General features: G+C 36.5%; 5 protein-coding genes across 6 annotated transcripts; 3 read left to right on the top strand and 2 right to left on the bottom strand.

Moving 5' to 3' along the window:
- Positions 1 to 13,680: 13,680 nt before the first annotated feature.
- Positions 13,681 to 14,361, bottom strand: LOC136066493 (uncharacterized). The gene is made up of 2 exons (XM_065770857.1): positions 14,260 to 14,361; positions 13,681 to 14,217 (listed from the first exon to the last, which is right to left on the bottom strand). The coding sequence occupies exons 1-2, from the start codon at positions 14,359 to 14,361 to the stop codon at positions 13,681 to 13,683; spliced, it is 639 nt and encodes a 212-aa protein (XP_065626929.1).
- An 11,643-nt stretch (positions 14,362 to 26,004) lies between these two features.
- LOC112027517 (protein LIKE COV 2) lies at positions 26,005 to 34,565 on the top strand. The gene is made up of 7 exons (XM_024060178.2): positions 26,005 to 26,299; positions 29,288 to 29,340; positions 29,432 to 29,541; positions 30,303 to 30,470; positions 31,162 to 31,259; positions 33,896 to 34,022; positions 34,156 to 34,565. Exons 1-7 carry the CDS (start codon positions 26,183 to 26,185, stop codon positions 34,254 to 34,256), a joined length of 774 nt encoding a protein of 257 aa, XP_023915946.1. The 5' UTR covers positions 26,005 to 26,182; the 3' UTR covers positions 34,257 to 34,565.
- Positions 34,566 to 35,460: 895 nt separating this feature from the next.
- Positions 35,461 to 42,363, top strand: LOC112027516 (uncharacterized). The gene is made up of 13 exons (XM_024060177.2): positions 35,461 to 36,219; positions 38,032 to 38,110; positions 38,236 to 38,292; positions 38,775 to 38,830; positions 39,715 to 39,946; positions 40,079 to 40,165; positions 40,252 to 40,326; positions 40,504 to 40,587; positions 41,059 to 41,123; positions 41,197 to 41,395; positions 41,467 to 41,555; positions 41,861 to 41,975; positions 42,056 to 42,363. The coding sequence occupies exons 1-13, from the start codon at positions 35,651 to 35,653 to the stop codon at positions 42,095 to 42,097; spliced, it is 1,749 nt and encodes a 582-aa protein (XP_023915945.2). The 5' UTR covers positions 35,461 to 35,650; the 3' UTR covers positions 42,098 to 42,363.
- A 3,271-nt stretch (positions 42,364 to 45,634) lies between these two features.
- LOC112027498 (polypyrimidine tract-binding protein homolog 3) lies at positions 45,635 to 51,885 on the bottom strand. 2 transcript variants are annotated; one of them, XM_065770891.1, is made up of 15 exons: positions 51,689 to 51,885; positions 51,203 to 51,271; positions 51,015 to 51,086; positions 50,806 to 50,882; positions 50,521 to 50,599; positions 49,205 to 49,337; positions 48,879 to 48,943; positions 48,729 to 48,778; positions 48,588 to 48,629; positions 48,427 to 48,478; positions 48,237 to 48,294; positions 48,128 to 48,141; positions 47,136 to 47,243; positions 46,908 to 47,051; positions 45,635 to 46,199 (listed from the first exon to the last, which is right to left on the bottom strand). In XM_065770891.1, exons 2-15 carry the CDS (start codon positions 51,257 to 51,259, stop codon positions 45,804 to 45,806), a joined length of 1,347 nt encoding a protein of 448 aa, XP_065626963.1. In that variant the 5' UTR covers positions 51,260 to 51,271; positions 51,689 to 51,885; the 3' UTR covers positions 45,635 to 45,803. The 2 variants fall into 2 exon arrangements, with proteins under 2 accessions (XP_065626963.1, XP_023915927.1); XM_024060159.2 differs by having other exon boundaries at positions 51,708 to 51,884.
- A 2,813-nt stretch (positions 51,886 to 54,698) lies between these two features.
- LOC112027535 (uncharacterized) lies at positions 54,699 to 60,597 on the top strand. The gene is made up of 9 exons (XM_024060195.2): positions 54,699 to 54,858; positions 55,020 to 55,154; positions 56,926 to 57,006; positions 57,079 to 57,167; positions 57,260 to 57,334; positions 58,513 to 58,574; positions 58,690 to 58,764; positions 59,223 to 59,480; positions 60,292 to 60,597. The coding sequence occupies exons 2-9, from the start codon at positions 55,032 to 55,034 to the stop codon at positions 60,378 to 60,380; spliced, it is 852 nt and encodes a 283-aa protein (XP_023915963.1). The 5' UTR covers positions 54,699 to 54,858; positions 55,020 to 55,031; the 3' UTR covers positions 60,381 to 60,597.
- The last annotated feature ends 10,779 nt before the right edge of the window (positions 60,598 to 71,376 follow it).

Here is a 71,376-nt window from a genome sequence, read left to right as displayed (position 1 = left end):
GTGGAGTTGGTTGACCTTGAGATCACCAGTAACCCTGATGCATTATTGCAGAACTCCCCGGCCTCTACTTCGAACCCTACCACTTAGCTTGCCCAAGACGCCCCAACCGAACGCCCGAATGCGCTGCAAACACTATTGATGATCCAGTAGTTTAAAAGATTTTTGATCCTCTGTTTGCTTTCCTTTTTATTTTCTTTGGTTTGCCTATTGTCATCGGGCTGTGGTGACAGAAAATTTGTTTTATTTTACCTGCTGCCCAGTTTATTTACCTGCAATCACCAAGATGTGGTGATAAAACATCGGTTTTGTTTAAATTTGTGGATAATCCTTATTGATGTCTTGCCTTTACAAACAATTTTCATTAATGCATTCGGAATTGAATTATTGTGGCTATGTTTTTCTTTGCTTAAATGAGTTAAGATGCCATTTTGACCGGAAACTAATGTCGAGATGCTTATACTTTTAAATTAAATGAGGGGCAGAATTATATTTCAACCCGTCCGGTAATGAGGATAGGACCGGGGGTAGGTTTCTATCCTTAGATGGAATTTGGAAATTAAGTTTCCTTCTACCCGGCAATGAAGGTCGAACTGAGGACAGGTTTCTGTCAGGTAAAATTTGAAATTAGATTTCCATCTGCTTGGTGGTGAAGATCAAACCATGGACAAGTTTCTGTCCTTAGATAATTGAATATAAAGTTTCCACCTACTCGGTGATTAAGATCGAACTGGGAAATGAGTTTCTGTCCTTACGATAATTGAATATAAGGTTTCCACCTGCTCGTTGATTAAGCTCGAACCGGGAAACAGGTTTATGTCCTTAGGATAATTTGATATAAAGTTTCCACCTGCTCGGTGATTAGAATCGAACCGAGAGTAAGTTTTTGTCCTTAGGATAACTTGATATAAGGTTTCTACATGCTCGGTGATTAAAATCGAACTAAGAGCAGGTTTCTGTTCTTTGATAAAATTCGAATTTAGGTTTCCTCCTGTCAGGTGATGAAGATCGAATCAGGGACAGGTTTCTATCAGGTAAATTTTGAAATTAGCTTTCTACTTGCCTGGTGATGAAGTTTGAATCAGGGACAGGTTTTTGTCCTTAGATAATTGAATATAAGGTTTCCACTTGCTCGGTGATTAAGATCGAACCCGGAAACAAGTTTCTATCCTTAGGATAATTTGATATAAGATTTCCACCTGCTTGGTGATTAGAATCTAACCGAGAGCAGGTTTCTGTCCTTAGGATAATTTGATATAAGATTTCCACCTGCTCAGTGATTAGAATCGAATCGAGAGCAGGTTTCTGTCTTTAGAAAAAATAGTCTTAGAACCCTTTGCGTTTGTTAATCGGGGTTAATGAGTTGGCAATAATGGAACCACAAGTACAAATACACCTGCACGAATAAGCATCACCCTCATATTACTTAATATTTTATACATACAATGTTATTCTCAACCCATAAACCTGCACGCTAATAATCAATGGTAAAACTTCTTCAAATTGTGAGCATTCCATGGCCGGAGAAGTGGTCTTTCGTACAAGTCTTCCAAATAGTACGCTTCCGCGCCAGCAATGACAGTCACTCTACATGGTCCCTCCCATGTCGGTGCTAACTTTCCTGCATTGACATCTCGGGTGTTCCTTACTACTTTCCAAAGTACCAGATCTCCGGCACTAAACTCCCTTCTCCTCACATTTCTGTTGTACCTTCGAGCAAGTTTTTGTTGATATTCTGCCAGCCGTATGGTCATCGACTCCCGGTGCTCTTCAAATAAGTTTAATTGTCTCACCATTAATTTTGCGTTCTTGTCTGGGAGAGTCCTGAAACCTAAGCACTGCACAAATTTATCTCGGTTGGTGTTTCCGCTCCATATGTTAGAGAAAACAAAGTCTCTCCCGTGGATCTCCTTGGGGTTGTTTGGTATGCCCATAGAACATTGGGCAATTCCTTGGCCCACCTACCTTTAGCACTCTCCAACCTTTTCTTTAGCCCATTCACAATGGCTTTATTGGTGGCCTTAGCTTGGCCATCACTCTGCAGATATACCGGGGTAGAGTACCTGTTCTTGATGCCGAGGTTGCTACAAAACTCACAGAAAGCTTTGCTATCAAACTATAACTCATTGTCTGATACGAGAGACTCTGGTACCCCGAACCTTGTTACTATGTTTCTCCATACAAACTTCTTAACATCCACATCTCAGATGATTGCTAACGCCTTTGCCTCTACCCACTTGGTGAAATAGTCAACGACCACTAAAACAAACCTTCGGTTTCCTGTAGCCTGAAGGAATGGACCAACAATATCTAGCCCCCATTGCACAAAGGGCCACGGGCTATTGATAGGATTTAGGCTCCCCCTCGGTTGGTGGATCATCGGGGTGTGCTTCTGACATTGCTCACACTTCCATGCATACTTAGTAGCATCCTTTTGCATTCCCGGCCACCAAAATCCCTGACTCATCGCTCGGTGAGCTAATGAACATCCCTCCACATGACTGCCGCACACTCCCTCATGTAGCTCGATCAAGAGTTCTTCAATCTTGTTAGGGTGCAAACACTGTAGGTAAGGCCCCTCAAAAGACCTTTGGTATAGCTTACAATCAGCTATTAATCAATATCGAGCAGCTGCCTAGCGTACTTTTTTTGATTCCTTTTCATCAGCAGGCACTCGATTCTCGACTAAAAAGTCAATGATCGGATCCATCTAACATGGTTCAGCTGTTGTCACTAGTGAAACACCTACCCCTGCATTGATACTCATCTCGGTTACTAACTTCACTTTGATTAATCAGGGAATCTCCTCGTTCAATGATGACGCCAATGTGGCCAAAGAGTCAACATGCCGATTTTGCCCTCTAGCCCCCTGAGCCACTCTTACACTTAGGAAGCGGTCCATAGCCTGCTTTACTAATCATAAGTGTTCCATCATTTGAGGGTTATTGGCCTCAAAGCTTCCCTACACCTGATTAACCACCAACTAAGAGTCTGAATAGACCTCAACTTCTTTCGCACTTAGGTTTAAAATGACTTTCAACCCTGCAAATAAGGCCTCATACTCAACTTCATTATTAGAGGCCTTAAAGCCTAGCCTAAAGTAATGCTCTAACTTTATTCCTTCTAGGGTGATGATTACGATTCCAGCCTCAGCTACTAATGCATTAGATGCACCATCCACAAATACCTTCCACGAGATTACCTTTACAGGGCAAACTATCTCCATCCCTCTCTCAAGGAAAACTCTACAACAAAATCGGCGAGTACCTGACCCTTCCTTGAGCTTTTAGGCTTATACCTAATATCAAAAGAGCCCAGTCGAGTTCCCCACTTAGCTATTCGGCCCGTGAAATCAGATAACTTCAACAATGACTGTTGAGGATACCTGGTCAATATGTAGACATTATGAGCTTGAAAATAATGGGGTAACTTCCTCTTGCTCATAATCCCTATCTTCGCATCTCTTCTGCCTTCTTTCCTGCCAGGTGGATCCCCGAGAAGACCTCCCAGAGCCATTTTTAGTGCAACTCCTTGATTGACCTCCAAATATTTCCTCGTGCACGTCTCAGCAGAACCACAACTTCGTAGGAGATCCCCACAGACGACGCCAATTATGCGTACCCAAAATATGGTTATCAAGCTCAACCTTTACTTGGGCTCACAATCTATTTATACTGTGGGTTTTAGGTTTCCTACTATGAGTAGTCCTATACTCAAAGACCAAGGTACACCCTTGTTTTTTCAAACTCTCCTTTTTATCTTACAGAGTTGCTCCCCCTTTTTCTCTTGGATTAGTCCCTTTTTTCTCTCAGCTTTTTCTCTTTAATTGTCAACCCCCACTTCTCAATCCATTCTCCTATTTATAGCTTAAGATGAGTGGAGGTGCTATGATTACTTCCTCACTCATGTGAATAGGGGTCCAATTCCATTGTTCCTAAATGGATGTTCCGTTGGAAAATGTGGTAATGGCATTGGAACTGATTCCCACCACTCAAAAGACTGTTCGACAGCGACATTCCCCAAGGTAATACTGGGCTGCGGAGAACCTGGTACCCCCGAGCAACTGCACTCCCAACCAGGACAGACTCATTATGGTTTTTGGGCTTGGGTTGGTCCTTTAGGTGTGTCCAAGTTAAGGCTATGAATCCAATGGGGACGGGGCCGCGTACTGCATCACTGGGGCCTTGCCCGTACAAGTTTAACTATCCTAAAATTGCTTCTCAATGGCATAATGAGTTATACATGGAACTCTTGATGTTAAAGAAATAAAATCTTTTGTGTTCTCATTTTCAACCTTATTCTTCAAGGCCTCGTCATATTGATCAACAAATTGGTTCAATGTGGTCTTCGGCCCCACATAACCATCAAAAAAGGCACTTATTCTTTCACTATGTTATGTAGTAGACATTCCTACCTAAAATATATTTTTAACATATGTTGGTATCCAATGATGTCACTTATAATACAACCATTGCAACCATTCATTATCTTGAAGATTATGCACCTCAAGTAATCTTTGCCAATTGTCTTCAAATTCATCACGACTCAAGGAGTCGTATACAGAGCGCACTATATCCCTCTTAATCGCCTTATATTAATAATATCCTTTAAATTTCTCAGGAATTTTCTTTATTATATGCCATAAACAAAACCTATGCTTAGTTTTAAGGAATACTATTTCAATTGCCATTTTCATAGCTTGATCAGTTATAATTGCTTTTAGGGCTCAGCCTGACATACACTTCATCCATGATTTAAACAACCAAACAAAAGTATCAACATTCTCGTTTGATATTAGACCACACACAAGAAGTGTTGATTGACCACGATGATTTACTCCTACAAATGGAGCAAATGGCATTTTATATGGATTTGTCAATTATGTTGTGTCAAATGTTATAACATCACCAAAAAATATTCATACGTGACTCTACTTCTTGCATTCGCCCAAAACACATTCCTCAATCGAGATCTATCATCCACATCCATTACATAATAAAACCGGTCATCCTTCTATTGCATTCTAACAAAATAGTCATAAAATGCTCCTGCACCTCCCACCCCAAGTCGAAGCCGCCTTACTTTGTCAACATGATTTCTATAGTCTCTCTATCCAAATGGAAGCTTCTCAAATTCTTCTGCTTCAATAACAATAGATTTATAATTTTTACTGATACGAATTCCGTCTTTGTCATTTAATTCAAACCTTCTTTTCACGTAAGAATCCATCTTTTTATGACTTCTAAAACATCTAGGTTTTCCAAGACTCAAAGTATGGACATGGTCAAGCACAATAGTAGTTAATGTAAACTTTCCATCAGGACAACAAGTAGCATTAATCTTGGCCTTGCACCTGAGAGTTTTTTATTTTTTTGGTCTCAGTTTAAGAGCATTAGTTGCCTTACTTTTTGCCTTGCCTTGATTAACACATGAATTAGTGAAATATTTTAAATTCCCATCATGTCCAAGTTTAGAGGTTCTCTTCGACACACCAAAACTTGCTTGTTTAGCATATTGCGTATAATATGCTCTAACTTTTTCTTCTGAATTAAACATCATCCTAACCTTTGGTTCTAAAACAATTTAATTTCCATCTAAAGTCTTGTTGATCTCATGCTCCTTTTCTTTAAGATTTTCAGTCTTTAACTTTTGCTCTTTTTTTTCCTTATCAATGACAATTTCTTCATCTAAAGACAATCTATCTTCATTGTTTGACAATCATATGATTGTTTCCATTAGAAATACTATTCAGTTATCTAGTAAAAAAATATAAAAACCGTAAACCATGGATTGTATTTAGAAGTTAAGCGTACAATTCTATCATCCTGTATTTAGAAGCCGAGCATACAAAACTTTAACCCATGCATTGTGTAGGGTCAGTTTTTGTAGCCCAAGCCCAAAAGATATGGGTTGAAGGCCCAGCGAACCCAGGACAATAAATTTGTAGAGAGTGGAGTGGCCAAGGAGTCCACGTGTGAGTTACCATTCCTAGGAATATGCAACAAGCTGAAAGATTCGAACCCTGACTGCAAATGTTTACTCGGCTCAAGTATCCCTGCATTCTTTCATCCTTTGCCTCAAACTCCCCTGAACTTGACTCACAATCAGCCTTGAGTCCGAGAATACCTTTACTGCCTTTCCTCCCATCTTTTGGACCATACTCATCCCCATCAATAGGGCTTCGTATTCCGCCTCATTATTTGTTGCTGAGAAGCCTAGCCTTAATGCTTTTTCAATAATGATTCCTTCGGGGGATATCAGCACTAGCCCCACTCAGAGCCTCTCTAGTTTGCAGCACCATCCACGTACGTCTCCCAATGGAGAGGGCCTTGGTAAGAGATCATACCAACCGATTTTTCATCCATGTCTGATGTCAGCTTCACTTTTTCTAATCGGGGCTCCGTGAACTCGGCTACCAAATCAGCAAGCACCTGGCCCTTGACCGAGGTGCGTGGCATATACTTGATATCAAAAGCCCCTAGGATCGTCCCCATTTTGCAATTCTTCCAGTGTAGTCTGCACTTCGGAGTATAGCCCTGAGCGGAAGCTGGGTGAGAAACGACTGTATGGGCTTGGAAATAATGTGGGAGCTTTCGTGTACCGAGCATCACTGCTAAAATAGCCTTTTCCAACGGTAAATAACGGACCTCGGCTTATGCAACGACTTGCTTACACAATAAATGGTTTTGCACACCGCCATCTGCTCGGATCAGTACCAAGCTTACAGATGGGTAGCTACAGCGATATACGCAAACAAGACCTTGTCGGGCTCAGGGTTGGACATGATTGGTGGTCGAGCTAGATAATCTTTCAACTGTTGGAAGGCCACAACATTCTTCTGTCCACTCGAACCCTTTCCACTTGTTAATCAGGGAAAAGAAGGGCCGACACCTATCCGCTGATCGAGAGATGAATCGATTCAGGGCGCCTCATCCCTGTCAGCTTCTGAACCTCCTTGGGATTTCGAGGAGCTTGCAACTCATTGATGGCCCTTATCTGATCAGGTTGACTTCAATTCCCCTGTGAGTCACCATATATCCAGAAACTTGCCTGACCCCACACCAAACGAGCACTTAGTAGCGTTCAAGCATAGCTTGTACTTCCTGAGAACCTCAAAGGTGCTTGCTAGGTCCTTCACGTGCTCGGCCACCACTTTGCTCTTCACCACCATGTCATCTATATAAATCTCAATATTTCTTCCCAGCTGTGGTTCAAACATCCTCGTCATCATCCTTTGGTAAGTAGAACCCGTATTTTTTAAACCGAACGGCATCACCTTATAGTGGTAGTTACCCGTGGGAGTCACAAAAGCAGTCTTCTCCTGGTTTTCCAGGGCTAAGGGTATCTGATGATAGCCTTGGAATGCGTCTAAGAAGCTCATTCGAGGGTGTCCGACGGTGGCATCTACTAGCCGATCGATTTTAGGCATGGGGAATGGATCTTTAGGGCATGCCTTATTTAAGTCGGTGAAGTCCACACATACTCGCCATTTCCCGCTCTTCTTCTTCACCACCACAGTATTTGCTAGCCACTCTGGGTAGAAAACTTCTTTAATAGCCCAGCTTGTTTGAGCTTTGCTACTTCTTCCCTGACTGCTTCAGCGTGTTCCTTGGATGGACGCCGAGGAGGCTGCTTCTTAAGGGTGATCGTAGGGTTTACTTTCAAATTGTGGCATATAATTCCCGGATCCACCCCAGGGGCTTCATAAGCGTTCCAAGCGAATACGTCGAGGTTTTCCTTNCGAAAGAGCTAGGCTGGTTATGAAGTAAACAATGGTTGGCTAGGTTACTAGCAGTGATGATAACATGAACTAATGCTTGAACAACTCCATGAATGAATGTCCGAAGAGATGTTTTATTAAGTGAACAGTGATTACAACATTCAGAGCTACAGTAAAGCTTTTCTCTTCCTTTTTCTCTCTCTCCTCCGTCCCCTATTATCAGGGACCCTTCTTCTTTATATAGCATCCTCTCCTATCATCTCCATCGTCCACCTGTTCTTCATCTGCGTATCTACTCAAGTGCATGTCACGTCATGTGTCTACTTTAGTTCTTTGTAGTGGCGGTAGCCGAGGTTACACTGTTCAGGGGTCTTCTCCACATAAATGAGGCCAGAAAAGCTGTTGCAGTGCATTAAATACGTGGTAACAACTTTTCCTTTAGATATTTTTTAGTTCTGATCATCTCCGGATCCACCCAGAACTTATCATTATCATTGGGATTGTTAGGAAGATTATTCGGACCTTCCACACGTTTGTTTGATCAAGGCTATTTGTGGCCGAGGAGTAAGACGTCTTCGGACCAGTGATGACCTCTTCGGACGGTACTCCCCCTTTACTTCTGGGCTTCCTGCTTCAGATGGGCCGCCCCAACCACCTATTGCTCCTCGGAAATATAATAGTCCTTAACAGGGCGTCCCGAGCCCATTAAGTAGCTCTGGGTTTTTTCCCCCCACAATAGCCCCTCAAAATCTTAATTTTTCCCTCGTGTCCGAAGAGAAAAAAAATGAGATTTTGACTTGTCACGGGTAAAAGCTTGAAAATAGACAAAAATTTGGCCTGGCACGTATGTAGGTATAGATGCGCGCACTCCATCATTGCTGCCGTTATTTTCTGTATTCCCGAAGCGCTACATTAATTACTCCAGGGGGCGCTTTCCTTTGCATCCAACGGCGGGCTATTGATCCAACGGACGGGGTTCTTCCTGGGATTTTGGTGAAATAACTTCTGCCCCTTCTTTGACCTCGTATAAAATCTCAAGGTAGAAATTTCTTCCTTACTTTGCAACTCTCAGACCATTCCACAAGAACAAGCACACAAACGCTCCGAGCTCTTCCAATCTGATTTCAATCCTTCCCAGAGTTTTTAAGAATCCTTCTGCAAGTTCAGAGATCGGGGTCTAGTTCAGTTCCTGTAAGTTTCTATCATCTCAATCCTTTAGTTTTCTCTTCGGCTGTCCATTTTTTCTTTTGAGCGACCATTTCCTCACTGCTTCGTCGTACCTCCATTTTTCCGTTGAGTGATGGGTAAACTCGAGTATTTGGTAGACAGCCCTGCCCAGTTGGAGAAGTTTAGGGCCACATACCGCATACCTCCAAACGTGGGTGTGAGGTATTGCCTTCCGGAGAAAATATTAACTGATCGAAAAACGGGGAAGTCGTGATTCCAGTCATCGCCTTCCTGGAGGGGGAATGACGATCCCTATGGGCCCTATCACCACTAGCTACCTTCGAAACCATAGGATTACCCCTTGGTAGTGCGGCCTAATATGTTTAGGATCCTAGGAGCAATTGAGGACCTTAACCGCCACCTAGGATTGGGGCTCACTTGGCTCGACGTGGTGCACATGTATGAGTTCCACAGCTAGCAAGGAGCGGGATATTATTTAAAATCCCGGTCTGACATTGTTAGACTCATTTCCTGCCTCCCCAAATCCAATAAAGGGATGAAGGATGACTATGTGATCATCTCGGGCGCGTGGCATGACGGCCCTCACTGTCCGACCAGACCAGGAGAGCCAGGTGGGACCCATTAGACTTAGGCACACTAACATAGGCTCAGGATCTTCGTCTTTTAACAGTTTTTTATTCTTCTTATGTTGCTGCTTTCCAGTTTCTAACAAAGCTCTCTGTGACTTGTAACAGATAAAAGAAACATCTCTCCTCGGCTCAGCCTCACCAACTTCGCCGCGCTCAACTTTTTGCTACGGTCCGAGATCTTTGTAAGCGAGGACGGACAACTCCAATCGGCTCCCCTCATCCTAGGGTACAAAGAGAAGAAAAAAGACTTCCAACCGGTCGGCAACACGATAATCCAGGGAGACAAACGTCTCAACCGCATTGACGTTGCGTTTAAGGGTTTTTTGGGACCGCACGAGCTTCCACCTGTACCACACCCAAACCCTCAGGGTATACCTCCTCTCATCCAGCCACTCCAGCAAGCTCCCCTCGGACCAGAGGTTGAGGGTGAAAAGGTTGGTTCCTCCACCTCCTCGCTAGAAGAACAAATAGACAAGTTCCACTTCGGGGGGAAGCTTCAGGGGCAAATCAAGTGGTAGAGGTCTCGGACGCTGAGGAAGAAGGTGACAGGCAGTCCAGTGTCCACCCATTTTTGGTAACTGCCCTCCCGAGGACTCTTTGGACGAAGACATGGCGGATTTAAAACGTCTGATGAGGAATAGGGGCCAAAAGACCGAGCAGAAGGGGTGCTGGGACCTCTCAACCTAGTAGAGATCCTGCCTCCAGGCCTCCCAAGGCTCCTGAACTCGGCTTGAAGCCTATGCCGAACCTATAGAAGAAGAGGCCCCTCGAGCCTGAAGAGAGGGAGGTGGGGATACACCAAAAACGAATAAGCAACAGAAAACGGTGAGAGAGCCTCGAGGAAAAAGGGCCACTTCCACTGAAAGCCGAGACGAGGTCCTCGGGGCTGAGGTGCGCGAGGAGGGGGACCTCGCATCTGGTCCCCAAGGCTGGAGCTGGATGGCGCCTCCATTCCTTGGAATACATCCCTCAGGAATTATGATAGGGGAAGGGCAGGGTACGTTGCTGAGGCCCTGCAGCAGCCATTCCTCCTCCCTCATGATATGGAGTCCTACAGGCGCTTCAACTAGCAGGAGCTCTTCTTATCCCTTAAGAGGGACATAGCCATGGTAAATAGACTCATTCTCTTAATTTAGGTTCTATTTTTAATTTGCTCTGCTTCCTTTCTTCATCCCATGTCAAAATGTTGTCATGCAGATTACTCAGCAAATCTACGTGGTTGAGGAATGGAACAGGAATCCTACCTCGAGGCCCAAGCAGCAGTCCAGTCTCAATCCGAGGCGGAGAAAGCTCTTGGCAGCTGAAGGAGGAGTGTGCTCGCACGTCTGAGTAGCTTAAAGCCGTGACCAGGCAGAGGGACAACTACAAGGCCGGCCTCCAAAAGTCGAGACCCAGCCGAGGAGCAGCATAAACAATTGCCCATGACAGAGATCAACCTAGCGACCGAAAGGGAGCTAGTGAAGGGTTTCAAAGCTGAACTCCAAAAAGCCAGGGAGGGCGTCCGAGCAGTCGAGCAGGAGGTTAACTGGCCAAGGAGTCAGTTGAAGCTGAGAGAAAAGCGGCATATCAACTGGGAGTGGATGAGACTGGGAAGCTGCTTACGGAGCAATTTGCTTCGGTTGCTCGTGAGTACTGCGACGTAACCTAGCAAAAGGCACTGGACGTCGCTGGGTCCCTCTAAAATGGGAGTGATTGGAGCCTATAAATTTTAATTGAGAGCTAATTTGGGACCTATTAATGTTAATTGTGCTAAAATTGTTTTTAACAAATGACTTCTACTCACCATTTTGTTGATATCTCTCAGAATATTTTGAATCTGTGAATGAGGTTAATTTTTCCAGAAACTAGACATTTGGGGCTTCAATTTGAGTACAAGAACGAGACAATTCTGATTAGAATTGAGTAAGATATGATTTTTTTTTGAAATTGGCTTTATAGGCTGTTACAGTAGTTATGGAAAAATCGAATTTTGCTTACTCCTCACTCCCACCAATCTCTACGTTTAATGTACCAGATTTCTCTCATTGCTAAAATGAGGTCTAGGTTCATGATTCTTTATCAACCCTCATTAAATGACCTTCCATTCATATTTCCCCCACCATTACTATATAAACTCTCCCTCTCCTTCATTCCAAGGTACACAAAAACCCCCTCTCTTCTCCTCTCTTGAGTTCTAAGAAGTTGAGTAATCTTGTCATATCTTGGTTTTCTTAAGACTCAAGGTATTGAGTGAGACTCACTCTTCCTCTCCTAACTCTTCTTTTCTCCACCCTTAGAACCTCCCTCAAGAGTCTCTATTTTCATATGGATCTTGCATAAAGGTATAATTCATTTTCTTAAATTATTTTTTATGTGGTCATGATGAGAGTTTAAGATTAAAACATGATAGTAATCATTTAAATTCACTTGAATATGTTTGAATGTTCCTAATTATTCTTATATATTCTTTACATGTTATTGGTTATTCATCACATGTTTATGCATAACACTGATTTTAATCTTAAATCCACATCAGAAATATGAAAAATATGTTGTTTAATAATTCTTTCAAATCCTTGAATTTTGGATATCACCATCCACACACATTCACTAGAATTTATTTTTCAATCCAAATGAAATGCTTAATAAATGGAATTAGAATTTATCACATGCACACGCAATGAATTCAACATGCAAATTGATGGATAACATATTGGATGATGTGATATGAATATTGGCCACCATAGTCTAGAAAACGGTTTGATCAGGCAAGGTGGATGCCTAACACCTTCCCACCTTGTAACATAGCCCCGAGCTTAGATCAAGGGTTAGTAGATCGAATGCTTATCCATGTAATTTTCAATTTTTAGATTGTAACTAGGAAACAAAGCCATGTACTTTATCTTATATTGTATCTAGGACCAAAGCCATGTAATTTCCTATGATCATTGTAAGTTCAATTGAAAATTAATAAAATTAGGAATTTTTCAATTTTGGTTTTCTTATTTGTCTCAAATAATTAAATAAGTGGCGACTCCATTGTAAATCCTTAATCTAAAGGGGAAAATATAACTAGTTAAACCTCTATTTTGAGAGGCAATAACACAACTCTACCCATTCACGTGGGTTTAGCCCAACATTCCATAAAAAAAGGGTCATGGGCGCGGTATCTCTCACAGGATAAAAATAAGAAAACAAAAGAATCTAGCGCATTTTTTTTTCTTTTTATAAACTAATCTAGCATAATCTAAAATACAAGGGAAGTTGCGTATTTATAGTCAAAATTTTCAAAGCGATTTAAAAAGCAAACTATGATATGAAGATTAAAAGCAAATCAAATAACTAAAAATAACATTTGAAACCAAAAGAAGTCTATATGTCAACCAAAAGCAATGAAAACTAAAAGAGAAAGTGATAAAATTATAAAGTCTAGAAGAAGTGAATTTAATTTTAGAATAAGTCACCATCGTATATCTCTAAACTCTCTTTACCCTTAAAATTTTTTTTATACATATTCAAGTATATAACTTCAAAACGCTTCTCTCTCTCTCTCTCTCTCTCTCATTGTTGCTCCCCTTTCTCTCTCATCTTTTTTCTAACTTCAAACATCTACGTCACTTCATTAGAGATTAAATGACATACTACTTCCGTCTCACCTATTCTGCAGAACCCAATCCAACAATAAAAAGCCAAAATCCTTGATCTAAATTCTACCTCATCACCCAGTTGCCATCCCTATCTCTTTCTAGCCTTTTAGTTGGTATTGCAAAATGAAATACCAATTGAGATTAAGATTAAGATTGAGATTGAGACTGAGACTGTGACTGATACTTGATTCAATTGGTGAGAATAAATTGAAAAATTAAAAGGAACATTAGAGCATTCACAGTAGAGCTAAAAATTTAGCTATTTAGCTCCACCCAAAAGTTACTTTATCTATCTTTACACTATACACGGATCCACCCCAGGGGCTTCATAAGCGTTCCAAGCGAATACGTCGAGGTTTTCCTTAAGAAGTTGCACTAACTCCTCTTTTTCCTGCAACGACAATTGGGATCCGACTTGAAAGAATTTTTCGGGATTATCCCCAATGATGACTTTTGTCAAATCTTCACACCCTGCGCCCTTGTCCGGATCTTTAGTGGGCGATGACTGGTGCTTTGGTTGCTATAAGCCCTTGGTTGACGACTCGGCTCCTGGCTCATGTTGAATGGCAGCCACTAAGCATTGCCTAGCTATGGATTTATCCCTCCGGATTTCGCAAACCTGGCCTTCAGATGGGTATTTGATTTTCTGATGTAAGGTGGAAGAAACCGCCCCTAGCGCATGCAGCCAAGGTCTGGCTACAATTGCTGTATAGGGTGAAAAAACGTCCACAACTATGAAATCTACCTCCACCACCTCTGAGCCAGTCTGCACAGGTAGTCGTATTTGGCCCTTCGGGGTAACAACTCTTCCTTCGAAACTGATCAGCGAAGAACTATATGGTGTTAAGTCACTAAGTTTGAGGTTCAGCCCCCTATAGAGATCAGGGTACATTATTTCTGCGGCGCTACCTTGGTCAACCATCACCCGTTTCACATCATACCCCCCAATTCTGAGGGTGACGACCAACGCATCATCATGAGGCTGGACAGTGCCCACCTTGTCCGCGTCCGAGAAACCTAAAACTAGTTGATCATCCAGTTTGCACCTCTTCGGACCCTGGCCAGATTCTCCCGCAGGTAACCGATCCACCTACATGACCTTGGATGGCCAGGATCCTGTTCTCCCTAAGGCTGCAAAGATAACATTGATAGTTCCCAGAGGGGGTTTTAGAGGATCATCCCTCCGGGACTCCACACCCATCGGACCTCTTCGGCCACTAGTGTGATGTAGGAGATGTCGTAGTTTCCCTTCGCTGACTAGTTGTTCCAAATAAACCCACAAGTTCCTACAGTCCTCAGTCGTGTGCCCATGATCCTAGTGGTATTGGAAGTAGAGGTTGCGATTACGTCTGTCAGGATTCCCTGCCATCTTGTTTGGCCACTTGAAGAACGACTCGTTCTTGACTTTTTCTAAAACTTGATGGACTGGGTCTCTGAATACGGTGTTGACAGTCTGGGGATTGGCTGCTCTTGACTGCGTAGGAAAATCTCTCTTCGGTTTGCTGTTGGTGTATCGATCCGACCTGAAGTCCCTCATCTCCTGGGGGATAACCTTCTCCTTGCCTTTTCCTTGTTGTTGATCTTCTTCAACTCTCTTAAACTTCTCAATGCGGTCCATTAGCTGACGCATGCTAGTAACGGGTTTACCAGACAAGGATGTCCTTAAACTATGATCAGTAGGGAGGCCGAGCTTAAACGTTTCTAGGGCCATTGCATCAAAATTGCCCTCCATGTCATTTAACATCTCCCAATATCTGTCCGAGTACACCTTCAGTGTCTCTCCTTCCTGCATGTTCAAAGACAGTAGAAAAGACAAAGGTCGGGCCACTCTTCGGCAGGTGACAAATCGTGAACCAAAAGCTTGGGTGAGCTCTTTGAAAGAGCTGATGGAATTTGGGTTCAGCCTATCGAACCACCTCATGGCAACTGGCCCAAGACTAGAAGGGAAGACCTTACACATCAGCGCTTCGTCCCTGGAGTAGACAGCCATCCTCTGGTTAAAATGACTCACATGTTCCACGGGGTCTGTTTTACCGTTGTAGATGGTGAACGTTGGTTGATTAAAACGCCGAGGAAGTTTCGCCTCTTCAATCCTGCGCGTGAAGGGTGACCTAGAAATCTGGTTTAGAGCTTTGCTCATGGCGTCGTTTCCCACGTCTCCATGTGATGGACTTCTGCGTTGCCCCTTGCAATGAGATTCTTCTTCATAGGTATAGGACTCGCTGGCTAGTGTCCTGGATTTATGTTGATAAGTGACGTCCGGCTCGTCATCAGGGTCCTCATCAGAGTACGAGGGAGCCCGTTTCCTCTTTGCATGACGTAACTCCATTTTTAGCTTTTCAATCTCTCGCTGTAAATCTCGGTTCTTCTCTGCATGAGATATGTGACTCCCCCCATGTGATTGGTTCTGACCAGGGGGCACGGTGTGCACGCTACTCTCGCGGTCCTGTCTCCGCTTCAGGTTAAGAAAAGGGTCAACGTGCTGAGATGCCCTAGACTCCGCTTCTTGTTGACCGTGTCCAGCCATCACCTACTGTTGTCTTCACCCCTGCACAAGCTCTTCCCACAGACGGTGCCAATTGTAGGGTCAGTTTTTGTAGCCCAAGCCCAAAAGATATGAGTTGAAGACCCAGCGAACCCAGGACAATAAATTTGTAGAGAGTGGGCGAAAGAGCTAGGCTAGTTATGAAGTAAACAATGGTTGGCTAGGTTACTAGCAGTGATGATAACATGAACTAATGCTTGAACAACTCCATGAATGAATGTCCGAAGAGATGTTTTATTAAGTGAACAGTGATTACAACATTCAGAGCTACAGTAGAGCTTTTCTCTTCCTTTTTCTCTCTCTCCTCCGTCCCCTATTATCAGGGACCCTTCTTCTTTATATAGCATCCTCTCCTATCATCTCCATCATCCACCTATTCTTCATCTGCGTATCTACTTAAGTGCATGTCACGTCATGTGTCTACTTTAGTTCTTTGTGAGTGGCAGTAGCCGAGGTTACACTGTTCAGGGGTCTTCTCCACATAAATGCGGCCAGAAAAGCTGTTGCAATGCATTAAATACGGTGGTAGCAGCTTTTCCTTTAGATATTTTTTAGTTCTGATCATCTCCGGATCCACCCAGAACTTATCATTATCATTGGGATTGTTAGGAAGATTATTCGGACTTTCCACACGTTTGTTTGATCAAGGCTATTTGTGGCCGAGGAGTAAGACGTCTTCGGACCAGTGATGACCTCTTCGGACGGTACTCCCCCTTTACTTCTGGGCTTCTTGCTTCAGATGGGCCGCCCCAACCACCTATTGCTCCTCGGAAATATAATAGTCCTTAACAGGGCGTCCCGAACCCATTAAGTAGCTCTGAGTTTATTCCCCCCACACATTGTATTTAGAAACGATTAAAAAATCAAAATAAGATAGATAAAGATGTTGCTGTTTGAAAAACCACCACCCATTCAACAAGCATATTCATATATTATTTCATACAAACCAATAACCAAACAACCCCATCATCCACACACTGCAACATACATTATTATCCTCTTATATGATCATTTCACCTTCATCATATTCATCAATGGATGTGCTTTCTTTTTTCTTTCTAGTTAAATATCAGTTATCCATATTCCAGATGCTACTTGGTTCAATATTCTGGGCACATGCTACAAACCATGCATAAGACAATACAAAATAAATAGGTGTAAATTCTATAAGGGAACTGAACGATACAATTTAGATGCTACAAAATAGGTGTAAATTACTAGAAGTATATACTTAATAGTATATACTCATAGTAGTCTCCGTTTGAGTTGACACACGCACAAGTAGTCAAGGAATTACCAGTAGTAGAAGAATTAGAAGCATTAGATAGTATTGTGGGAGCATCATTCTCATCAGATGGGATTGCAACACCATTCTCAGCCATGGTTCTGGTGGCTTTTGCAACGATTTTGGTGAGTTGTGTGTCAGCGGTGTGTGTTAGAGTGTGGTGGGGTGGAGGCAAGCGGAAGCAGATTTTTGATTTAGGGTTATAGATTGAAGAGGCAAGGAGGGAGGAAGGTAGGATGTTGCGCTGTCATGAGGTAAAGAGGCCAGGGTTGGTGAATACATTTTGTGTTTAGGGTAGAACCATTGAAGTTAGCTCTGATTTGGGTTTCTTTTTGTTTTTTTAGTTAGAATCTATTAATATCTTATGTGGCATTTTAGTTTTTTTAAAATTTGATGTAGAGCATGCCACATCAGCAGTTTGTAAAATGTTTGTGAAATAGTTTGTATCTGTAGCATTACTCTATATAAATTATTGTAAATTATAGAAAAATAAAACAAATAAATATGGTAACTTGTCCTTACAAATCTAGCCTAAAATAAATTCTTCACAAAATATTTTCATACCTTGGTTTCAATTAATGGGGTGACAAGTGGATCGGATTGGACCATGGGTTGGACAAATTTTTTTTTAATTATTATTATTATTAATAAATTGAACATTAGAACAATACCATCACTAATAAGAGCAAATTTATAACAAAAAATCAACACAAACTATATGAGGAGAACTTAGGGCTTGAGTTTTATTTAGGAAGAAGGGCAAAAAAGTAAATAACAAAATTGTATAATATATCTTTAAATATATATTAAATATAAGTGGGTTGGGTCTCATTAGGCGGATTGTGAATTTTATGATCCAAACCCAACTCGGCCCACAGTAAAAAAAAAAAATCCAACCCAACCTACCAACTCATAAAAACTGACCAAACTCAGCGGGTTAGATTGGATTAAGTCGGTTTTGGCGAGTTGGCTGCACCCCTGAAATCTTTTATCATTGAACAAAAGATCCAGGGTTTAATCTCATATGTGGAAACTATCTTTAAAAAGGAAAAAAAAAAGAAAAGAAAAAGAAGGTAATGAGGTGGCAAAATAGAAGTGTACGAGAATGTGGCAAAATATATGTCCAAGCAGGTGGTCAAAACCAAGGCATAATTCCTTGAAACTTAATTGTGATGCTGTTCTTGGGTTGAGTCTCTTCTATTGTTGTGGTTATCAAAGATTGGAGAGGGAAATTGGTTTGTGCTCACTCTAAGAACGTAAATACCCACATCTCTCTTCAATTTGAGGCTAAGGCAGCAATTATTTTAGCACTTAATATTACTACTAAGCTTAATGCCTCCCATTTTGCAATCGAATATGACTCCAAAATATGCATAGACTCTATAAGAGCTTTTGTTTATCAAGTTTCATGGAGGTTGCTTAGCTTTGTATTAGTGGGTTATATATTTGTTGATCTTGGTTCAATATAATTTAGCTGGGATTTTCATGAAGCGAATTTAGTGGCTCATGAACTAGCCAAATGGTCTTGCAGCCATTTTTTGTAGTTTTGGTCTTGGTCATTGCGTGTTAAGATGTAATTGTAAAGGAGGTTGACCATTTGCGTAGGTCTTTTGTTTTTTTGTTTTTGTTTTTGTTTTTTTGTTTTTTTTTTTGTCAATAATGTGTTTCATTGTGAGTTTTAGTTAGCCAAACTAGTAAAATTTCTGATAATTGAATAAAAAATCTGAGATTCAATCTCCGTTTTCACAAAAAACTGATTAGTGTCTTGGTCTAATGAGTACAATCATCAGAAGTGGATGTCATATGTTAAAAAAAAATGTTTTATCTATTAAAAAAATAGGTTTAGTAATATATCATTTATCACGAACATTTGTTATTGACAATTTGATCTAACTTATTGTGATTTGTAGAAATAAAAATATTGCGAAAAATAATGTTCAACATAAACCATTGTGAAAATTTTTGTGCACATAAAAAGATTAATCATAATGCGAATCCACCAACTTACATTCATAGATCATGGAAACCTCATTAATCCACACATCATCAATTCAAAATTTCGAACATCATTTTTTTGTTAAGTGAAGTGAAAGATTAATTTGGTAACATTTTTATTCCAACACTACCAAGATAAACATTGATGAGAAGTTGTGACCCATACACATAAAAAGATTAATCATAATGCGAATCCACCAACTTACATTCATAGATCATGGAAACCTCATTAATCCACACATCATCAATTCAAAATTTCGAACATCATTTTTTTGTTAAGTGAAGTGAAAGATTAATTTGGTAACATTTTTATTCCAACACTACCAAGATAAACATTGATGAGAAGTTGTGACCCATGCCCAACTCTATCTCTACTAACTACAGTTCCCACATGCATAAGTGCATAAACATTACTTAGAATACAATTTCCCCAATTCCCCAATAAAAACCATCGCTTACTATCCAAGTCTCTGTAAAATCTATAACCATTATTATTATCGTTACTTCTCACTTCCCAACCATCTCCAGACTGTCATTGACCCATCAGAACTACTCTCTCTCTCTCAGAGAAAGAAGGCGTTTCCTTCGGCTTTGAATTCTCATCGGTTTTCACTGTTCAGCAAGTGAAAAAAAAAATGGCGGAAGAAAAGGAATCGACTTCAGTTCCTCTGAGTCAAGCCGCTAATGGTGGTGAAGATCCAGAGGATCCAGCAAAGTCTCCTCCTTCCTCTCCCAACTCTTCCACTCGCAAGGTCTGTCTCTGTTTCTTTCTCTCCTTGTGTGTGTGTGTGTGTGTGTGTGTGTGTGTTTATTTCAATCTGCACCGTCTAAAGTTGTTGACTTTGGTGGGTGATGTTGACTTTGGTGTGTGTGTGTTTATTTCAAGCTACACTCCCTCATGTAGCTCAGTCAGGAGTTCTTCAATCTTGTTGGGATACAAACACTATAGGTAAGGCCCTTCAAAAGACCTTCCGTACAGCTTACAATCAGCTGTTAGCCAATATCGAGCAGCTACCTAGCGTACTTTTTTTTCTTCCTTCTCATCAGTAGGTACTCGATTCTTGGCTAAAAAGTCGATGATCGGATCCATCCAACATGGTTCAGCTGTTGCACTAGTGAAACACCTACCCATGCATTGATACTCGACTCTACTACCAACTCCACTTTGATTAATCAAGGAATCTCCTCGGTCAATGATGATGCCAATGTGGCCAAAGAGTCAGCGTGCCGGTTTTGCCCCCTAGCCCTCTAAACCACTCTCACACTCAGGAAGCGGTCCATAGCCTACTTTACCAATCATAAGTATTCCATCATCCGGGGGTCATTGGCCTCAAAGCTTCCTTACACCTGATTAACCACCAACCGAAAGTCTAAATAGACCTCTACTTCTTTCGCACCTAGGTTTAAAACGACTCTCAACCCGGCAAACAAGGCCTTATACTCAGCTTCATTATTAGAGGCCTCAACGCCTAGCCTAAAGTAATGCTCTAACTGTATTCCTTCTGGGGTGATGATTACGATTCCAACCTCGGCTCTTAATGCACTAGACACACCATCCACAAATACCTTCCACGAGATTACCTTTACAAGGCAAACTATCTCCATCCCTTTCTCAAGGAAAACTTTACAACAAAATCGGTGAGTACCTGACCCTTCATTGAGCTTTTAGGCTTGTACCTAATGTCAAAAGAGCCCAGTCGAGTTCCCCACTTAGCTATTCGGCCCGTGAAATCAGATCTTTTCAATAATGACTGTAGAGGATACCCGGTTAATATGCAGACAATATGAGCTTAAAAATAATGGGGTAACTTCCTCTTAATCATACTCCCTATCTTCGCATCTCTTTTGCCTTCTTTCCCGCCAAGTGGATCCCCGAGAAGACCTCCCAGAGCCACTTTTAGCGTAACTCCTTGATTGACCTCTAAATATTTCCTCGTGCACATCTCAGCAAAACCACATCTTCATAGGAGATCCCCACACACGACGCCAATTGTGCGTACCCAAATTATGGTTATCAAGCTCAACCTTTACTTGGGCTCACAATTTATTTATACTGTGAGCTTTGGATTTCCTACTATAAGTAGTCCTATGCTCGGAGACCAAGGTACACCCTTGTTTTTTCAAACTCTCCTTTTTATCTTATAGAGTTGCTCCCCCTTTTTCTCTTGGATTATTCCCTATTTTCTCTCAGCTTTTTCTCTATAATTGTCAACCCCCACTTCTCAATCCATTCTCCTATTTATAGCTTGAGATAAGTGGAGGTGCTATGATTACTTACTCACTCGTATGAATGGGGGTCCAATTCCATTGTTCCTAAGTGGATGTTTCGTCGGGAAATGTGGTAATGGCATTGGAACTAATTCTCATCGCCCAAAAGATTTTTCGGCAGTGATATTCCCCAAGGCAATACCGGGCTATGGAGAACCTGGTACCCCCGAGCAACTGCACTCCCGACCAGGACGGACTTATTATGGTTTTTAGGCTTAGGTTGGTCCTTTAAGTGTGTCCAAGTTAAGGCTATGAATCCAATGGGGACGGGGCCGCATACTGCATCACTGGGGCCTTGCCTGTACATGTGTAACTATCCTAAAATTGCTTCTCAATGGCATAATGAGTTATACATGAAACTCTTGATGTTAAAGAAATAAAATCTTTTGTGTTCTCATTTTAAACCTTACTCTTCAAGGCCTCGTCATATTGATCAACAAATTGGTTTGATGTAGTTTTCGGCCCCACATAACCGTAAAAAAAGGCACTCATTCTTTCACTATGTTATGTAGTAGACATTCCTACCTAAAATATATTTTTAACATATGTTGGTATCCAATGATGTCGCTTATAATACAACCATTGCAACCATTCATTATCTTGAAGATTATGCACCTCAAGTAATCTTTGCCAATTGTCTTCAAATTCATCATGACTCAAGGAGTTGTAATATTAAGAATATCCTTTAAATTTCTGAGGAATTTTCTTTATTATATGCCATAAACAAAACCTATGCTTAGTTTTAAGGAATACAATTTCAATTGCCATTTTCATATCTTGATCAATTATAATTGCTTTTGGGGCTCGGCTTGACATACACTTCATCCATGATTTAAACAACCAAACAAAAGTATCAACATTCGCGTTTGATATTAGACCACACCCAAGAAGTGTTGATTGACCATGATGATTCACTCCTACAAATGGAGCAAATGGCATTTTATATGGATTTGTTAATTATGTTGTGTCAAATGTTATAACATCACCAAAAGATATTCATATGTGACTCTACTTCTTGCATTCACCCAAAACACATTCCTCAATCGAGATCTATCATCCACATCCATTACATAATAAAACCGGTCATCCTTCTATTGCATTCTAACAAAATAGTCATAAAGTGCTCCTGCACCTCCCACCCCAAGTCGAAGCCGCCTTAATTTGTCAACATGATTTTTATAGTCTTTCTATCCAAATGGAAGCTTCTCAAATCCTTCTGCTTCAATAACAATAGATTTATAATTTTTACTAATACGAATTCTGTCTTTGTCATTTAATTCAAACATTCTTTTCACGTAAGAATCCATCTTTTTATGACTTCTAAAATATCTAGCTTTTCCAAGACTCAAAGTATGGACATGGTCAAGCACAACAGTAGTTAATGTAAACTTTCCATCAGGACAACAAGTAGCATTAATCTTGGCCTTGCACTTGAGATTTTTTTTTTTTTTTTTGGGGTCTCAGTTTAAGAGCATTAGTTGCCTTACTTTTTGCCTTGCCTTGATTAACACATGAATATTTTAACCCATCATGTCCAAGTTTAGAGGTTCTCTTCTACACACCAAAACCTGCTTGTTTAGCATATTGCTTATAATATGCTCTAACTTTTTCTTCTGAATTAAACATCATCCTAACCTTTGGTTCTAAAACAATTTAATTTCCATCTAAAGTCTTGTTGATCTCATGCTCCTTTTCTTTAAGATTTTCAGTCTTTAACTTTTGTTCATTTTCTTCCTTATCAATGACAATTTCTTCATCTAAAGACAATCTATCTTCATTGTCTGACAATCATATGATTGTTTCCATTAAAAATACTTTTCAGTTATCTAGTAAAAAATATAAAAACTGTAAACCATGGATTGTATTTAGAAGTTGAGCGTACAGTTCTATCATCTTGTATTTAGAAGCCGAGCATTCAAAACTTTAACCCATGCATTGTATTTAGAAACGATTAAAAAATCAAAATAAGATAGATAAAGATGTTGCTTTTTGAAAAACCACCACCCATTCAACAAGCATATTCATATATTATTTCATACAAACCAATAACCAAACAACCCCATCATCCACACACTACAACAAACATTATTATCCTCTTATATGATCATTTCACCTTCATCATATTCATCAATGGATGTGCTTTCTTTTTTCTTTCTAGTTAAATATCAGTTATCCATATTCCAGATGCTACTTGGTTCAATATTCTGGGCACATGCTACAAACCATGCATAAGACAATACAAGATAAATAGGTGTAAATTCTATAAGGGAACTAAACGACACAATTTAGATGCTACAAAATAGGTGTAAATTACTAGTAGTATATACTTAATAGTACATACTCATAGCAGTCTCCGTTTGAGTTGACACACGCACAAGTAGTTAAGGAATTACTAGTAGTAGAAGAATTCGAAGCATTAGATAACATTGTGGGAGCATCATTCTCATCAGATGGGATTGCAACACCATTCTCAGCCATGGTTCCGGTGGCTTCTACAACGATTCCGGTGAGTTGTGTGTCGGCGGTGTTAGTTAGAGTGTGGTGGGGTGGAGGCAAGAGGAAGCAGATTTTTGATTTAGGGTTATAGATCGAAGAGGCAAGGAGGGAGGGAGGTAAGATGCTGCACTGTCGTGAGGCAAAGAAGCCAGGGTTAGTGAATACATTTTGTGTTTAGGGTAGAACCATTGAAGTTAGCTCTGATTTGGGTTTCTTTTTGTTTTTTTAGTTAGAATCTATTAATATCTTATGTGGCATTTTAGTTTTTTTAAAATTTGATGTAGAGCATGCCACATCAGCAGTTTGTAAAATGTTTGTGAAATAGTTTGTATCTGTAGCATTACTCTATATAGATTATTGTAAATTATTGAAAAATAAAACAAATAAATATGGTAACTTATCCTTCACAAATCTAGCCTAAAATAAATTCTTCACAAAATATTTTCATACCGTGGTTTCAATTAATGGGGTGACAAGTGGGTTTCAATTAGTTCAACTAGATGAAATATTTTAGGGGTTTGCATGGGTCTGGTTGGACCAGGTTGAGGGTTTTTTTTTTTTTTTTTTTTTTTTTAAACCCAACCCACCATTGTGTGTTAAAAACCATGGGTTGGACAAATTTTTTTTAATTATTATTATTATTATTAAATTGAACATTAGAACAATACCATCACTAATAAGAGCAAATTTATAACAAAAAATCAACACAAACTATATTAGGAGAACTTAGGGCTTGAGTTTTATTTAGGAAGTAGGGCAAAAAAGTAAATAACAAAATTGTATAATATATCTTTAAACATATATTTTTTAATTTTAAATATATATTAAATATAGGTGGGTTGGGTTGCATTAGGCAGATTGTGAATTTTATGATCCAAACCCAACTTAGGCCACAGTAAAAAAAAAAAAATCCAACCCAACCCACCAACTCATAAAAACCGACCAAACTCAGCGAGTTAGATTGGATTAAGTCGGTTTTGGCGAGTTGGCTGCACTCCTGAAATCTTTTATCATTGAACAAAAGATCCAGGGTTTAATCTCATAAGTGGAAACTATCTTTAAAAAGGAAAAAAAGAAAAGAAAAAGAAGGTAATGAGGTGGCAAAATATAAGTGTACGAGGATGTGGCAAAATATAAGTCCAAGCAGGTGGTCAAAACCAAGGCATAATTCCTTGAAACTTAATTGTGATGCTGTTGTTGGGTTGAGTCTCTTCTATTGTTGTGGTTGTCAAAGATTGGAGAGGGAAATTGATTTGTGCTCACTCTAAGAATGTAAATACCCACATCTCTCTTCAATTTGAGGCTAAGGCAGCAATTATTTGAGCACTTAATATTACTACTAAGCTTAATGCCTCCCATTTTGCAATCGAATATGACTCCAAAATATGCAGACTCTATAAGAGCTTTTGTTAATCAAGTTCCATGGAGGTTGCTTAGCTTTGTATTAGTGGGTTATATATTTGTTGATCTTGGTTCAATATCATTTAGCTGGGATTTTCATGAAGCGAATTTAGTGGCTCATGAACTAGCCAAATGGTCTTGCAGCCATTTTTTGTAGTTTTGGTCTTGGTCATTGCCCTCATAGTGTTGAAGATGTAATTGTAAAGGAGGTTGACCATTTGCGTAGGTTTTTTGTTTTTTTTTTCTTTGTCAATAAAGTGTTTTATTGTGAGTTTTAGTTAGTCCAACTAGTAAAATTTTTGATAATTGAATAAAAAATATGAGATTCAATCCTTGTCTTCACAAAAAACCGATTGGTGTCTTGGTCTAACGAGTACAATCATAAAAAGCGGATGCCATATGTTACAAAAAAAAGTTTTATCTATTAAAAAAATAGGTTTAGTAATATATCATTTATCACGAACATTTGTTATTGACAATTTGATCTAACTTATTGTGATTTGTAGATATAAAAATATTGCCAAAAATAAGGTTCAACATAAACCATTGTGAAAATTTGTGTGCACATAAAAGATTAATCATAATGCGAATCCACCAACTTACATTCATAGATCGTGGAAACCTCATTAATCCACACATCATCAATTCAAAATTTCGAACATCATTTTTTTGTTAAGTGAAGTGAAAGATTAATTTGGTAACATTTTTATTCCAACACTACCAAGATAAACATTGATGAGAAGTTGTGACCCATGCCCAACTCTATCTCTACTAACTACAGTTCCCACATGCATAAGTGCATAAACATTACTTAGAATACAATTTCCCCAATTCCCCAATAAAAACCATCGCTTGCTATCCAAGTCTCTGTAAAATCTATAACCATTATTATTATCGTTACTTCTCACTTCCCAACCATCTCCAGACTGTCATTGACCCATCAGAACTACTCTCTCTCTCTCTCAGAGAAAGAAGGCGTTTCCTTCGGCTTTGAATTCTCATCGGTTTTCACTGTTCAGCAAGTGAAAAAAAATGGCGGAAGAAAAGGAATCGACTTCAGTTCCTCTGAGTCAAGCCGCTAATGGTGGTGAAGATCCAGAGGATCCAGCAAAGTCTCCTCCTTCCTCTCCCAACTCTTCCACTCGCAAGGTCTGTCTCTGTTTCTTTCTCTCCTTGTGTGTGTGTGTGTGTGTGTGTGTGTGTGTGTTTATTTCAATCTGCACCGTCTAAAGTTGTTGACTTTGGTGGGTGATGTTGACTTTGAACTGTACGGATCTACTGGGTATCATTGTTAGCTACTGGGAATTTGTGTTTAGTAGTAGAGGGATGTTAGTAGTGCTTAAAGCTTACTTGGGTTTATAGTGAAATAGTATTTAGTTTGGATTTGATGCTTGAAAAAGGTAACCCAGACGTATTTTTGTTAAAAAAGGAAAAAAGAAGAAAGAAACCCAGGTGTGGATTTGAAATAATTTATAATGCAAGAATTGAAGTTGGGAAAAAGAGTAGGATGTGCTGTAATTTATGATTAGGATTGTATTTTGGATTCTATTTAAATTATTGTAGATGTGGTAAAATCCAATCCGCTATTTTTAAAATGTATGGATAAGATTTTAACAATTCCAGAGTGGAGTTACCCTAGAACTTTGGACACTCAGAGGACCTTAATTTGTAATTTACTATTTTAAACATTATGTTTGGGATGATGGGTTTATTGAAATGCTATTGGTTTTTCTTTTGATGGTAATTTGGAATGGACATGGGTTTTTGTTTAGATAACAGAGTGGTTGAGGGAAGTTTAGGAATTTTGAGGTAATTAAAGAGTGCATATAGAATTGGTAGATGCTGGTAGCAAGCAAAATTGGTTTGGTTTGGTTTGGTTTTTATGAAAATAAATATGGAACAGGGAGGTGGTTTTTGTAAATTAGACATGTGGTCAAGCCTCATTAGTTTGTCAAGGATCCATAGTTGGCTCTAAAATTTTGAGAGTAAGGGTTGGCTGTTGTTGTTGGAAGTGGTTTTCGTAAGAAAGTTACATACAATAGATGAGGGATGTACAGTAACTACAGTTTCTTTTGTGGTTCCTATTTAATTCGTGAGTTTTGAGGATGGTAGAATTATATTGTAGATTGCGTGTGAAGTTGAGACCACATATGTGGGTTAATTGTGGTTCTTAGTGACAGAAACATAAATTTTCGTGGAGTAGAGAAGTTAAATTTACTACTGAGGAAGAATGTTCAGAGAATATAGCAGAGGTGACTGATGAGCAATTGTGTGGTACAGTCATTATATCATTTCATTGTTGCTCTTTTGAGCGCTCCTGCTCAAATGACATATTCTCCATTCATAAGAGTGCAATGATGAGTGAGGTCTTGGGTTCAAGACCCACCGAATGCGTAGGTAATTGCCAATTAAAAAAAAGGATCATTGTTCCTCTTTTGAGATTTGGTTGGTCTTTGCTTGGCATAGAATATTCATTGTTCTGCATTTTTAATAATTCCTATTTTTCTGGAGCAAATTTAGTAAAAAAAGAGGGTAACAGGAATAAATGATGTAAGACCTTTTCATTTTAGAGTTTCTGATCAAAATCTGTTAGGAATAACATTTACATATTTTATTGCCATAGGGTAGTTGTGCAGTGAACTTTCTGGTAATAGTGGAGTAAAACTAATGAAGTAGAACAGAAATTGAAAGGAAATTAATGGAAGAAATGAAGAGGAATGTTGACTGGTTCGAGGGAGTCACCCTCCAAGAAACGTAGAGAGGGAAAAGAGAGGGAACACAGAGAAGAAGAGGAAACAAATTGTAGTCTTATTTCCCATTCTTTTCTAAAAGGTACATCGCAAATATTTAAGTTAGGCTCACCTTTACAACTGCCACTAGGAAGCCAGATTTAGTAACTAATTGCCCAACAGTCCAGCTGTACAATTAACCCCACTACTAACTAACTAATACTAATTAGATGGATGGTTATCTGCAAAGAGAAGCTTCCATTGAAAGGTCTCTGTTATTATTATTATTTTTTGATGACATAAGAGAACTTCACTCAGATTAGTTTTGCGTCGCAAAACATACTGTATAACAATCTTCAATGTTAATCAAGCTCTTATGGTTGCCAGAACTAGTTACTGGGTAATCTAGGGGCTTTTTACACCTGACGGGCTAAGTAGTTTGTTCTCTTGCCCAGGAGGCAAAATCTCTGTTTTGTTATACTTATTATTATTCTTTTTCTTGTTGTTGTTGTTGTCATTATGGAGGTTTATCCCCCTCTTTTTGGGTGAAACACCTACTGTATCAAGTGACAGACTTACTGAAGGTTATGGTTGAATATGGAAGAGATTCTATGGTTGCCAATTGTTTCACCAACTTGTAAATATGATTGCAAGCAATACATTGATCAGTTGATAATGAATTCCTTAAGATAGGAACATTATCTCAAATATTTTAAGAGGTAATGTTCCTAAAGTATATACTAGGTGGAACTAGAGAGCATCGCAGTTTGGGGGGGAAGAAAAGTTTCACCGACTTGCAAATATAATTGCAAGCAATACATTGATCTGTCTCTTGGGTCCTCATTGATCATTTTCCTGCATAAAATGGTACCCTCTTCCTTGTTGCAAAGGGATATCTAAGTGAATTGATGGTTATTTAGAATTTTGGGAGGACCTCTTGATATTCTGGAGTGATCTTATGAAGTATTTGTATCATCAAGTAGCAACATGCAAGCATCAATTCTTTCAACTCAATGATCACCAGGAGCAATTTCAAGGGAGGGATCAATGGCTTGTTCGAACAATTGGAATCATTATAGAAAGCTCTTTCCAGAAGGATGTTTTTGAAATTTGTTTCTTCTATTCCTAGTTAGCCTAAAAATATTTCTCAAAATTTGAACCTATGCAATATGATTTAAGATGACCTGGATTACCCTAGAAAGAAATTTACCCAGATCAAATTTAGTCTTGTTCCAATTAGGACATTTTGCATGTTAAATATGTATACCTTGTGGTCTTGCTTAAGCACATTGGTACTGTTTTCCTTGGAAAGTGTTCTAATTTACATTGTCATAAATAGGCAGTTTTGTTATGTTGATTAAACATACAATGTTTTCACTTCTGATTTCCCATTCCAATCACTTTTCAGGCATGCTGTTTTGTTCTTCAGAGTTGGGTTTCAAAGAAATTTATGACTGGATGGTAATAAACTCTAGCATTGCTTTTGAATTTCTTATTGCTTATCAAATTCTTATCTCCAAGCCTAATATTGCATTGAATTGTGAAATTGCAGTGTGGTTCTTTTTCCCGTTGCAGTTACATTTTTTATTACATGGTGGTTTATTCAATTTGTTGATGGTTTCTTCAGTCCAATATATGACCAGCTTGGTTTTGACATATTTGGTAAGTTTTTATTTTTTAGGGTGCATAGAGTACATATTCGGTAAATTTTGGATGCATTATTACTAATTTTGATGAATGCTGCCTTTTAAGAAGTATGGTGAACATGTATAGCTCAACTGCTCAACTTCAGCAGTATTTAAACAATTTGTAAACCCTGCTAAGGAACAGGGTATTCTTTTTGAATGTGAATGTATATTGTTAATAAGGAAGTTCAGTTAAAAATAATTCAAATTGTTTTAGAAAATGCCATGAAACAACTAGGCTAGACAACATTGGTTCGTCTGTTGCACAAGTAAGTTATGAATTACCCTTACCCTTGTAGTTTTTATCTCACTTTTATGAGCAGACTTTATTGATTTTGAAAACTAAGTTTTCAGTGTGGCGGTAGTAATTGAATTTGTCCAGAAGGTACAAGGTTGGTTGGATGTCCAAGTTATTTAGAGACCTTGGTGGTTGTGGGCATTATTAGAGAATTAAATGATGTCGTGGATTCCGTTGATTCACTGGCTGTTTATAATTTGACTGGATTGTAATGCCTTGGCCATGTCTCAAAAGATATTTACTCGTATGATGGTGTATTTATCATGACATTATAGAAATTTTGTTGATGTAAAAATCTGCAGCACACCATCTTTATGCTTTGCCCAGATTTTAAGTGGACTTAACTAGTTGTTATTATGCTTTGGGTGATCGTTCTTCAATTTGCTTTTATATTCTCCATCTTTTATTATATTTATCAAGAAGCTTGGTTTATGATGCAGGACTTGGGTTTATCACATCTTTACTCTTTGTATTCCTTGTTGGTGTTTTTGTTTCGTCATGGATTGGTGGTACTGTTTTCTCAATTGGAGAATGGTTTATAAAGCGAATGCCTTTCATTAGGCATATATACTCAGCCTCCAAACAAATTAGTTCTGCGATTTCTCCAGGTACATAATTACTTTAATATTTGCTTGCTTACTAATTATATCTAGTTGGATATAGGGAATCAAAATGCTGTGACATCATTCTCTTCTCTGGACCACTCAGGCTTTGTTTAACTAGGAATGTCTAGCGGTCAGGTCATTGTATTGTTGTTGATAGTTCTGTTACCAAAAAAACACTTAATACTTTCCATTTTATGCATTTACAGTGCAATCACAACACGTGACTTGCTTAGGTGATCGTACTACATGAACTATTATTACACTTGATATGTAATCATTATATTCACATCTAATTATCAATGAATTTTTATTCAGCAATTATCTGTGGCAGTCTTTATATGGAATATACACTTACACCGTATAACTTGGTTAAATTCAAATTTTAAACATGGAAAGGATATATATTTCTTCAACTCCTTTGATGATGTGATTGAATCTTGCATAAATTATTTGCTAAGATACTGAACACCCATGTCCATAGACTCCATACCTGAAATTGTTTGCTTCTTTCCACTATGGCTGGTAATTTTGGATGCATTATGATCAAGTTAGGTTCACTTGGTACTGGATGGTTGTATAGAAGCTAGTTTTATTTCGGCCCTGAGTTTTGATCTTTCAATCAATTTTGTTAGCCAGATTCTGGAAACTCTATAAATACACTCTAAATTGGCCTGTATCATTACCTTTTCTGCAGACCAAAATACCACGGCTTTCAAAGAGGTTGCAATTATCCGTCATCCCCGTGTTGGTGAATATGCCTTTGGTTTTATCACATCAACTGTCATCCTTCAGGTATTCTTTATGCTCCCTTTTTTACTTGCAAAGCTTATCTCATGACTACACATAGCTTGGTGGGGAGTGTGTATAAAATTTTGGCTAAGGTTTTGGCAAATCTTTTGAGAGTGGTTTTAGATCAGTTGATCTCTGAGACTCAGAATAGTTTTGTGGGTGGAAGACAAATCCTTGACTCGGTTCTTATTGCGAATGAGTGTGTGGATAGCCAAGGGAAGAGTATGATTCCTGGAGTCATTTGTAAACTTGATATTGAGAAAGCTTACGATCATGTGAATTGAGAGGTTTTTCTGTATTTGTTGAATAGAATGAGCTTTGGAGTGAAGTGGTGTAAGTGGATCCTTGCTTGTATTTTCACAGTTCAGTTCTCTATTTTGATTAATGGGTCTCCAATTGATTTTTTTGGTAGCTCAAGGGGGTTAAGACAAGGGGATCCGCCATCTCCTATGTTGTTTTTGATTTTGATGGAGGTGTTCAGTAGGATGTTGACAAGAGTGAAGGGAGCTGGCTTGATCTGTGGCTTTAAAGTTGAGGGTAGGAGTGGTGGTGGGGAATGTGTTTCACATCTATTGTTTGCAGACGATACTATCCTATTTTGTGATGCAAATGTGGAGCAAATTCTTCATATTTGGTTGTTGTTACTCAATTTTCAAGCAGTAACAGGTTTGAAGGTCAATGTGCACAAGAGTGAAATGGTTCCAATTGGGAAGATTGATAATGTGCATGCCTTGGCAGAAATTTTGGGTTGTAGAGTTGGAACTTTGCCTATGTCTTATCTTGGCATGCCGTTGGGGGCTTCACATAACTTCCCTTCAATTTGAAATCCTATTTTGGAAAAAATTGAGTGGAAATTAGCCGGGTGGAAGAAATATTTGTCTAAGGGGGGTCGATTGATGTTACTCAAGAGCACGTTATCTAGCCTTCCTAACTATTTTCTATTTCTATTCACCGTTCTTACTTGTGTGGCTAATAAGATTGAAAAGTTGCAAAGGGACTTTCTATGGGGTGATAGCAAGAATCATCTGGTAGGATGGGATAAAGTTTGTGCGCCTATAGTTAATGGTGGTCTGGGGATAAGGAAAATTATTACTTTCAATAACGCCTTATTGGGGAAATGGTTATGGCGGTTTGGGAAGGAAGAGGGTCGGTTATGGAGGAGGGTGGTAGCGTCAAAATATGGGGAAGAATGGGGGGGATGGACCTCAAAGCTAGGTAAGGGAGTTCATGGGTGTGGTTTGTGGAGAGGTATTCACATGGGATGGGAGGATTTTAGCAAGCATTGTCAGTTTGTTGTTGGGTTGGGAAATAGAGTGAGATTTTGGCAGGATGGGTGGTATGGGAATCAACCTTTCCAAGTGGCTTTCCCAAGGTTGTATGGAATTGCCATTGATAAGGAGGCATCTGTAGAAGCTTTTTTGTCAAGGCAGGGGGTGGAGGATAGAAGAATTTGGGATGTTCGTTTTATTCGAAAATTTAATGATTGGGAGATGGATGAGGGGTTGCATTTTCTTCATATATTAGGAGTTAATACTCCTCCTATGAATGTTAGAGACCGGATGAGATGGAAGTTAAAACCTAATGGGGAGTTTGATATCCGGTTGTATTGTAACAAATTGTGGAATTCTCTCTCAATTGTCTTTCCTTGGAAAGGAATATGAAGAGTAAAGGTTCCTAGGCAAGTTTCTTTTTTTGTTTGGTGTGTAGCTTGGAATAAGATCCTAACGAGTGATAACTTGAGAATATTGAGGGGATTGGATTTTGTAGATTGGTGTATTATGTGCCGGCATTGTGGAGAGATAGTAGACCACTTACTACTTCATTGTGAGATGGTTTATCGGTTGTGGAGTTTTGTCTTAATAACTTTTGGTTTGTCTTGGGTTATGCCTAGATCGATCCCAGATTTGCTTTTTGGTTGGTGGAATTGGTTGGGGAAGCATTCGTCTCAGATTTGGAACCTAGTTCCATTGTGCATCCTATGGTGTATTTGGAAGGAACGGAATCGGAGGACTTTTGAGGATTTGGATAGTTCAGGTGTTCAGATGGTTGCCTCTTTTAGTGGGACTCTTTTTGATTGGTCTCGGGCTTGGGAACTCACGACTAGTGATTCTATCCCCTCTTTTCTTAGCTCTCTTTCTCTTTTGTAATTAATCTGTTTTGGTTTTCTTTTCTGTTTTTTTTGTTTTTCTTCTTCTTGTATTTTCTGGGTTTGCTCTATGTTTTTCTTGCATAGAGTAGTCATTCGTATATATAACATTCTTACTTATCAAAAAAAAAATGTTGAACCTTTATGTTTGAGTCAAGTTCGAGTAATTTATCTTTCTTTTTGTTTATTATCATCTTGTAAGCTGTTTTCTGTGAAGTTCACTTGAGCACACCAAGACTTATAATTAAGAAGGTCCACATGACAGTTCATATTTTTTCTGAGAGTTTTTATTTATTTTTATAATGGAAATAGTTTCTGATATAAATTTTCTAATGGTCATCTCTATTTTAATATGTTTCAGTTTAAAAGGTAAAACTGTTTGACATGGGATTTGTGTGGGATCATGCATTTATTTACATGAATCATATTGTCCTTTTGCTTATTTTTTTTTACAAGTTACTAATTTTTTTTCTTTTGTTGGTTTTTAATGCAGAGAGATAACGAAGATGAAGAATTATGTAGTGTCTTTGTCCCAACAAATCATCTATATATTGGTGATATATTTCTAGTTAACTCCAATGAAATCATCCGACCAAATCTTTCTATCCGAGAAGGCATAGGCATGTCTTCTGTTTATGTTGCTATCTCCACTTTGTTGCGTTAATCACAGTATATGAATGTTGAACATTGTTCTACTACCTTTGAACATATATTTTTATCTGTTTTTACTTACTTTTTTGGGCAATACTGCAGAGATCATTGTTTCTGGGGGTATGACAATGCCACAAACAATTTCTCCTTTGGAAAGGGTTGCTCGACAGAATGACAGAATCCCTTTGAATAGAATAACCTAATGACATCAGAGAAGAGGCATGCCTGTTGAAATTGTAATTACTTTGAAATCCAAGAACTGTGTGCAAGCATAATAGTGATGTTTGATGACGGGGATGATGAGATTATGTACGTTTGTAGCAGCAGGTTTTAGGATGAGCTCTTATGGTTGCTTTATTTTGTATTCTTTTAGGTCAAAAAATTTATTTTTTAGTTACAAGTCTTCTTGGGCATCTTTGGAGGTGCGTGTGTATACAATGTTTAGTACTGTCTGCTCTGTTACATCTTTGGTCACAAAGGAGGAAAGTTGACAATATATTTTAGTTATTGCATTTCACACATCTTTAAAATAATTGTTCTCTCACCTTACCCTTGTGCAGTCGATTAATGATCAAGTAGGTGATTTTTGAGGTGCGTTGCAAGTCTGCGATCACAGTATCACTAAAATTTTCTTCCATTCATATTGGGTAACCAATTCTGCATTTTTACCTGATGATGCCTTTTGATAATACTATTAGTAATTCAGTGCCATAACCTATAGGTGTTGCTTTTTCCAAAACAATTGGAGGATGGAGATTCAAGGTTCTCTCCTGCAAAGTAGAATTGTAATGCACCTCAAATTGGAACGGAGTGTTGGAATTTCACAATCAAAAGTATCACTTTTAAGGATTTTCAAGGTGTTTCGTTACTCAATAATAAGAAACAGTTTCCAATAGAATCGGTTGAATTTTTGATAATCAAAACATGTTTTATTTTCTGAGACTTGCCTCCCCTGTGATTAGCTCTATGAGGCATTGCCATTTTCCATTGACTTTCATGGAATTGGATGATGTGATAAGTGCCAACATTTTACTTGCTAAGAATCGTTACATCTACCAAATGATATACAAAAGTAGGACACTGGGACTGGGATGTTTTCTTGCTCTTCTATCTGGTCTCATTCGTACATTAGCAATCCAGAAACTTCCTACAATCCAAAACAAGAATATAATAAAGGTTTTTGAAAAGTTAGTAGATATAATAATTTTGGACTTGTGTTTGTTGACACAAATGAAATGATCCATATGTTTAAGAGTACAACTGGTTTATTAGTGTACTTGACCCAAGTGAAGTCCTTAAGTTTGGGCTAGATCCATCAGGAGTGTTACCGGCCCAATTAAAATTTAGCCAGAATTCCCACAAGGCCTAGGTGTTATAGCAAAAGGACATCCAAGTCCCAAGATTCCAAGCTGCTCCTCTCCTCTATAGTCTAGAGTCAGTCTTACACTGTTATCTCTTTTCATTTTCATTCATTCTGTGTATCTCAATTCTCTGAAATAACACAAACCCTCTTCAAAGCCCTAGAATTTTGAGATATCCAATCCGACACCTCTTTCTTTTTCTGCAAAAACCCTAGGGTTTCTTGTTGAAACCTCCCATGGATTTCGACGCTTACGACTACTTGGAGAAGACGGTGGTGGAGGAGAAAGAGGACCGAGACTCCAAGAAGAGCAAAAGTAAGAGCAAGGAGAGCAGTGAGAGGAGTTACAGGAAGAGAGAGGTTGATCAGGAAGAACCTGCTCTTCCTGACGGAGATGACCGCCGGAGCAAGCGCTCCAGAGCTACCGCCGATGAAGAGAATGGAAGCGGTAAGAAAGAAAAAGATCGTGACCGAGAACGAGAACGAGAACGGTCTGGTCATCGCGAGAAGGATCGGCACCATAGAGATTCGGATAGAGAAAAGGATCGCGAGCGAGAGAGGAGTAGTAGAGAGAAAGAGAAGGAGAAGGAGAAGGAGAAAGACAAAGAGAGAGAGAAGGAGAGGAGGGAGAGAGATAAGGAGAAAGAGAGGGAGAGAGAGAGGAAAGAGAGGGATCATAGAAAGGAGAAAGAAGAGAAAGAAAGGTCTCGGAGAAGCCGGAGCCGGTCGGAACGGGACAGGGACCGGGACCGCGATAGAGAGAGAGAAAGAGAAAGAGAAAGAGACTTAGAGATAAGAGACACTAGGTAATTTTCTGTTTCTGATTTACAGGTTTAATTCTCTGTTTATGGTTTCTGCAACTAATTGGTTACTTTATCTTTGCTTTTTTTTATCCATTTCATTAATTTATTTTCAAATGTTCATAGCTGCATTGTGCAATACATTAGAGAATGACAAAGACTGTTTCGCAGTAGTTTAGAGTATGACTAAAATTCACCATTTCTTATTAGAATTAGTTTATCATAGTAATAGAGAAAGTGCCTTAATTCTTAAAAAGTTAAACTACTAACTTGTTGGACCTGAGCTATAGCATCGACTACGCATGAGATAGTTTGGTTACTTCAAATCATGAAAGATCTGAATGTAAACACTAATTAAACACACCAAATTTTAGCCATTCAATTCGACAAATAAAACCAACAAGGAATTATAAAGACCCTCTAAATTTTAGGCACAAGTCAGATAGCTGATATCTTCACTAAAGAATCATCTGATAGATTACTACTGATACATCATACATCAGAGTAATAATTTTACTTACAATCTCATGCACTGAAAGTCTCTCTGTGCAAGAAATCATCAATGCCATTAGATTCACACTGGGACTTCTAATTTTGTAAAGACTTGTAGAGAAGATGGGGCTCTTAAACATATACCAGACGGTCCAGACCTCATTTCAATCTGAATCACTTCAAGATAGCAAGCAATTAATTAGTTTATTTAATCATGTTAATTATGTAAAGTCCAGTCCTGATTCCCAATTGTGAGGGTTATTAGAAAAAAAAATGTTAATTGATTAAATTCACCATTTCCTATTAACTTAAGCTTTTAGGACATTCAATATTCACTACCATTTCACCATATTCTGTAACTTGTATATGTGGAGTGTTTACGTGTGTGGATAATATGCCTCACCTAAAATAATCATTAATTTAATAAAATTTTATTGGCGATTGTGTATGATATGGTGATATATATATATGGTAAGAGGTTGTTTTAAGAAATTGAGAAAAGTCTTCATCCTTAAACTTGTGAGTTCTTTTCAGAATTTCATATTAGGTGTTTGTAAATTTGATTCTTTGGATTTTCCCCATGCATGCTGAACTGCTTTAAGCATAGCTGACAGCCTGGTAACTGTTATTAGCATCTGGATATTATAATTAGGAAGGCGTGTCAGCCTATTATGTTACTAGTGAAAAGGGCTTTGTCGCGTTGGGCTGGCTTGGTTTAGAGTGATGTTGGTGATTTTATTTATCATAATTGGAGGGTAAATTGATTATTTAAGATTTTCCCTTATAGAAGAACAAGATTGATATTTTAATTGTCCATGTAGTCACATGATAGTCACGTGATCTATATTTGTTATCTCAATTGGTGGGTCACTAGTAGAAGGGGCATTTTGAAACAAGACATTCATTCATGGGCATTGAAATTTGAGGAAGGTGGAGTATAGACGAAAGAAATGCATTTACTTGCAATCTAACAACATGCAGGTGGGAAGTTTTGTATGAATGTTTTAGAATTGTTCTTGTATTGATATACTTAATTGATAGGGACATTGAGATAGGATTAGTTATTTGACTGACATGATGACATAAACAAAAGCCTAGAAAAATCTGTGTGATCCCTGTGGGTTCAGAAACTCTCACTAGCATGTGTATTGATACAAGGAGCAAATTAATTAGTTTGGTCTTATGCATCCTTTAATCTATGAACTTGTTTGATATTTTGTAAATTTTTTTTATTTTTTTTTAATAATTATAATAATGTATTTTCCCGCTATAATTTTATTTCAACATTGTCATGTTAATTATTTTGAAACTCCTGTTGGAGAATAGGAGATTTAAAGATAAGAAAGAAGTGGTGGAGCCGGAAGCAGACCCAGAAAGGGATCAGAGAACTGTTTTTGCATACCAGGTAGAGCCTTGCTCCCATTACTTTATGTTCTTGAAGTGCTATAAGGAATAATATTTATTAATATCTTTTGTTTGCATGTGTTTATTGATTACTTTGATCTGATGATGTGAATTTGGTGTTGACAGATGCCTCTCAAGGCAAACGAGAGGGACGTATATGAATTCTTCTCAAAAGCGGGCAAGGTCAGTGGGGTTTATTTTTGATAAACTACGGATCATTAGCATAGTTGGATTTCTTTTACAATATATTGTATTTAATCTCAATAGTGGTATTATCCTTTTGTGAAGCTTTAATGACTTTCAGCTTTGTTCATTTCTTCTTACATGTGTAAGAATATTAAATATTTGCAATTTTTTTGCATGAGACATTGCTTCAAACGTTATGAATGCATGTTATTTAAAAAAATTTGGTTCCTATTGCAGTATATCCTCCCATGCCTTCAGTAAGAGGTAGTATATTGACTCTTGTGTTTCAACATTCTGTATATGTGGGGTGAGTGAAAACGTACATATGAGTTATGCGATGATCTTGTGAACACCCTGACATAGGTGTTTCTATATGCAGTGTGATTGTCTAGTTTCTCCTTTATACATTATCCTTTCAAGTGAGATTGTGGTCCTATTTGGTAAAACTTTTTTTTTTTTTTTTTTTTTTTCATTTTTAGGTGAGGGATGTCCGACTAATCATGGACAGGAATTCAAGAAGATCTAAAGGAGTTGGGTATGTCCCTTTTGTTGGACAATGTTATACTTTTATGCATGTAATCTCCTAAAATAATTATTAGGATATCACTTTTCAAGAATCAAGTTTAACTGTATTCTTAAATGGACTAGCATTGCGATAATGATGAGGGATGATGGGAATACCTTGCACTCATGTTTAATCAATTCATGCTGCGTACTCAAGGTAGATGACATAACCTGAGTTTTTTTTTGAACTTTTTTGGGTACGTCTGTAATTTTCTTCAGCTACATTTTCTTGTTATTAGTAAGGATGTCCCCTTGCATCTTCCATTTATAGCCTTCCGATTATAGATTGAAAGAATTTCCTTAATTTGGGTGGAGTTTACTTTTGGTAACAACTTTAGATAATGATAATTGCCCATCATTCCTTGTCCATTTTTTCTTGGTTCACAATTTTTTATTTATTTTAAATCTGGTAGTTCTTAGGATTTACTTGATAGCTGAGTCTCTTATTAGTGGTATGTAAAGTTTAAGTAAATTATCCCATACATCATTTATTCTAGATTTGCAATGCCCACATCTACTTTGACATCGCTTGAACAAGAAGATGATCTTCCAGTCACTTCTTCCTCCTGTTTTGATATGGTTTTTGTTCCACCTCTTTGAGTATATTTCTCTCTTGTTTGTCCTTGTTACTGTGTCATTTAATATATGTTGTAGTTTTGTATTTTTCTGTTTTGAGCTAACATTTTCTTTTACATGAGTCCATCAGATTCATCAAAAGAAACTCAGCTTGAGCTCTCTGCACTAGAGTTTTTGTTTCCCTACATCTCTTTGCTATATGCTTTGTAAGTTTTGGTTGCAAGTCCTTTAGTCTCATATACTATGAAAATTAAATCGTAAGCCTTGGTGGAATTGCAGGTATATAGAATTTTATGATGCAATGTCTGTGCCAATGGCAATTGCTCTCTCTGGAAACCTACTTCTTGGACAGCCTGTTATGGTTAAACCTTCTGAGGCTGAAAAGAACCTAGTTCAATCTAATGCTTCTACTGGGGGCTCAAGTGGTCTTGCAGGTCCATATGGAGCAGTTGATAGAAAACTGTATGTGGGCAACTTGCACTTTAACATGACTGAAAGCCAACTTAGAGCGGTACTGCAATTGCATACTTAATTTGGTTTATCATTGGCATTGTTTGTTTTTTTAATTTTTAAAATTTTTTTAATTGAAGTGATAATTATAAATTTTCATCTATGCAATTCTTGAAATCATTCTGTTACTCAGATTTTTGAGCCATTTGGTCCTGTGGAGCTTGTTCAACTGCCCCTTGATCTTGAGACAGGACACTGCAAGGGTTTTGGGTTTGTTCAAGTCAGTACAAATTCTAGTTTTGTAAAAGATTGATTTTAATTGATAAGGTGGTTACAAGTAGTTGTTTGATCTTCGTGCTTTTGCAGTTTGCCAAACTTGAAGATGCAAAGGCAGCCCAATCTTTGAATGGAAAAGTGGAAATTGCTGGTCGAACTATCAAGGTAGGTTTCTCTTTATGAAACTTTAACTTGGATGTTACAAGTGTCTAGAGCCCTCTTGATCATTCTACATCGATATTGCTGTTATTTATCTGTGTTTGTACTTTTGTGGCCATCATTACTTATTTTTGCAGTTCTGTGTGAATATCTTCTTGACTAATCCTGTGCCTGTATACATAGGTTTCATCAGTTACAGAGCATGTTGGAACACAAGATACTGGAGCAAAATCAGCAGACTTTGATGATGATGATGGGGGTGGTTTGGTGAGTTAAATTTTGTTATCATATATAGGGAGTTTAGCTTTAGCATAAAGATGGGTGATCTATGTGGTTCAGTTTATTAGATTATGTTGATACTCATTTACCATAGGTAGAGTGCTGCATAATGCAATTAGGAGCATGGTTAATTTAAGATTATTTTCAATGTAGTTAGGCTGTTAGGGGGCTTGTCTCTTGGCAACACTTTTGTGCATAGCCATAGTGATTGATTTTTTATAAGAGCAGTTTAGTTGAAGAATTTAGCTCGCTAATAATTATGTTATGGATGCATTGAAGTTTGACTATGGCGTTGTTATATACAAAATAGATATTTGTTTCAAAGTATATAAATTAAACTTAGAAAGCCAAGGTCCTGTGTAGCATCACCAACTTGTGGCCTTTTTTTTGGTACTAAAGCCTTATGGTCAAATTTTTACAGTATGAGCTATTCACTGATATAATTCTCTTTCCATGTAGTCTCTCAATGCTCAATCAAGAGCACTACTTATGCAGAAGCTGGATCGCTCTGGCATTGCTACAAGGTTTGTCTGTTAGCTATCATTGCATCATGTCATGATATGCAAGTACTAAGCTTAATTCTAATAATTTTGATAGTATTGCGGAGTCTCTTGGAGCTCCTGTGGTGAATGGGCCAGCTCCAAATGCACAAGCCATGGGCTTGCCTATCAATGGGCAAGCCGCAGTTTCTGTGCCAGCACTTCCAGCACAAGCTATCCTTACTCCAGCTGCAGAACCCGTTGGAACCCCCACTGAATGCTTACTGTTGAAGAATATGTTTGATCCAGCAACTGAGGTCTGTGATTTTCTTGTATACTAATATACCTGTTGCATCCTTCATACCTAATGTTTTATATTTTTATGCAGACGGATCCAGACTTTGATATGGACATTAAAGATGATGTGGAAGAAGAATGTTCTAAATATGGCCGAGTGAAACATATTTATGTAGATAGGTGAGTGTATCAGCTGTATCACATTTCATTGTACCCCAGGTTGATATATATATATATATATAGCGTATGATTATTTTAGTGAACCTGTTATTGGATTACAAGATTTTTGCATATCTATTATGCTTGTGAAATATCAAGATGATTTGGAGATCAGAACTATTTCAATAAAAAATGTTCAAAATTATGAGTTAATATTTATAAATGTGCTCTATTTTGGATAGTAAATGATATCCTATTGAATCCAATTCATGTTATAGTTATATGTGTATGTATGATGTATTTAAACTTAGATTTTTGGCATGCAGAAATAGTGCTGGTTGTGTGTATTTGCGGTTTGAAACTGTAGATGGTGCAATGGGTGCTCAACGTGCAATGCATATGAGGTGGTTTGCCTGTAGGTCGATTTCTGCCTTGTACATGGTAATGTCTTGCTGCCTGTATTTCTTGTGTTCAACTAGTTGCATCCATTCAGAATTTAAAAGAATATTTCATTTTTGCAGCAACCCCATGTGTATGAAGCCAAGTTTAATGGTGGAGCTTGAAGAAATGCTTGCATGCAGGATTACTGAAAAGAAACTTTTTTGACGGGTGCTTTTGGATATGTTAAAGTTGGAAGATAAACAATCCTCTTCTGTTCTCTTTCCCCCTTTTCCCTGGGTTTCAAGATAATTCATTTTTGTTCATACACAATGCATCCTATGTATGATAACAGTGATAGCTCTGTCCAGCAATGGATTGCGGTAATCTGTTTTACGACTAAGCATTTTGTTGTAATTTTAAACTTTAGATATCTTGCCATTGTTTTTCATTTCCGGCTCTTAAGTGCTTGTGTTGGTTTTTATGCATTTGTATTGCTTTCTCAAAGTTCTAACACTGTTTGGGAGTTCACAACAGAATGAAATGAATTAGAGTGGATAGGTTATAAATGAATGGAATGTGGAGGACTATATTATTATTTTTTTGTTTAGTGTGTTTTGGAGTTACATAAGAGAAGGAATGGAAAGAAGAGATATATAATTTTATCGTTATATTCTATGCATTTTGTTTGTTTTTTTTTTATATAAATTTGGGATTTTAGTATTATATCATCATTTCATTGAAGCAGTAGGTGTTTCTTTCATTTTTTGGTGGGAATGGAATGAAGTATGATTTATTTCCTTCTTTGCCGTTCAGTTTAAAAAGAATTAAAAAAAAAAAAATATCTTACGAATATGGGAGTGGTGGTTCCAACTTTTCTCCCTACAATTTCCTTCCAAATGAGTCATTAAGGTCTAACCAATCCAAATGAGTCATTAAGGTCCGTTTGGTTGGACTAGAAAATATTGTTTGGTTGGAGTTAGAAAAGCGAGAGGGTGAAAAATTTTTTGTTTGGTTGAAGAGAAAAGTGGAAGGATAAAAAATATAGTTTATATAAATGGGTAAACTACGTATTTGATCCCTATCTTATGCACTATATTTTAATTTGATTCCCAACTTTTTAATTATGTCAATTTGGTTCTTAACTTTTTAGTATCATGTCAATTTAATTATTGTCATTATTTTTTGGATGAAAATTGATGACATGTCTAATGACCAAAACAAAAAAAATTAGCTTATGTTGATGTGATAATAAACTTAAATTTTATTTTGATTGTTTGTCATGTCAGCAATTTTCATCTAAGATAGGTACTAAATATGTAGTTTACCCTATATAAATTGACTATTATGTCTTTGTTATATACCAGGTACAAAATAGATTTATTTATACTTATTAAATAATATAAAAATTAACATATCATACACATATATTTATATTATTTTTCCTTATTATTATATAGAATATAAATTTTCTGGGCAACAAATACTGTATGATGTGTTAATTTTGCTGGGAAGAAAAACGTGGGCAACAAAAACGATAATATAAGTACAACAAATTAATTTTAACTTCCTATAAAAAAAAATTTAACTAGGCAGAAAAGATCTAGTTAAAATCGTGGGCAACATCGTCAAAAACGTGGGCAAATTAATATAAGTTCAGCAAAAAGATTTTAGCTGGGTAGTTTTTCTTCACAGCTGGGCAACAAATTTACACAGACAAGAAAAAAACAAAAAGAACAAATAGCATAGAATAGATTAATAACAAAAGAAGAGAACGAGGACAAGGAAAAAAAGAAAAAAGAGAAGGGTCATACCTGATTTTGGCTGGAGAAGAAAAAAAAAACAGAAAAAAAAAAAAAGATTAAGTTGAGATTATTATTGATAGAGAGATAATAAGAAGGGAAAAAAAAGGGAGAAGTTGAGATTATTACCGTCAAGCCGTGAAGAGGCCAAAGTTTGAAGATTGATGATGAGAGCTTGGGAAAGTGGGAATTAGGTGAGAGCAAAAAATGAGGGCCAGTTTTGTCTTTTTTTCTCAATAAGTGTTTTCACGCTTGTTTTCTCTTCATTTCGGAGAAACAAGTTTTGTCTGGTCCCAGGTGAAAAATACCTGACCCCACCCAAAAAATTTCTTCCCCCCAATCCTTACCAAACAACACACAAACTTATTTTCTCTTTATTATTTTCTATCCACTCTATTCCAACCCCAACCAAACAAACCCTAAATTTCTTGCTCTAAAAGCTCACATATCAAGGGTTCAAGGCCATTGGTAGACTTTGTTTATGCATAAATATTAATGCACAAAGGCACTATGTATGAAATTTGTATTTTGAAGCTTGTATAGGTCTATAAAATGAGAGACAGCGACGGTTACCATTGACAACAAAACAAATGCACAATACCATGTGAGAGGGTAATTCAAAACACCTTTCTTAATATCCCTTCTATGATGTAGAAAATGAGTTAAGTCGGAGACGCCAGTTTTCACGACAATTGAGCTGGTAGGTTTTTTCTTCTTTTTTTTTATTTTTTTATTTTTTTTTTATTTTTTCACCACTGACATCACTCATTAATTTGCCATTCACAACTTATCATCTTGACAATTATGAAATTAGCGACTCTAGACTTATATCAGGCGCAGAGTTCGAAAGGCAATTGATAGTGATTATTGAACTCTCCATAACTTTTCTATTAGCAGTTAGGCAATCATGTATTTCGGTCATCAAAGAAGAACTAGATTGAGAGGACATTGCAGCAACTGCAAACTTATTCCCATATATCCTTGATAAAAACACCAAACCCTGTCCATTTTCTGTCATCTTTTTCATGCTACTTCAAACAAGGCAAAAAGCATCAATTGGCGGTCTGCTCCCTACCTCTAAAGACAACTCTGCATAGAAGTCGATAAAAACTCATATGACTGTGATAAGAAAAACAACTTAAATTCAAAGAAAATGAATGAATTCATAAATGTTGCTTTTTCTTCCCCTTACATGTGGGAGGGGAGATTCAAACCCAGGTTTTCTTCCATGAGAAAACCAGACAATGCCACTGAGCCACATGACTTTTAACTCTATAAATGATTTTCTGATTGATGTTCTTAATACCATGCATGAATTTATCTTCCATCAGGAAAAAACCCATTTCAGTTGTAACTCATTGGCTCATGGAAGGACCGGTGGCAACTGAAGGTAGAGAGAACTTATCTTGGGAGATAATCAGGCTTGGCTTGGCAGGATTCACGTATAACTTGGTCAAAACTGACCTGGGAAAGAGAGAACACTTTTTCCATCAACGCAATCATGCATGGGAATACATATCTCGGATAGTTTCTTCTTTTTCCCGTACAAACTGCATAAATTGCAGTTCAAAACGATGCAGCATAACTTAAAATTTGTATCTGTACCCAATTTGCCAGGAACACATTGAAAGTCCCAAGTTAGATGGAAGGTGATGGCTCAAAAGTCATAATTTTACTATAAGTTGTAGACATTCCTTCCACTTTAACATTAGTTAAAAAGGGGTTAAAAGGACAAAAAGAGACAACATTGGAAAAAGGTTTGGCACCCAATATAATGAAATATTGTTCCAAACCAAAGCTGCACTTATCTTTGAGTTCCCCACAAATGTAGAGGAAGTAATCTCTCCCCAACTACGCTGGCCAAAGTGTAAAAAAAATTCTCCCCAACCCCAACAACAAACCCAGAAATGAATACACAAATGAAGAACAGAAAACGATTAAAGCTAGATAAATTTAGAAAGGACAAACATCATCCCAACATTTGTCAGAGGTTGAATAGCAGATGCAAATTAAAAGAAAAGAGAACAATAAAACCTGCTATTGTACACATCTGTCCTTAAATGAAGCTCCACTGCCTCATGCAGTATATCTAAAGGGACTGCAATTGGGAGAAGGAGATTCGGACAATTGATCCATCAATGGAAGTTGCATGCTTGCAGACAAGTGCCTCAGTAGCTTGCTCTTCAGTCTCAAACAGGACTAAGGCTTGCTTCTTCCCATTTGCCTCAAAGAGTTTGGTGCCTACAACAGTCCCATGCTCCTCCAGCTCCAGCTGGGCCACTATTTCTTCCTCTGTAATTTCCTGAGGGAGGGTGGACAAGTGGATCATCTTCGTTGGTGAACAGCAATAACGGTAGTTTTTCTGAGCATTACGGTTAAAGCGGTTAAGGTTTGAATTTGAGTAATCATGTGTGTCCTGGCCTGGCGTTATGTTCGGATACTTGGAGTAGTTTACTTCCAGACGTTTCCCAAATAGCAGTGCTCCCTATATCGAAATAGAAAGCATTAATTAAATGCCTGCTTACTAAAAACTTGAACCATTCAAATCTCGGGAGTTGTAATGTTTAAAAAGAATATCCAATGATGGGAATGAGGCCACATATCCACTTTTGTTGGCAACCAATATGAAGAAAGAAAAATGAAATGATGTCATGACATGAATTCTCTTACAAAACCTTTATCCCCTATGATAAAATGTCAATAACTTTAAGAAAGCTCTCTGAAAAAATAATAATTGGAATGCATAGAAGAACACAAGAATAATCGCCTGATGGTTAATGCTAGGTCATAGTTGGAGAAGGCACAGTGAACCAGACCCCTTAAATATCCACAGAGAAAAATTTCTCAATTGGGATATAGATAATCATTTCTCAACCTAAAGAAGAAGTTGATAAGATGATAATTAAAATAAATGGTGTGAGGTGTAGCTTAAATTTTCTTTTTATTGAAATAAACAATATTGTATGAACTACAACTTTAGTAAATCAATGCTATATGGAAAACCACTAGTTTTGATTTGTTTCTTGATAATTCGATATTTGAGGGAAGGCGGATTTGAACCTTGGATGTTTCTTTGGGAAACACTAGGAAGTACCAATTGAGCTACATGGCTCTTGGCAGTTTTGTTTTGATTTCTTTCTAATTATAATTCTAATTTGGATTATGATGAAGATATGGGAAAAAGAAATCAAACCTTCAAGAAGTTTACAGCAAACTCGGCCTGGAATCCATCTCCCATTTGAATGAGGGCATGGTCCGGTTTACTACGGAGAAGCTTGATCCTCACAATGTTCCCATAGAGGGAAAATAGATTGAATAACTTGTCCTCATCAATTTTCTGTACAAGGAAAGTTTCATAAAACATTAATGAACTTTAAATAGAGGAAATGGCTGTGAAAAAAAAGAAAGAAATATCACTTACATCAGGATTTAGATTAGACACCAAGACAGTGCACCTATCATTTGTGCCACTTATACCAGGAGGTAGGCGCCCACCAAAGGCAGCTGCGATGGTTGCAGCATCTCCCATCTAAAATGATACAATGAAGAAGGTTTATACATAAAAAAAAAAACTACTAAACAGATAAAACAAAATTACATTTCTAAGGCAATTCTGCAAAACCATTAAGAGTAATAAGCATAGGTATCAGATTAGGTAACTGTGACTCTGAGGTAATGTACAATCTATCCTTCTCAGGTCTATGACATAACTAGGCATTCCCTGTGCCAGACTGGGTCATTCAACCAGTCCCTTTACAAAATTGTCTACAAATTTGAACCATAACTAAAAAAATGATGAATTTTCTGGTTTGTTAACTTCACACACGACTACACGTATCTTTGTGAGACTTATGGAGCTGAGGCCAAGGTCAGTATGCATACTGTGCAAATCTACACAATTAAAAAGCCATCTTTGTGTGTGCGCACGCACACACGCACATCCATACTTGCATGTCTGCCTACTTATTTTCAGCTAAATGTGTGCTTGCTTAATAATGAAATTAGAAATTCTGAGTCCCCAAGAATTTATAACCAAAAAAAGGAATGAAAAAAATTATCAAGAATGAAGAAAGATCTAAACATAATATTTTGATTACTAAGTTACACACACTAACCCAAAACCTCACCCATTCCATTACTGGGGAAGGAGTAAGTGCCATTTTAATTTTGAGCTAGAGCTCATTAGCAAGAGCTAAATATAACATTTGGAATGACATTTTACAATTGTGTTATGTTTGTGACTTTTTACCATGACTAAAAAACTGCAAACTAAATAATTTGTGGGACAGGAAGGTTAGCATTTAAGCATACTAACTATTCATACTCTGAAGCAAAGCCATTAGTTAATAAAACACTCAGATATGAACAAAACAACCTGGTCATGGCTCAGAGTAAAGCTTGAGCAATACGAACCTGTGGATATGCTACTGCAACAGATAAGATACATCACATCTATCAGTAATTGAGTAATAAAATAACATATAGGTGGAAAAAAGAAAAATATGGCTTCATAAAAATGCACCTGCCCTAGCTCCAGGAGGTTGAAGACCATACATGCCCCCCATATCACCATATCCAGACTGTTACAGATAAGCAGTACAAACAAAAACTTCAGAAATACAAAGAGCTGATGTTGTGGACACCCAGAGTGAAAGCGGTGAAGAAAAACTACATGCACTTTTAAGAAAAACAACATCAACAGAAGAACATACTTGTGAGGATCTGCCTTTTTGTTCTGAAGGTAGAGCTGGGTTTGTGAAATCCCTACACAGTGGATAATCAGAATAACGGTAATAATTAACTATGAATTTTTAACCAGAATGAATTGAGGTTGCATATAAAGCAAAATGAAGTTAAGGTGTTTTGCACACACCTGGAGCGCTCATTATTGTAGTTCACTTGTAGCTCAGAAAGGCTGATAAATAAATAAAAAGAAAAAGAAGAACATAAGACTTAATACTTCTCAGATAATCAAACCTGCTGGATCGAAGACTGTTAAAATGATAACACTTACTTTGAAAACTGAATATCTAGCTGGCAACAGCCATCATATATATTTCGTCCCTACAAAGTAGTTGTAAAGTTTTGAAGCTTTAATCAGAACAAACTCTGAAATCAACTTTCAAAGAATCATGCACATGCAAGCACCCATTGACCCACCCACCTGAAGTGCATCTATTGCAGAAAGAGCACTCTGGCGCGACTGATACTGGATAAGGGCTTGAAAACCTACACAATTTGAAGGCCAATGGAGCATATTTAATATGTTTCTGAAATTTTTCTTTACAAGTCCTTGCATAAAGTCACAGACACTCAGGATATGCTTTACTGGCACAATGAACAAGTTAAAATTCCAATACTCTATTACTCCAAAGCAGAAAGAAATATGAAGAAGCTAAAATGAAACTCCTTATCCATAATAAACAGCATATATACTTTTTCAAGTTTAAGGGATAGAGAAAGAGAGAGAGAAGACTTGAAGAAGCTGACCAGCTGACTTCTGAAATGTGACAATCTTCTCCACAAAACCATAAGGAGAAAACACTTGGTGAAGCACTTCCACTGTTATTGGATATTGCATTTGATGAATTGTAACTAAGAGAATTCGATTAGGCTGCACATCCTGAGAGTTCCCAGCAGTATACCAGCAGAAACAGGAGAGAATGTAGAGATAGAGAGAGAGGAGAGAAATAAATAAATAGAGAAATAGAAGATAGAAGAAAAGATTTAAGAGATGTTATAAGTTACTATATTACCTAGTAATTTGGCATTTGCAAATGAAACAAAGAACAATAAAATAAATAAATAAAAAACCTCAATATTAATATTCGTTTTCTTTTTTGATAGATAAATGATCTAAGGGATGACATCCTGGATTTGAACCTAGGTACTGTCCATAGGGGAGAGCCAGACATGCTGCTGAGAAAAGAGACTCTTGTCCCATAAATCTTATAAAAAAAGGAAGAATAAGTCATGTCCTATATTAATTATAGATATAAGTAAGAAATTTTTTAATGAAAATGAACGACTTTGTGAAATAAAGGCACCAAGTAGCCAAAATAATTAAGTCCAATATTAATCTTCGCATATTTATGCTTGTTGAAATATATTGCTGGACAGTTGCCATGCACCTACAGCTAGAAAGGTAAGGATTTTGCTGAAATTTAAGGGTGAACCTATACCTAGAAGGAAGGTTTTTATATTTTCTACTTTCTACTGATGGAAATCAACCAAGACTGGGAGGGTTGGGAAGACAAAATCTCCGTTTGCACAAGAATAATAAGCTCAAGTTTGAAAGTAAAATACATATTGTCCTTGGTTCTGTGAGACTTTGACTGTTTTGAAAGAAGGTTATAATTGAAACATTGTGATTCATTTCTTCTGTGATCATGGCTCTCAAAAATTAAAAGTTATGTTGGTGTAATTGTTCGATCATTTCATTTAACATCCACTTTAGGATATAGATAAACTTTCTAAAGGAACATTATCCACATGTACATGTATCAACACACACACACAAAAAAAAAAAAAAAAAAAAAAAAAAAGAAAAAAAAGAAAAAGAAAAAAACGAAGAAATTGTTCTTGTTGGTTAATAAAATTCTCCCAACCAAAAGAGATAAAGGCATACGAATCTGCGAAATCTCTATTACTAAACAGTTATATTACACAGAAAGCATTCCATGTCCATAACCATGACTTCTATTCATATGTCTCGTAACACTATCACCCTAGTGGAAGGGTATTCAGAGAAACACTATTGGTCTAAGAGCCACATGAACAGAAGGATATTCAATTGGATCACCAACCTGGCTGCGTCCTTGAGTGTTCTGATCCACTGTAGTCAGTTCTTGATGTGAAGAGAACTGAATGTAAACATTTCTCTCCCTAGTATAACAAAACAGCATATACTTAAATTTTCAGCTTAACATTTCAAAAATATACTGAAAAAATATTAATTAAAACATTGACAGTTTTAATCTCTTCACACCACCCAATCATGTGAACTGAAAAAGTGGTTTTGACTAGAGGAGTTTCCCATTGTCAAAGCCATGCATATAAGAAAAACGGAAATTTCATAGAAATCTTATTACCGAACACTAGGCTGAACATTCGTGTAGTATTGCACTACATTGACAGCAGATGCTACATCCTGCATCTGGATAAGAGCCTGCTTCACAATAACAATAAAAACAGAAAAGCACTTAAATAAATTACACCGTTCCATTGCCACAGCCATATACACCAATATGCATGGAAACACTAAAATGTTCAAAAATAGAATGAAGCCTAAAATGGTAACCTGGTTCTTAGCACGTAGCATCACTGATTTAGTGACAACCCCAAATGGCTGAACCAGCTGGAGCAAATCATTCTGGCAAATCCAACAAAGAAATACAAATAAACAAAATTAAAAAATTGCAATGAACAGTATGATACACATTACATAACGCAAAAGCAGAGACAAATTCCTTCTAATGCAAGAGTTACCTCGGTTATTTCATAACCCACATTTCGAATATGAAGAACTTTTGAAGGGTCAGTCATCTTAGACAATTACTGTAAGAAATCATAAAACTTGTTAAATATATAAACTTTTTCAATGCCTGAGAAAAAAAAGAAATGTTCAGCATTAGGTATGTTTGGCTACGAAGAAAACCCAAGAAAAACAAGATAGTGACTATATATCTTTGGACCCAAAATTTAGTTTCTTGGTTGATTTAAAACTTGAAAGCTCGAATTTTTATTCTATATTTTCTCAGCAATCAAACCAATAATTCAATGAAAAAAGAAAAGAAAAGAAATTTAACTGATACAGAATGAAAAGATTGTTAATTTGATATAAAACAAACAAACCCATGAAAGTCTATTCGGAACTGTATTAAAAGAAAGATAATTTTGAAGCTTCAATGGCGTGCTCTAATAACCCTTTTAATTTTGAACAATAACAAGAAAAAAAACAAAAAAAAAAAGAACCTGATTGAAATTAGCTTACAGTGAAACTGGCGGATTTGAGAGCTTTTAGTCTGATCTCTATGAATTTATAGAGTGTTTGTGAGTGTGTGTGTGTGTCTCTCAGTTGGGGCTCAGAGAGAGAGAGAGAGAGAGTTGGAGCCCTAGCGTAGGTAAGGTAAAGGTTAGGACTTTGGAGCTTTTGGTACGAGATAGGTTTTGCCGTTTCGGTCGTTAAGTTTATTTTATTATTTTATGCGTATCCTCGTAAATTCTTCTCTCTTTTTTTTTTTTTTTTTGTTGTGGTTGAGAAATGTCATCATAAATTCTATAACAAATCAATATATATATATATATATATACTCTCTCAAAAAAAATATATATAATTTTTTTTAATAATTTGATAATTAGGATGAGAAGAGGATAAAGGAAAGCAAACAATGTCATTGAGTTATAATATTTTTAACACAATGAGTAGAGGATAAATTTTATTTTTATAAATAAAAGCAAACAATGTAATTTTTTTTTTTTTTGAGAAAGTAAAACAAACAAACAATGTCATTGAGTTATAATTTTTTTAACACAAAAATAAAATAAAAATTACTTTGTATGTTGAACTTGAATATATATATATATAAACTAGTATTATGTCCGTGCGTTGCACGGTTTTAATTATAAACTTTTAGTATAATTTTATTGAGAAATAATAAATTAATAATCACTTGAATATAAATTATATAAATTGCATATAAATTATTGTTCTTAAAAGTATCAAGCAATCACACAACATATTAATATGAAAAAATTCATAAATTTAATAATTAAAAACCTATGGAAACTTAACCAAAGCTATTTCATTTGCCAAAAAAATAAACATAATTCTCTTTTAATCAATATAAGAATACACTAAAAAAAACCGTATATATAGAAAATTTTCAATTGTGAAGATGTTAGATTTCTAATCAATTTAGGAATTATATGAGAAATAGAATTATTAGGAAAAACATATGAATTAAAAAATTATCACAATTAATGTTAAAAAAAAAATGTAAAACTCATCACTTAGGATGTATATTTATCCAAAAAACTTGGAAGTTAGGACTTGGGAGAGTTCTATTAGACATAGAATTTCAAATTATAAGAGAAATTATTAGATGGTTTGGAATTAAAGAAACACCTATCCTATGTGAACTTCTAATCAATTATATATATTGTTAAAATATGTTTCTATCCAAAAAAATAAAAATAAAAATAAAATAGCGTATATTTTTTTCTAAAATTATTTTTTATCTATAATTTTAAATTTAAATAAAATACTAATGGTTACACTATCCTAATCTAACTAAATTAGTTATTTTATCCATTTTTTATTTTTATATTTTTTACATGTCTTATCATTTTAAATCTAAAAAAATTATGCAATATGGATTAGACCTTGTTTTTTAGTGTAGTATTTAAAAAATGAGAAGAATTATATTACACTATGTCTACGTCATTGCAATTTAAGATGAATTAGACATAAATAAATTTTTTTTTATCAATTTATAAATTATAGGAGAAGAAAAATTATATATATATATTTTTTAAATCTAAAAATTTTAAAAAAAAATTCTACAATATGATAAAAGCACTTGGCGCAACCACGGCGTCTAAGCCCAACTTTTACTATATAGTATATATGATGATATGGTATGATATATATATATATATATATAAAATCAAGTGAGTGACTCTAAAGAAAGTGAAAGTATTATTGACCTCTTGTTTATGAAGCTTGATTTTTTTAAGTGATACATCCCTTAGAATCGAGGTAGTATAAAACATTACTTGAATGAAGTTATTAGTTAAATATTGTTAAAATTGATATATGGAAATAAAAGAAGAGACAGGATAAACTCAGTGCAAGGTTGAACTCCTTTGTGTTTGGTGCTTTGGAAACCATTATATTTTTGTGTAGATTTTTGAATTTTTTATTTGATATTGAAGATGATATAAAGACTGTGATAGTGTGGGATGCAAATAAACTTCTTTTGCAATGCATGGTTGTTTGTTGGAGGAGTTTTAGAGGATTCTGAGAATAGTTAGATATTGCAGTTTGTTTTACTGCATACTGTTGTACTAGGTAGCTCACTGGTTGACTTCTTATTACATTCGTGTAGAGTTCCAAAAGTATGGTTGGAGGATATGCCTCCTTGTTTTGATGTTGTTTTAGCACTAGATGTACCCTAATTGTTTTTAATAATAGTTATGATCTTTAAATGAAGAAACAAATTAAGAAATTTGATTAAAGACATGGATGAGATAACTTAAATTGAGAAAAACATGAAGAAAAATCACTTGTGATGATTTTATTATTTGCAAAAAGAAAGCAATTAATAAACTAGCGAGGAGGAGTGAATCGATCGAAGTAATGAGACAAGAATAGTTAACAGAACACCTAAAACAACATGGGTAGAAATAATTAAAAAAAACATATGCTAATTAATGATGTGATAAATAACATGATGTTGGATGAATGACAAATAAATGACCCGTGCTTGATTCCGATTAGTTACAGAAGATTTATATTTAACTTTAAAGTTTTGAAATTAATGACTCTTGTTATTTTTTATTTTATTGTTATTCAATGAGATGAAAACCTAGTTAGCTCCATCCATTTGTAAATAGTAACATCACAAGGTCAAGCCAATCTAAACAAATGATTTCACTGTGGCATTAAAAGACCCTAAAGGGACAACAATCTTTTATATTCATCTATTTTTCCTCTCCTCCTATCACCATTATTTATATTCCACATTACAACATCAACTCATAAACATAGCTTAATTAGTAAATTTTGTTTGGTTTTTTGTTGTTGTTGTCCAATGCATAGAAAACCAAGTTTTGGGCCTTAGGCCCATATAGGGGGGCCTTTTTTTTTTTTTGATAGGATAGGGGGGCCTTTTTGATAAGAAAGCGGAATGGACGGCGATTGGAGCGTGATGAAGTTTGAAAGCCCTACTTGGCCAACCTTATTTTGCTCTCTCTCTCTCTCTCTCTCTCATATAAATAGTAACTTAAAAACTCTCTCACCCGACCCTCACTTCTCGCTCCGTAAAATTCAAAATTAGCCAAAAAAACCACAACACACGCCCAAACCCCAAAAACCCAATCTCTCTCTTTCTCTCTCTCTCAGAGCAAAAAACACAGCACAGGTAATCTTTGTCTCTTTCTCAAACCCTAACCCTAGTTTTGTTTTTTGTTTGTTTTTCCTGTTCTCATATTCTTGCTTCGAAAAACAAAAAGCAAAAAGTGATTGAGTGAGTGAGTGAATGAAAAGGAGTTTCTGATTTGTTGTTTGTTGTTGTGAAAAAAGTGAAAGAAAGAGATGGATAGGTACCAGAGAGTGGAGAAGCCAAAGGCAGAGACAGCAATAAACGAGAACGAGATTCGAATCACTACGCAAGGCCGAATGAGAAATTACATTACCTACGCCACCACTCTCCTTCAGGTACCTCCTCCTTCGTATTCTTTCGCTTTCGCTTTTTTTTTTTCTTCTTAAAAATAATTTTATTTTCGTTTTATTTGTTGGCTTATGTGTGATTGTAAGCATTTCCTTTGATTAATTGTGTACTGAAGTTATATGGACCTAGCAATCTCTCTCTCTCTCTTTTTTTTTTTTTTTTTTTTTTTTTTTTTTTTTTGTGCGTGTTTTCTAGAGCTGATTTTCAAAAACTGCGTTCATATCTTTGGATTTTTATGAACGGTTTGAAAGCGCGGCGATTTCTATGAAAGTTTAATTTTATGGAGAGCTGTTCTCTAAAAATTCTGTGAAATGTTATTGTTGTCAAAAACTTTACTCGAAGATGTAGGGTTTATTTATTTATTTATAATTTTATACATATATGTTGTAAAACAGCACCTCACGAGCTGCGATATGAAAGTTTCGCATTTTGCCTAGTTTTAAAACTGCAAATTGCCAGTTTTTCCCATGAAATCTCAGGGCTAAACGGGCTCCTAGCCCGTAATTTTTCACCGGAAGAAAAAAAGAGAAGAAGATAACTCTATTGATGGTGTTGGTTGGTTGGGCGTTATTTTTAGTATATTTTAAAAATCACAAGATTTATTAATTATATATGAATGTATGTATTAGAGATCTTGTTTGGGGGTGTTATTGGAGTCCCACTAATTAAAGGCATTAGGTGGGATTGCACTACTGTTATTATGAATGCGTCTTCCTCTTGCTTTAGAAACTTTTTTTTTTTTTTTTTTTTTTTTGGGGTGTTTTATGTGTTGTCAGTACTTGAATTTGACAGCTCTTTGTGTCCTGAAAGTCATGCAATTGAAGTCACCAACTACTTTTTACAGCATGACACCTTAGTATATGACAGACATGCCCAGAAATATACTCTAGCGACATTTCTATTTTCATGTTAATTGAGTTATTTCTCTGAGGGATTGAAGTTGTTTAATTAATTTTTAATGCATATACTAAATATATCAACAGCAAAAACAAAGGCGTAGTCTCAAAACTTTGGGTTGGCTATGGATTCTTATAGGACTGATTGGGGTTAGATTTCCAATTTTAAAGTCAAACTTGAAACACACACCCATTTAGTTTTTTTGGTGTTAGCACTGAACAATGACATATGTTGTTTACATGTTTAACTTTTTTAGACTTCCTTGAGTCTTGCCTAACCAGAAGAATGTAGACATGTTAATTGTTTTGTCACCCATTGAGCTCGACTTCACTTGATTCTGGTTGGAATTTACGTAATCCTTGTTTATCTTACTGTCTTAACTTATGGCTTGTTTTGTAGCTAATTGAATAAAATTTTCAAGAAAACTTATGGTGCAATAGCTGTGTGTCAACCGAAAGGATTGCAGCCTTTAACTTCTTGACCTTGATACTTGATGCTGACTCACGTTTTCTGTGCTGGATTATGGATATACCTACTGTGATTTTGATTCTATGAATTTATTTTGTGAGATTTTTCGAGAAATAATTTGTTGGTAATGATGTGCTTTAAATTCATACGATATCTTTACCATACATGGTTATGACTTATTATTTTCCAATTTGATGTGACTTGCTGTTCTATTTTATTACCTGCTAAATTATGTATTTTTTTTTTTTCCCATAAGAGAAATTTGACTCAAACAACTCGTCTTTGATTTTGATGTTTTTTTCTTGTACACTATTGAATTTCTTCTACTCAATTTTGTACTACTCACCCTTAAGTCTCTCTCTCTCTCTATAATTATCCCATCTTTTTTTGCAGGAGAAAGGGTCCGATGAAATTGTCCTTAAAGCAATGGGCAGAGCAATTAATAAGACTGTGATGATTGCTGAACTAATTAAGGTGGGACGACAGTGCTTCCTCCCTCCCTCTCTCTCTGAGAACTTTTTATTTATCAATTTTCTCCCCTTTCAGAGAAGGATTGCTGGTCTACATCAAAATACTTCAATTGGATCAACTGATATAACTGACACGTGGGAGCCACTAGAAGAAGGCCTTCTTCCGTATGAAACATTACTCTTTTTTGTTATCAAGTTCATGCAAGTGCTTTAGTTTTATTATATATGGGGACAATTATTTTTCTGTTCTGTCTCAGTCTGGAGACCACTCGTCATGTTTCAATGATCACAATTACTTTTTCGAAGAGGGAGTTGGATACTTCATCCACTGGGTAAGTTATTTAGGTTCGGATGCCTTTTTGACATCAGGAAAAATCAGTCATCCACACCCCCCATCCATCTCATATTTTTAATTTTTCAACGTTTCTTGGTGCATTAGATTATACATATGTATATTTGGTTCTGCAGTTGAAATTATACATGTTGTTAAGAGTTAAGATACAGATCATTTTAGATTCTTACAAATGCATCAAGTTACTTGAGCTTGGCTCAAGATAACCAGCTACAAGTCTTGTTCAGAACTAGTTTGTGAGTTAAATCCGAGCTCCATAATTTTAGCTCATCGGTTTTTCATTCTAGTTCAACCTACTTGATGAACTCAACAAACTCAATCTATCTCCAATCTAGTCACTCTTTTTTAGCTGAGCCACAGCAACAGACTTCTGCCTGGTGTGGCTCACTAATGCATTAAAACTTTCAGGATAAAGATTAAGATATATCTTATCCTCTGTTTTGAATATTTGTAATGTGTTGTAACTTGTAAGTGTTACCTTTATACAACAATAACAAACAGGCCTTAAAACGTTCGGTTTGACTATTTATCCTCAATAGACTAATTGGGGTCAGCCACATGTTAAAAGTGTTACTTTGCACAAAAGAAATTGCACTCATTTTTTTGGTGGTACATAGATAGACCATGTTTATATTTTATTTCTCTTTAAAAGAAAAAGGACAAACAAAGTTACCATGTTGGAGGAGACTTACAAAATTTATTGGAATGATATAACTTAGATGGCACACACGGCCATTCCTTGTGGGTAGCATGTATATTATATTTTATTGTTGTGTGAAAAAAGACTTTACCAAGAGGACACAATCATACTAGACAATGGTGTTGCATGTGATAGCCTCCGAAACATGAGAAGCAATTAAAGAACCATGTATCTGCCGTATCAGTATATAGTTTATGTGCTTCTTAGTCAGTTTCATCTAAGTTGACCTACAATGTATAATTTGAAACGCACTTTTATGTTGCTTGAATACAATTTTACACTCTCGTAACGGTCTGAAATACTACTTTGTTTTGAATTCAATGAAACACTATTATCTCAACTGGAAATGTTGAACCGCATTTGAAATGTTGTTGCCATTTGGAATATGGTTTTATTGTATAATTGTAATTGTAATTGCCTGGATAGTGCTAAATTTAGGTTTATCTGCTTTTATGCAGATACCAGCCTCCTCTTCCAGATGATCAAGTGAAACCATTAAATGAATATGAAGATGAAGGAGGTGATGAGATAGTTTCTACCTTTTTTATTTTTGCAGGACGCGTTTATAATTTCAAGTCCTTTGTTGCTGTTACGGATGTAGTTAAATTTATAATCTTTAATTTGATGTAATGCAGAGGGCTCACCTAGGATGCGAGGCAGGGGACGCGGTCGTGGAAGGGGTTGGGGCAGGGGTAGGGGTAGAGGTAGAGGTATACCACTGCTCATTATTGGAGTTACATGTATTTCTTTAGCTGGCAAATGATTTTAGTTGTTATTGTTGTTTTATCACAATATCAAAGTTTTAATAAAAAAAAATGAGCTATTTTCCTTGAACTGTATCCTTGTTTTTGAAACAGCCTTCCACAGACACGCCTGCACACAAAAACAACTTTAACCATTGTGTTGCACATAGCATTTGTTTGGACATATGATGCATACAGATTTTGGCTTTAGACTTTATTTCAGGCTTTCTTTAGGTTTTTCTAAAGTTATAACTTCAAAAATGTTCTTGAATAAGAATTAAATACTCTGGATGATCAACTGAAACGTGCTGTTTGAGTTGAGTGTTATAATTCAGAGTGTTATAATTCATATTGAACTCTGAAGACTGTGACAAGTTGGTAAAGTTTCTTGTTGGTTGTGATCTGTTTCATTTTATTGCATGCAGGATATTATAATGGGCCTGGGGAGTATAATAATGGGGATGGGTGGGATGGTGGACGTAGTTTCGGCGGCAGAGGTCGTGGCCGTGCAAGAGGCCGTTTTTACCAGGGTCGAGGACGAGGATATGGAGGTCAGTCAGGTGGATATGGCCAAGCGGGTGGATATGGCCAAGGGGGTGGATACGGCCAGTCAGGTGGATACGGCCAGTCAGGTGGATACTATGACTATGGTGAATCAGAGGCACCACTTGCCCAAGGACGTGGTAAGCATGCAGAATAGTCAGTTTTAACCTTCTGTTTATTTTATTTTCCCTTTTCCGGCAATCCTGATAAAGGCTATAATTCATGCATAAGTTGCACTGTATTTTCACATGAGAGATCCAATGATAACATTTGGAGGATGAGGTTCGTTTCTTGAATATTATTATTGTAGCTGAAGAAAAAGGTCCCTATTTTTGGTTGGGGCAGGGGGTTGTGTATTTCAACTGTTCTTTCTTTCCTTTGGGTATATATGCTAGCCAATCACTCATTAATGTCATTGTTTGTATGATGTTTAATTCGTGATGCAGTGTCTGTTAAAGCCATTATAGCTTTTGTAATTAAGATGCTTTATGCTAAATGTTTATCAAAATTAGCATTTTTATTTTTATTTTTTTATTTTTGGTGTCTTAAAATATAGTTGATTAGAAAAAAAAATTCTATAATTATAAATATTTTCGAAATTAAATCTAAATAACAGAGCTGAGATTTGAGGTCTAATTGAAAGGAAACTTTCAAAACCTTGGTCACTCAAATGGCAGTTCTCAGTAACAACTTGTGGAGAATAGGATTTTCATTATTTTTAGTTAATAAGCAACTGATACAATACAAGTGATAAAGGCAACATAGAGCCCCTGCTAAAAGAGCACATATGGTGTGGTTCATTTTCTTATTTTACCTGCTTTGTTAAATTCCCCTTTGCTGGGTACAACTTACTGATTGCTCTTTAAATTTGTTATTCGTTACTTGTTAGGTTTTTGGTTAATGGAATTTTGCTGCGAGTACTCTGGTAATACATGTGTGGTGGTTTTGCAGGGCGTGGTCGTGGCAGGGGAAGGGGTCGTGGACGTGGTCGTAATCCTAGATCAGATGGTCCAGCACAAGCAGCAGCAGCTGGAAATTGAGCAGTGGGTGGTGTTATGCTGCAGAGTTGAAGAACGAGCGGTTGTGTGCTCTGTTTGGATCTTAGTGAAGTTTGCTGATATTTGTGGGCTTTGTATCTTGTTTCAAATCAAGTATTATGGGCATGCAGTTTTGTTCTTGTAGGTTGTGGACTAGGAATATTTTCGTAGTTATTGCTGGCCAAGATTTTATAAAAAAGGTTGTACATTTTTTCTTTCCTGGATAGGAATTATAGCAGTACATTCTTTCATTCTTAAGTTCAATAGATGTTGCGAGCTAAACTTACTAGAGAACTGAGTTGCCAAAAAAAAAAAACGTCACTAGAGAACTGGGTTTTTTATGGTTCTTGATTCAAAACTTTTATGTAATTGATGCCTAATATGTTTGATTGCCTTAAACAGCTTTCCTTTTCCCAATTGGATTTGGTTTGGAAAGATTGCAACTCCATCCAATAGTAATTTTATTCTTCTGTCGGAGGCATGTTGAAAATTTTCATCTAAAAGTGATGTTTTAATAATAGCTTGTCACATTAACTAGTTGTGAAAAAAGTTGTCTTGAATTGAACGATACATAAGATTCTGGTATTTGCGTAGCTTTGGTACTTGAATAAAGTCGAGGCATTTTACTGCATTATGTGGAATGATAAGTGGATCGAAGGTGCTAAAAAAAAAAAAAAATAAAAAAAAATCTAACATTATAGAATAAAGACAAGGGCAGCACCTCTTTTTTTATTTTTTTGGTGAGAAAACAAGAACAGCACCAATTGGTGCTATATTTATTTGTGTTCGTTATTATCATAATAGAATAAGACAACGACAGCACCATTTTTATTTATTTATTTAATTTTTTTTTTTGAGAAAACAAGGACAGCACCAATTGGTACTATATTTATTTGTGTTTGTTATTATTATTTAAATAAGCCATTAAGCATCAAGAGAAAAGTACGTACATTCAAACATACAGAATTACATTTTGATTATCTAAGAGATATTGAGAATTCTACTGACTTAATCATTGGAGAACCGTTGGCTAATGCCACTCTAAAGACCATTTTTTGCATCATCAAGTAACATTCAGTTTTGCATTATTAGTGCCTCATTATTTTTGAACTAAAACATTTTGGCTAATTGAGACCTCTCTCATGGTTATATAATGTACAAATTTTAGTCTAACTCAAATCTACAAGCTTTGCAATTCAGCTCATCATGGAAGTTCTTATCAAGCCCTTGCTTAATAGGGGCCAAACCAACTAGTTCATTCGCATTGGCTTTAAACGCAACCAAATCACTAATAGGATGAACCAGTAACTCACAAACACCAAGGTAAAATTCATATGTAATCACCAATAGTGATATTTTATGTACTTCTACCAATAGTTATTCATAGTCACACTCTACAAATTTAGATAGTACACGACACATAAATAAGGACATTTATGTTATTCATTCAAGCTAGAATAGATTTGAAGCCAATCGTATGGCTAATTGGCTATTAGCCTATTATATAGGATCATCAATTATTAAATTTACAGAAACCTAAGCTTTAGTATAATGTATTTTGTCAATTGAGTTACCCGGAACTTCAAGAACAATTTTTTAGTACAAATACTTGATAACTCTAAAGTAATTGAAGACAGATTAATACAAAAATGGATAATGCAAAGGATTGATAATTTAAAAAAATTTTGGGCTATTTAAATCAAATTGACGATAGATTGGTTTTTGATGCTCAATACAGTCAAGACATTATTACTTAGATATCCACTTCCTCTTGAAGCAAATAAGAGAAAAAAAAAATTTCATCAAAAAACAAGAAATATATATATACATGCGTCTGACAAATTTGGTGCTCTTTATTTTGATGACTCCCACTCTGGTTGGACAAAAGGACAACATGTATGTACTAATATTCTAATAGCTCCTACTCCTACATGCACCACTATTGGTCCTTTTTGCTTTTGTCATCTCCAAGTCAGAAGCTCTTTTATTGACTATGCCAAGTTTGCTAAAGATTTCAACACAAAAAGTGGAAAAAATTACTGTTTACAAATTACTGTTCACGGATTACTATTCACGGATTACTGTTCATGAATTACTGTTCACAAGATTACTGTTCATTTTTACTGTTCATGACACTGTTCACTTAGAATTTTGCCTATTTAAGGGGGGTTGTCCCTTAAGTTAAAATCAGAATTTTCTTCTTAGAACTTCTTCTAGAGAGAGTTTTCTTCCTTAGAAGCCTTCTTTGAGAGAATTCCTTGTTATCTACTACTACCTTGTTCACCTTGTTTCTATTACTACCTTGTTCCTACAAATCTTGTAACTAGGACTAGTTCAAGCTTTGTAACTATTAATCTGAGATCTTGTATTCACTACTATTACTATAAGTGTTTAACTCTACTTTCAATAAAGAAGTATTAATTAAATATGAATTGAATGATGCTCATATTTGTCATGATAATGTCTGTTTCAAAATACCTTCTATTCTTGTCAAAAATATGACTGATAAAGTAATTCTTGGTCTGCCTTTTATAAATACTTTCTATCCTTTTCTTGTTGAACATGATGGAATTACTACTGATCCTTTTGGTCAGAAAGTAAAATTTGAATTTGCTTCAAAGCTTGAAATTTATATTAATAATGCTCTAGACCTATCTTCTGATTTTCCTACTAATACATCTGTTCATGAACCACGGATGAATTTGGACTTCACAGAAAATTTTCAAGATAATGTTAATAGTGCCAAATTATCAACTATTGCCAATCACTCTAATATTTTTAATGATTCTTTGCAGGAATCAGGCAATGTTGCGTGGATAAATACCACTAATAAATGGGATAATAATTATATTTATACCACTAGTAAGTGGATTATTATGGCTCTGATACCATAAAGGGGGAAGGGGGACACACAGCTGAAGGGAAGAGATGGAGACGGAAGCTAAAAGGTCTTTCTTCAAACTGAATATCAGGAGGAGTAAGTTTTGAATACCAAATTTTTGTAAGAAACATGGGTTTGGAAGAACTTCCAATAAACCACTATTAACGATCTCCAACATGAAATTAATGTTGTTAAACAAGAGATAAGTGAATTAAAACATGAATTTAAAAATATGAAAAGTGATAATCATAATCTTAAACAAGAAATGTCGATGTTAAGAATTGATCAAAATATTGATCAAAATACGTCTGATAATGAACAAGATTAGCACTTAGATGGAGATGAATCCAGTCAACAGGCTTTTCTTTCTGATAAAGGTAATATTGATGATTCTCAACTTGCTCTTGTTAATGATATACTTCCTCCAAAATAGTTCACAAAAGTGAAAATTGTTGTTTCCAATGATTATTGTTTCACTGTTATTGCTATGATTGATTCTGGTGCTGATAAGAATTGTATTCAGGAAGGATTGATTCCTCCAAAATATTTTGAAAAATCAACCGAAAGAATGGTTTCTGCTAATGGTTCTCAAATGAAGATAAAATAAGAACTGAATGAGGCTCATATTTGTCATGATGATGTTCGTTTCAAAATTCCTTCTGTTCTCGTAAAAAATATGACTGACAAAGTGATTCTTGGTATGCCATTTATAAATGCTTTGTATCCCTTTCTTGTTGAACATGATGGAATTACTGCTGATCCTTTTGGACAGAAAGTAAAATTTGAATTTGCTTCAAAACTTGAAATTGACATTAATAATGCTTTAGATTTGTCTTATGATAAACCTGTTCATGAACCACAGATGAGTTTGTATTTCACAAAATATTTTCAAGGTAATACTAGTGGTGCCAAATTATCAACCATTGCTGATCACCCTAATATTCTTAATGATTCTTTGTAGGAATCAGGCAATGTTGTGTGGATAAATACCACTAATAAGTGGGATAATAATTATATTTATACCATAGTAAGTGGATTATTATGGCTCCCTCCTCCGCCAAGAGAAAAAACAAGGGAAAAGCTCCTGTACAGGACTATTCCCAAAGTAAAAGGCTCCCAGCGGGACGACCTTTTAAAATGCATGAAGGTGCATCTTCTGGGGTAAAATCCAGCAGATCAACATCCAGTCAGGGATTTGTCCCGGTAACGGTGACATATTCCAGTGGTGATATAATAATTGCTTTGCAGGAAGTTTTATCTAAAAGATTACAATTCCACAATGGAATCTATTCAGGACTTCCTGAGCCTATTAAATTTATTCTTGATAATCTTTAAGCCTGGAAACCACCGTAACCTGTTTAAAAGAACCCTTCAAGCCCTCGAAATTCACCTTGTTAACCTTGCTGTCCAAAATGAGGCTTGTGTAAGATACCATGCCGACCCTATTTCAGAAACTGGACCTTATTACAGAAAATACTCCTGTTTCAGAAAATAAGGCTCTTAGGATTCGCCTTGAAGCCTACATTAGTCAACTCTTTGGCAAAGAGGATATCCATTCAAAGGATAAAATGACTTTAATGGGCACTGATTATGCTAGATTGAGTATTAAAACCCAATCTCTATTAAGAAGTGCTGTTGCCAACTTGCCAACAAATATACAATCTCGTATTCTGGAAAGCAAGGCAATGTTTGGGTCTTTTGACCTATGGTTGAAATATTTCGAAAAACTTGTTACTGCCACTATTCCTGATTCTGATGATGATAATGATAATGTCCTTATCCAGCTAGAATGGAAAGAACACTTTGGAAACAGTCTCAGAGTGTATGAGCAAATGCATCCATTTCCAGGACTTCTTGTTAATTATGGGGATGAAACAGAAGATGATAATGATGACAGAGACCCTAGTTGGCTATCCCAGATGTTTGAATTTGGTTTTATCAGGCTCATCAAGTTAACAAGTCATAATCAAATTAGCCAGTTCCCGCAAATAATTCAAGAAGCTGTTAAAAACCTTGCTAGCCCTTTTGTTTCCATTAGATGTTGGAGCACTTTACCAAATTGGGTTCGAGATGATTGGATGGAAGTCCAACCCTCAAAACATCTCGTTCTCATTAATGGTTTCACTCATCAAGGGCAATGGTATGAAGGAAATTCTTCTTTCCTTTCGTTCGAAAATCCTATTGCTCTTGCTACATGCTGGAGAAGTTATTTCAATAATCAAATTCTTGATGTTATCCAAGAATTATGGAGAGACTACCATTTCATAGGAAATACAAATAGAATTCATGTTTTTGGTATTAAACCTTATGTCTCTGCTGTCCGTCATTTAGAAAGAGCTGGTCATATTGATCCAAGAAAGTTCCTTACGAAAAATCTTGTTTTCGAGCCACTTCTATACTGTGGATTTTGTAACCAGTATGCTATCTACCATGAGCATAAATATGTTGAGGATTCTTCACAAGATGATTGATTTCTCTATTTGTCTGGCCTGCGCAAAGGCTAAAACTACTGCAGTTTTCGAAAAATGCCTGACAAGCCCATGCTCCTACTATGATATTCCTGTACATGGCCATGCGTCTGACAAATTTGGTGTTCTTTATTTTGATGACTCTCACTTTGGTTGGACAAAAGGACAACATGTATGTACTAATATTCTAATAGCTCCTACTCCTACATGCACCACTATTGGTTCTTTTTGCTTTTTGTCATCTCCAAGTCAGAAGCTCTTCTATTGACTATGCCAAATTTGCTGAAGATTTCAAGACAAAAAGTGGAAAAAATTACTGTTCACGGATTACTGTTCACAAGATTACTGTTCACTTTTACTATTTATGACACCGTTCACTCCGAATTTTGCCTATTTAAGGGGGGTTGTCCCTTAAGTTAGAATCATAATTTTCTTCTTAAAACTTCTTCTAGAGAGAGTTCTCTTCCTTAGAAGCCTTCTTTGAGAGAATTCCTTGTTACCTACTACTACCTTATTCACCTTGTTTCTATTACTACCTTGTTCCTACAAACCTTGTAACTATGCTACAAACCTTGTAACTAGGACTAGTTCAAACTTTGTAATTGTTAATCTGTTCTGAGATCTTGTATTCACTACTACTACTGTAAGTGTTTAACTCTACTTTCAATAAAGAAGTATTTTCAGTTAATTTTATGTTCATTATACTACTTGTTGCTACCACCACTTTGGACGGATTACCGCCATATCGGACGGTTCTAAATTGCTTTCATTTATTTTGAATTATCTTGCTATATATTGCTTGGTTGGTTCTACCGCCTTATTATTGCTTTTATCTATTTTGCTTATATTACTATGCTTCTGTCTCCATCTCTTCCCTTCAGCTGTGCGTCCCCTTCCCCCTTTATGGTATCAGAGCCATTCTTTTCTGGCCGGTGGTAGTGTTGTTGTGTCTTTGTATCTTGTCTGTGCTTGTCCGAACCTTTGGTGCTCCGTTGTTGTGTCCCCTTCTTACCGTCGTTGGCGCCACCCTAGACGTAAAGTGAATTCCCAAAACCTGACTGTAAGGCCTGTTTGAGCCAAGAGAGGGCGTGTAGGGCATGTGTGTGGTATAGGGTTGCTTAGGGTATGTGTTATGAAATGCAACGATTGTGAGAAAAACATGATAACTGAGTGTTAAAACTAGGATAGTATGGATAAGTTGTGGAGATCCAACTCCTCTATCAGCTCCAGGACTGGTTGTCCTCCTGATATTGTAAATGAAGAAGATCACACTGTTGAAGATAATGAGCTTCCAGATTTTCGAAAATGGAACATTCCCAAAGTTGATACTAAAACCATTTACAAAACTAGTTGGGTTGAAACCACCTTTCATCCCATTTACAAAGTGAGAACTGTTAAACAAATATTTTCTATTTCGAAAATTCATGAAAATGTTGCTTGTTTTCCAAAAGAAATATTAATGATTTCATTGCTAAAAAACAAAGTTATTTGCATATTGGTATGGTTCAAGTTGCTATTAAACCACTCACCTGAAAGGGTATCAATGCTTCTGTTCTCATGTGTTTGCGTGATGCTAGATTTAAGCACTTTAAAGACAGCATTCTTGGTATGATTACTGCTTCTTTGTATGATGGTCCTGTTTATTTCAACTGTTATCCTGATCTTACTTTTGCTTTAGATGATCCTAATATTATTAAAGCTTTGACTCTGAATATTGCTTCTTCTGGTTATATCATGGATGAAGGTAGTAAACCTTTTGCTTTGATCTACCGCATTTATTACAGATTTTTGGGTACTCAGTTAAATCCTGGTTGTTTAAATCATAGAGAACCTTCTGGTAAAACTATGTTAATTCAATGTTCTACTCCTGATGCTAAAGTTCAAGTTCCAAAAATGATTCAATGGCAAGATGTCAAGCTTCCCACTGAATGGTTGTTGGAACAAGAATCCCCTATTTCTAAACCTGTTTTTGATGAGCTAGATCTCACAAACATTCAACAATATCTTGATGGTACTGTTAAAATAAGTTTTCAAAATATTCAACCACCCTTGAAGATCAACGAAGGAAGACATTCCTTTGCTGGATAGAGAACCGTTGGCTAATGCCACTCTAAAGACCATTTTTTGCATCATCAAGTAACATTCAGTTTTGCATTATTAGTGCCTCATTATTTTTGAACTAAAACATTTTGGCTAATTGAGACCTCTCTCATGGTTATATAATGTACAAATTTTACGAGTCTAACTCAAATCTACAAGCTTTGCAATTCAGCTCATCATGGAAGTTCTTATCAAGCCCTTGCTTAATAGGGGCCAAACCAACTAGTTCATTCGCATTGGCTTTAAACGCAACCAAATCACTAATAGGATGAACCAGTAACTCCCAAACACCAAGGTAAAATTCATATGTTATCACCAATAGTGATATTTTATGTACTTCTACCAATAGTTATTCATAGTCACACTCTACAAATTTAGATAGTACATGACACATAAATAAGGACATTTATGTTATTCATTCAAGCTAGAATAGATTTGAAGCCAATCGTATGGCTAATTGGCTATTAGCCTATTATATAGGATCATCAATTATTAAATTTACAGAAACCTAAGCTTTGGTATAATGTATTTTGTCAATTGAGTTACCCGGAACTTCAAGTACATTTTTTTAGTACAAATACTTGATAACTCTAAAGTAATTGAAGACAGATTAATACAAAAATGGATAATGCAAAGGATTGATAATTTAAAAAAATTTTGGGCTATTTAAATCAAATTGACGATAGATTGGTTTTTGACACTGTTTTAAAAACCGGACCGGACTGGCCGGTTCGACCGGTTCAACCGGGAACCGGATGCCAATCCGGTCCGGTTAAAAGTCCCATAATCGGTCAAAAACCGGGGTTGGACCGAAAATTGGAAAAAAAAAAACGGTTTGATGTCCGGTTCGGTTTTTAAAACCATGGTTTTTGATGCTCAATACAGTCAAGACATTATTACTTAGATATCCACTTCCTCTTGAAGCAAACAAGAGAAAAAAAAAATTTCATCAAAAAACAAGAAATATATATATATACATGCGTCTGACAAATTTGGTGTTCTTTATTTTGATGACTCCCACTCTGGTTGGACAAAAGGACAACATGTATGTACTAATATTCTAATAGCTCCTACTCCTACATGCACCACTATTGGTCCTTTTTGCTTTTTGTCATCTCCAAGTCAGAAGCTCTTTTATTGACTATGCCAAGTTTGCTGAAGATTTCAAGACAAAAAGTGGGAAAAATTACTGTTCACAGATTACTATTCACGGATTACTGTTCACAAGATTACTGTTCACTTTTACTGTTCATGACACTGTTCACTCTGAATTTTGCTCATTTAAGAGGGGTTGTCCCTTAAGTTAAAATCAGAATTTTCTTCTTAGAACTTCTTCTAGAGAGAGTTTTCTTCCTTAGAAGCCTTCTTTGAGAGAATTCCTTGTTATCTACTACTACCTTGTTCACCTTGTTTCTATTACTACCTTGTTCCTACAAATCTTGTAACTAGGACTAGTTCAAGCTTTGTAACTGTTAATCTGAGATCTTGTATTCACTACTACTACTATAAGTGTTTAACTCTACTTTCAATAAAGAAGTATTAATTAAATATGAATTGAATGATGCTCATATTTGTCATGATAATGTCTGTTTCAAAATACCTTCTGTTCTTGTCAAAAATATGACTGATAAAGTAATTCTTGGTCTGCCTTTTATAAATACTCTCTATCCTTTTCTTGTTGAACATGATGGAATTACTACTGATTCTTTTGGTCAGAAAGTAAAATTTGAATTTGCTTCAAAGCTTGAAATTGATATTAATAATGCTCTAGACCTGTCTTCTGATTTTCCTGTTAATACATCTGTTCACGAACCATGGATGAATTTGGACTTCATAGAAAATTTTCAAGATAATGTTAATAGTGCCAAATTATCAACTACTGCCAATCACTCTAATATTTTTAATGATTCTTTGCAGGAATCAGGCAATGTTGCGTGGATAAATACCACTAATAAATGGGATAATAATTATATTTATACCACTAGTAAGTGGATTATTATGGCTCTGATACCATAAAGGGGGAAGGGGGACACACAGCTGAAGGGAAGAGATGGAGACGGAAGCTAAAAGGTCTTTCTTCAAACTGAATATCAGGAGGAGTAGGTTTTGAATACCAATTTTTTGTAAGAAACATGGGTTTGGAAGAACTTCCAACAAACCACTATTAACGATCTCCAACATGAAATTAATATTGTTAAATAAGAGATAAGTGAATTAAAACATGAATTTAAAAATATGAAAAGTGATAATCATAATCTTAAACAAGAAATGTCGATGTTAAGAATTGATAAAAATATTGATCAAAATAAGTCTGATAATGAACAAGATGAGCACTTAGATGGAGATGAATCCAGTCAACAGGCTCTTCTTTCTGATAAAGGTAATATTGATGATTCTCAACTTGCTCTTATTAATGATATACTTCCTCCAAAATGGTTCACAAAAGTGAAAATTGTTGTTTCCAATTATTATTGTTTCACTGTTATTGCTATGATTGATTCTGGTGCTGATAAGAATTGTATTCAGGAAGGATTGATTCCTCCAAAATATTTTGAAAAATCAACCGAAAGAATGGTTTCTGCTAATGGTTCTCAAATGAAGATAAAATATGAACTGAATGAGGCTCATATTTGTCATAATGATGTTTGTTTCAAAATTCCTTCTGTTCTCGTCAAAAATATGACTGACAAAGTGATTCTTGGTTTGCCATTTATAAATGCTTTGTATCCCTTTCTTGTTGAACATGATGAAATTACTGCTGATCCTTTTGGACAGAAAGTAAAATTCGAATTTGCTTCAAAACTTGAAATTGACATTAATAATGCTTTAGATTTGTCTTATAATAAACCTGTTCATGAACCACAGATGAGTTTGTATTTCACAAAATATTTTCAAGGTAATACTAGTGGTGCCAAATTATCAACCATTGCTGATCACCCTAATATTCTTAATGATTCTTTGCAGGAATCAGCAATGTTGTGTGGATAAATACCACTAATAAGTGGGATAATAATTATATTTATACCACTAGTAAGTGGATTATTATGGCTCCCTCCTCCTCCAAGAGAAAAAACAAGGGAAAAGCTCCTGTACAGGACTATTCCCAAAGTAAAAGGCTCCCAGCGGGACGACCTTTTAAAATGCATGAAGGTGCATATTCTGGGGTAAAATCTAGCAGATCAACATCCCTTCAGGGATTTCTCCCGGCAACGGTGACATATTCCAGTGGTGATATAATAATTGCTTTGCAGGAAGTTTTATCTAAAAGATTACAATTCCACAATGGAATCTATTCAAGACTTCCTGAGCCTATTAAATTTATTCTTGATAATCTTCAAGCCTCCTTTATTGGAAACCACCGTAACCTGTTTAAAAAAACCTTTCAAGCCCTCGAAATTCACCTTGTTAACCTTGCTATCCAAAATGAGGCTTATGTAAGATACCATGCCGACCCTATTTCAAAAATTGACCTTATTACAGAAAATACTCCTGTTTCAGAAAATAAGGCTCTTAGGATTCGCCTTGAAGCCTACATTAGTCAACTCTTTGG

This window comes from Quercus suber, unplaced genomic scaffold (genome assembly GCF_002906115.3).
Source record: "Quercus suber isolate HL8 unplaced genomic scaffold, Cork oak 2.0 scaffold_37, whole genome shotgun sequence".
Lineage (NCBI taxonomy): Eukaryota > Viridiplantae > Streptophyta > Magnoliopsida > Fagales > Fagaceae > Quercus > Quercus suber.
This window is presented reverse-complemented; position numbering and strand designations above follow the sequence as displayed.

Bases quoted from the DNA above. Each gene is read 5' to 3' on its own strand.
- LOC112027517 (XM_024060178.2), top strand. From the start codon at position 26,183: ATGGCGGAAGAAAAGGAATCGACTTCAGTTCCTCTGAGTCAAGCCGCT. The intron at 26,300-29,287 runs GTCTGTCTCTGT...ATCACTTTTCAG, and splicing joins CCAACTCTTCCACTCGCAAG to GCATGCTGTTTTGTTCTTCA. The intron at 31,260-33,895 runs GTATTCTTTATG...TTTTTAATGCAG, and splicing joins CATCAACTGTCATCCTTCAG to AGAGATAACGAAGATGAAGA.
- LOC112027535 (XM_024060195.2), top strand. From the start codon at position 55,032: ATGGATAGGTACCAGAGAGTGGAGAAGCCAAAGGCAGAGACAGCAATA. The intron at 58,575-58,689 runs GTGATGAGATAG...GATGTAATGCAG, and splicing joins TGAATATGAAGATGAAGGAG to AGGGCTCACCTAGGATGCGA. The intron at 58,765-59,222 runs GTATACCACTGC...TATTGCATGCAG, and splicing joins GGGTAGGGGTAGAGGTAGAG to GATATTATAATGGGCCTGGG.
- LOC136066493 (XM_065770857.1), bottom strand. From the start codon at position 14,361: ATGGGTGTGGAGTCCCGGAGGGATGATCCTCTAAAACCCCCTCTGGGA. The intron at 14,218-14,259 runs GTCATGTAGGTG...GAATCTGGCCAG, and splicing joins CAGGATCCTGGCCATCCAAG to GGTCCGAAGAGGTGCAAACT.
- LOC112027516 (XM_024060177.2), top strand. From the start codon at position 35,651: ATGGATTTCGACGCTTACGACTACTTGGAGAAGACGGTGGTGGAGGAG. The intron at 41,124-41,196 runs GTTTGTCTGTTA...TAATTTTGATAG, and splicing joins CGCTCTGGCATTGCTACAAG to TATTGCGGAGTCTCTTGGAG. The intron at 41,976-42,055 runs GTAATGTCTTGC...TCATTTTTGCAG, and splicing joins CGATTTCTGCCTTGTACATG to CAACCCCATGTGTATGAAGC.
- LOC112027498 (XM_065770891.1), bottom strand. From the start codon at position 51,259: ATGACTGACCCTTCAAAAGTTCTTCATATTCGAAATGTGGGTTATGAA. The intron at 48,944-49,204 runs GTCAGCTTCTTC...CAAATTGTGTAG, and splicing joins CACATTTCAGAAGTCAGCTG to GTTTTCAAGCCCTTATCCAG. The intron at 48,779-48,878 runs GTGGGTGGGTCA...ACTACTTTGTAG, and splicing joins CTGCAATAGATGCACTTCAG to GGACGAAATATATATGATGG.